Source organism: Seriola aureovittata, chromosome 5, assembly GCF_021018895.1.
Source record: "Seriola aureovittata isolate HTS-2021-v1 ecotype China chromosome 5, ASM2101889v1, whole genome shotgun sequence".
Lineage (NCBI taxonomy): Eukaryota > Metazoa > Chordata > Actinopteri > Carangiformes > Carangidae > Seriola > Seriola aureovittata.
The window spans coordinates 22,790,758-22,844,855 of NC_079368.1; the positions used below are offsets into that span (position 1 = coordinate 22,790,758).

The window sequence follows — 54,098 nt, forward strand, 5'->3', positions numbered from 1 at the left end:
CAACTTCATTTGGTGGCCTGAAATGTTCACTTAATCCCACATATATCATAATTAGGTGTTAACATATTGATGTTAACACCTTAACAATCTATACTGAAGACTGAGAGACTTTTCAGAAACTATAATTAAATTTCAATTCAAAAATCCCTCATGGGGCCCGTTTTAAAGATGACTTTGGTTCTCAGCTCGGGTGCTGTTATGTAATGTATATTCTGTATAACAGCGTTGAACAATCCACGCTCTTGAACCCAGCTCGCTCTTTACGTCATGGCGCATGGGGCGTGGCCTGTCAGTTTTCCGTGGTATCCCCACGCTTGTCTTTGACAGTAAGCCTTGCTAGCTGTCGCGCACTGTAATACCCGAGCCATTCTGACTAAGAGGCTAGTACCTGGTGATCTAATTTAACACAAGCCCCCACCTCAGGGACAGTTAGCTTCAGCAGGGCGCTCAGGACTCGCGCTAACCGGTGTTTGGCAGCCGACGAAGGGACGCAACAAAGATGTCTAAAGACACTGAAGGGAAAAGCGAGAAAATTATGGATATGGAGAGCAAGGTGCTGTGGTACCCGGACTCCAAGAGGAACACACAGATGGACAAGTTTAGGATACAGGTCAGCGGGGACTACGGACTTAATCTGGGTGAGTAGAGAAGAGGGAGGGACACAGACAAGGAGCCAGACAGACAGAGAGAGGGAGAGAGAAAGGGAGAGAGAGGGAGAGAGAGGGAGAGAGAGAGGGAGAGTAGGTGTGCTGGAATGGAAACAAGTCGGATTTTATTGAGCCCACGCAGCTGGATAGAAACACAAAAATAGACGGTGTCTCTCCCTCTGCAATGTATTTACATGTATTTTCTAACAGACAGTTTATTACCTCAAAATTGCCTCCGTTTAAAGCTGCTTTCCAATGCAACATTTCAAGCTAGCTGTTCTGCAGCCATTAAAAATATTGATGAGTCTGGCATCAAACCTACTCACCACTCCCTTTGTAATAATAAACAACATTGCAGCTCTGCTTTGCCTTAATGCGTGGATTTGGACTGTGCTAACAGAGCAGCCAGGCGATGCCCTAGTTTAATTGTCTCTCTGATAACGTGTCAAGGCAAACCAACAGGGTTTTGAAGGAATGATGAAAAACCTGGTCAGTCGAATTTCTTTTTCCAAATGCATCCATGCACATAAAAGAACATTCAAAATCAATCAACCTGAGAAGACAACACCAGTTTTTGGTCGAGCTGCTTGTAGCTCAAAGACACCTGCAAGCTTGTTAGTGATTTACCAGTAAGCATTAAAGGGGCATGAGCCAAAAAGACTGGAAACAACTGCTTTAAATTATATTTGCAGATCTGCCAGCATTTATTTTACTCACCCTGACCTCTGCTTTTCTCTCTCTTGGTCACTGGATGTCAATGAAGAAGCCACATCTTTGAAAACGCCTTGAATAAGGGGATTGTCTTGAAATGTAGATGTAAATACAAAGTGTAGAGAGAATACAGGCACTCGCTGATTTAGTTTAACTGAGATCACTTATGACTTTTGACATTTTGGCATTAATCTTTAAATCATGTGTGGAGATTATTAGTGTTAATCTCAGATTTGCAGAGCAAAAGGCCATAATTTGTAGAAATGTACTTTGGTTTAGGGTTTAGTTGATGGTGATTAGTGGAACAGGGCAGGTACACAGAGGCTGATTTCAACCAATGATGTTGTATGAAACAACTCTCCCTCCCTTTGCTAAATGAAGCGATGTCTGATCTTTTCTTACAAATTAATATTTTATTATAAATCTGTTGTAATCACTGGTTTTCATTCCTCTAGTTAACTACAATGACCTGTACCAGTGGTCGGTGGACAGCTACCCAGAGTTCTGGGCAGAAGTGTGGCGCTTCTGTGGAGTTGTCGGCTCCAAACCATATGAGGAGGTGAGTCCAACCTCTGCTGTCACATCATGTCCATCATAACTATAAGTAGAATGGTTTTGATGTCAACCCAAAATTCACCAGCCATATTCATCATTATAAAAAGAAGTAAAATCAGAAGTCTGGCAATGAAAATAGAAATAAAATCTAATTATTAGAATATAATAATACCCACAAATGACTCATAAAGATTCTATGAATGACCAGTGATTCACCTGTGGGAGTTTTCTCTTTTTATGTATTTTTCAACTTTGTCAGTCTGTTACATTCTTATTACTGACAGGTAGGATATTAACTCGCTTTAATGGCACATCTCAAACATTATTTTTAAACAGACATGTGGCCATAACCTGCAATTATTGGGCCACATTCATGAAGCAGAACAATTTCAAATTAAATTTAAGTGTATAAACTTCAGGATTCATCAATGATTCAAAATTGTAAAATAAAAAAATAAAAACAGGCCAGTACCACTTGGTCTATGCCCCCCACCTCTTAGAGTGGTATGTTCCATGTTGAGGCGGGTTTCTCTGGGTTCCTCTAGAAGCAAATTAAGTTCCAAAACAGGCGTACTGCATTTGTTTTGACTGTTGTGTACATCCATTGATCTGTAAGTACTATAAGTCCCATATTGATAGAGTTTCGTTGACATTCATTCCATTTTAAGATAATTCTTGCTCTATTTTCATGTCTGCTTCTCCTGGTTATGCTGATTGAGCCTAATTAAGAGCAGCTGGTGTTAACACAGGTGCAGAGCCTGTGCTGTAGTGTTCCTACCTTTGACATGCCATTTTCCATGATGTTTCATTTGAAAGAATGTTGCATTGTTTCTTTGTGGGTACGAGCCGTCAATAGGCCTGTATATCAATATTAATCATTTCTGTCTGTTTTTCTAGATGAGTCCTGGTATCCAGGCAGCCCACTTGTTATTTAAGCCTTCAGGTTACTGGGTTTAATTGTTTTTTTTTTGATTTTCTTACCTTTTTCAGAGACCACCCACACATACACATACAATAATGTGAATTTAAACTTTTAAGGTGTTTGTCTGTAAACGCTGTCAAGCCATTTGATTGGCAATCAAGTTTTTGCCACCTGGACTATTCATGATTTGACCTTTCACTTCAGTGATGGAGTGATTTTTCTGGAACCCAAGTGTATGAGGGAAGCCACAGTCAGCCTTTCGCTTTCTTTTAGTAAGAGTAAACTTTAGCCCATGAGTGTACTAATGCAAACATGATCTTATTATGGATTGTGGCTCAACGTAAGACCATGTTGATTTGATTGATATTTGATGGTTTGATTTTGTTTTTGGTTTCTAACTTTAAATCAAACTGCCTCTCTTTTCTCTTCCGTACATATGCAGAAATGAAAGAAAAAAAAACAACAAAAATTTGTTTCCCAAATGATTTAAATATAAAAATGACTAAATTACGTCATTGTTGTGCTATGAGTTGGTGAACAGTCGTTTATTTTCAGTGGAACGGAAGTAATCTTCTATTTTATCAAGGCTACATTAAAAAGCCAGTTGGAAAAAGGAAACTTAAAGTATCTTCATTTGTGTCCCCATTATTTAATTTACTGTCCAGCCTCTTAATGTTGCTTAGTTCCAGGATATAGCCACTCGGTGGGTGTGTGAGGTAATAAATTATGTCTGAGCTTATGACATTGAGCCATATTGTCAAACACACCCCTTCTGTACACATGGATAACACACTCCACGTCACATGCTGGCCAGAAGTTCTTCTTTTATCATACATTTTCTTAGCCACATAATCCTATCTTATGTCTGCAGGCCCAGCAAATATTGGATAGAAGACAGGGAGACAATTATTCAGTCAATCAATGTGTAACAGTGATGCACAGTGGGCTAGGCTGCGAATTCCCAATGTTGCAATGAATTTTTCTGACAAATTGGATGTCTTGCTGAAGTTTTGTTGCAAGTACAGAGTAAGCAAGTAAAGAGGAGACTGTAGAAGAGATATGTGTCTGATAAGTGTGAAAAATAACAAACATTATTGGCAAGGAAAGGTTGTGGTGTGAGTATTTGCCAGCAAGATCACCAAAGCTGTAAATTTCACAGCCTGGGTCAGTGACAGTGTTGTGCCTCTCCCCTGTGTGTCCTTGTTGTGTGTTTTTAATGTTGTGTACCAGGTGGTGGATGTATCCAAGCGGATCTCAGATGTTCCCGAGTGGTTTAAAGGGGCTCGGCTTAACTACGCCGAGAACCTGCTCAAACACGCAGACCAGGACAAAGTGGCTCTATACGCTGCAAGTGAGTATATGGAGTATGTGATGCTGATTTTAATAACTGTAGTATGTAATATACAGCAATATACAGTATGCAACAGTGCTGCACCTTAAGTGGTGCCTTCAGTAATCTCCGCTAGGAATCAAATCCCTAATCTTGGCAACGTTGACTCGATGCACAGAGCAAAAAGCGCACATGTTAGCACACACATTCATTCTTAAAGTCACACAACACAGCGGTGTTTTCCCACCTAAACACACCTTTACATATATCGTGCAGCGCCCGTTCATGTTTGCCTTACTTAGTGTTTGCACGTTCTGATGTTTTTTACAAGTTTGGTTTCTCCCTCCTGTGTGTGTTCGTCAATTGGGTGTGTGGGTTTTTCTTTGCTGACTCGCACAGATTGTGTTTCCTTGCCTTTTTATTTCATCTTCAGAATTTGTATTTGTTAGGAGAAGGAGATTTTTGGAGGACATGAAAGAGCGGTGTTGAGGGTGCATTTGAGCACAGCAGCGATTCAGCGGGGGAGCGTCAGGCTGCATACGTCACTGTGTTATAATAGCTGCTACTCCCTGCTCCACCTCTTAGGACTGTCACATACTAATGGATAGGCCATTCTTTATTGCTGCATGTGTGTATGTGGGAGAGTGGGCTCCTGCACAGACACATACACATGCACACAAACTACCTCAGAAGGTGGAGTCTAATTATGAGAGGGCCCATCAGTCACAATGCTGTGGAGCCTCTGTGAATGTCAGGAAACTATTACTTACAGACATAATAGGACTGTTGCTGTCTGTGCCTCTGTCCTGCCAGACTCTCTGCCTCTATTTATGTCTCCATCTCTGCCTCCCTGGTTTTCTTTTTCTTTGCTTTGGATTTGTATGTAATCATTAATAAGAACATAATTTTACAAAGTGGTACATGAAATCTAAAATGTCCAAATCAATCAAAAATATATGTAGATGCCTACAGTTTTCTGAATCATTTGAAATTTGCATAATATTAATCTCTGTTTCTCTGTCTAACTCTCTCTTCCTGTCTACCAGCGGAGGCAAATGAGGAGATTGTGAAGGTGACGTTTGGGGAGCTCAGGCGTGATGTGGCGTTGTTTGCCGCAGCCATGAGGAAGATGGGAGTCCAGACTGGAGACAGGGTTGTAGGTGAGTCTCAGATTTATTGTTCTCTGTCTATATATATATATATATATATTTTTTATTTTTTATTTCATCATGCATTGTTTTTATCCATGTTTACTTGCTAGCAGTTTGCTTCTATATATATATATATAACTTTCTTCAGCCAAGTGATTGCTGATTACTGGCCACTTATTTCTTTTTACCCCTCTGTCTTCTTCATCCTCTCCAGTCCTATTTTTTTATGTAAGTAAGTTCGATGATTACTTGCAGCCTGTTGCAGAACAAGTTGGACATTTTACCATTACTTGTGTGTGTCGGTGTGCACTGTCAAGGAGGGCTGGCCGTCTTGGCACAAATCGCAGCTCTTTCTGAATGTCAGCATTTATTTTTTTCAAAGCAAATATTTGTTTTTCTGCAAGGCACCACTGTAACAGGCTAGTCATACAGAGCCACGCGTTCTCCCACTGAGCAGTGCTGCCAGTGCAGTAACAATAGCTTTAATACATGTCATGCACATTTCCACACTCCAATATACGGCCGGTACATTTTCTGAAAACAGTTGAAGTGTCAAATGCTTTTAAGAGCTTATTTCTGTCACTTTCTTAACTTGTTGCCACAGCAGAAAAAAATTGTGTTTGGTGGCATCAAAATGATCTCAAAATACACATTCATACCAAAAATTGCGGACTATACAAAATTCGAATTTGTTTATTCGGCTATTATGAAGACTTTGGTCAAAATCATGGCTTTCTCTGCTGATTTTTGCATGAAATTTAGCATCAGCTTAAATCCAGCTCAATTCTGTATTGTTGAACTTCATCTGGTGCATCTGTTTAGTATTGCAGACGACTCTTCCTTCATTATTGGTCACATACAAGAACCAAATTACTATTATGTAACACAGTGACTTAACAAATTTTTTCATCTTTTAAAAAAAAAAGAAAATGGGGGGAGGGGAGAGATGATTTCTCAAACGAGCAGTTCCTCATTGCTTACTGTAAGAACAGCTCTGAGGTATGTGAATGTCAGCCTGAGCCTGAGTCTTTATCTGCCCGTGTCTCTGTTTCAATCTCTTTTCTCTGCCACTTTTCCCGTCATGACACAGAAATGCATATTGAGCTGTTTGTGCTGTGTTAGTATCAGGGGCTTCGGTTACACCGGGTTGTCAAACATTAGCATCTCACATTTCTGAGCTTTTCACTGTCGGAAGCAACGAAGCAAAGTTAGATTTAACATCTTTTCTTAAACAAAGTCTTTCGGTTTCATACCTTTGATGAGATGACAGATAACAAACACAGTAGTTCAGAGGTTAAAGAAAATGCTTTTTGGATTTTTTATTTTTTATCATTGTTCAAAAGCTGCGCAAGGGAAAACATCTGACATATGAGCTACAATGACCCAGAAATTTGGCAAAAAATGAAAGGATGAAATCTGCACAATCACAAGTGTGTAGGAAACATTCTGACCTCTGTCACAAAACTGAGGAGACCCTGAAGCTGTGCTGGGCATCTATATGTTGAAAAGGTTCCCTGCCTTTATTTAGAAGCAGCAATGTGACTAACATCTATGTTTGCTGTTCATGAGCTCATATTGAGCTACTCTGTCCAGGAATGACCAGGACATGTATGAAAGTTTGTGTGCGTTCAGAAGAAAGATGGATCTTGCAGTAGGGAAATCCATTAGCTAAATAACTTAAGCTCTGTGGGAATCTCATTTGAAAGTGGGGAGGGATGGAGCGAGGGACAGGAAGGGAGAGCAAGCTAGAGAAACAACAGAGAGAGAGAGACATCAGCTTTTTTTCTCTTACCAATCTAAAGACAAATCTGTGTGTGTGTGTGTGTGTGTGTGTGTGTGTGTGTGTGTGTGTGTGTGTGTGTGTTGTGTGTGTGTGTGTGTGTGTGTGTGTGTGTGTGTGTGTGTGTGTCCTCACTTGTGTGTGTTGTGTGTCCCCAGGTTGTAACTAAAAATGTCGTGTCAGTGTCTGTAATCCAGGAGATATATAAGCACTTAGCTGATGAAGCCAGCCAAGGTTTATAGCAGGACATGAGCCAGCCCAGCACCCACACACACACACACACTCACTCACGCACGCACACACACACATGTATTCTCTCTTTCGTGCACGTTTTTGTTCCATTGCTCTTCGCCTTGGTTCCGTCATCCTCAACGTCACCCCCACCCTGTTACAAAGCTTATGACCTTCACACCCACTCTTCATCCACCAGGGAAAGCATATTCTTTTAATTATGTGTCATCAAAAATACACGCTGTGCAACCAGAGTCTTAATGTTGACTAATATGAATGTGTAGTCGGTCATATGAAAGAAAACTGTAGCAGCATCATAACGTAAAATAATATGTAACAAACACATGAAAACTGTTTGAATTATAGAAATGACATGTCTGAAACTTCAACTCACGATGCAGCTGCTACATTTGAGTAACCAGCAGCACACACACACACACACACACACACAAACACACACACACACACACACACACACGCACACACACACATTCTGCTGTGGCACACACCCTTGCTCTGAGCGGGTGTGGCATGGGAGATGACTCAAAACACACTACATGTGACATGTGTCCTGTTTAGTATGGCTGTGTGTTATTCTAAATGAGGCGATAGTAGCAGAAAGAACAGTGTGCTGGTAAGAACAAGAAATTTAATTTCATTCAGATATTATTTTCTTATTTAGTATTAATCAAAGATGCTTTTACAAACTTATAAAAAAAAGTGTTATTTAAAAGACAAAATCTCAACTGACTCCACCCAGAGATTTCCAGATGACTTAAGAAATCTGTTCCAACAGTGATCCTGTAACATCTAAGTTCTGAACTTGGACTTGCTCTTTGTGGCCATATTAGCACCACAACACTGCAGCCATGAGGTAGATGTGACATAGCTCTGGTTAAGAGACTCTTCTCTTCTCTTCTCTTCTCTTCTCTTCTCTTCTCTTCTCTTCTCTTCTCTTCTCTTCTCTTCTATCCTGTTTGGCCTCTAGTAGCACTATGGAGCAGTGTCTTGTTTGTGTACACTTGTTTCTGCACACACACAAAGATGCACCTGCATTTCACAACCTGCTGTTGGTTTCATCCTATTTCATCTATTGTTATTTCATCAACACTGGTGTCGATAATGTGTCAACAAACACGATGTCAGTGAAGAAGCAAACTGCTAGCAAGTAAACATGGATGAAAACAATGCATGATGAAATAAAAAAAAAAAAAAAAAAATAGCATTGCATTAGTTTTATGAGGAAGAAGAGACACAATGGTGAGTAATGCTTTATGTAAACACAAATTTGTTTGTTTACATGAAAATTCCACAGAGCAAACAAACTTTTATTCATTTCCTAATCATTTTTTAACTGGCAGGCATAATCAAAGTTTTCTTAAATTGACCACAGAATCTCGTCACAGGGATTACGTGTTTTCCTCCAGGGCATGTAAACATGCACAATTTCTGAGCTGGTTTCAAAACAGCTGACCATATGTCACAGGCTTGTTTCTGTATCGATCTAATTACTGTTCAGTTCACATGACTAAAACCTGAATTCTAATGGGAAGAATCCAACAAAGTCATTTTTTTTTCTGAATCTTTCGGCATTGCTTTAGTCCTTGGGATTAATCTGTGTCATAAATTGGCACAATAATAAACAAAGAAACAAAAAACAAAACGAAACGTAGTAGCCGAATGTTAGAACAATAGCACAAGGATGGTGCATTTATGTAGAAGTAGTAAAGCAGTGATGTCAGTACCTATTAAAGTTTGGCTTTAAGTCAGTGGTTATCAACAAGAATGTGGACCTGTAAAGTTTTATAGTAGCATGCATGAGTAAAGAGATAGTACGGGCAATGGGTTGTCACAGCATAGCCAGATATAACAGTAGCCACGAAAGCAATCAGGCATGGGTGTTGTGGTGAGATTATGATCCATGACGCTATTTGTCCTGATCCAGTGTTGGAAGATAATAATTTATGAGTGTCTGCAGGAGTCAGTGTAGCAGGATGGTGATCTGTCAGCCCGAGGTGTCATCTGGCCCGGATCAGCTTCCTGGTTACAGCAGGAGTCAGCATAGCAACCAATTTTTAAAGCCTGATTAGACATGATTCACAGGAGGTGACAGTATGGTTGCCTTTTGCCTTTGACCAGTCGGACTGCTTGCTGGGAACTACCGGCTGTATTATAGTTTTATCACGTTAAGATTAGATTCATGTTATCAACAAAACAGCCCTGTGTTTAAAGGTAGCATGGGAGCTCCTGTGTGGAGTCCTTTGGGCAGTGGCCATTCGTGTACTCCTTCGTACTTAAAAATATATTATCTGTATTAAGGCTGATGTATGTCTGATGTATGTAATATAATAATGATTAATTAGTTGATCTTATGATCAACTGATTAACCATTAGTCTGATTTTTCATTTATTTTAGTCCTAATAAACGATTTTTCTTTTCTTTTTTGAATATAACTTTTGACTGAATAGAATTAGTATCTGACATTCTGTTCATTTCTCATTAGTCATGACTGAAGGGATGTATAGACACCAAGCATCACAGATAAAGTGTATAGAATATAGTAAATCCACCACTAGTGGAAACTGGAGTCATTACTCCTGCAGCACTGACATGCAGATTGTCTTTATTGGTATTGGCCAAAGTTTACATGGGAGTGAATGACTATGAGTAATGGTAAGAATTTCAATATTGTTCATCCCTGTTTGGTATTTTTCATTTTCTTTAGTGCATTTATCAGTAAATGTCTCTCTGATTTTCTCTCTCCCTCACTGACCGTCTGTGTAAAACCCATTCTGTCCTTGGGCACCATTTCCCATATTGTTAATAATGGAAGCTTCTCCCTCCCTCACTCCTCCTCCTCTTTTACACTCTCATTTTTCACTCTCTCTCCTTTTTAACCAGAGTATGCCATCTCACAATATTTTATTTTGAAATACACCCTACGTCTGAACACATATGTTTATAGTATATTTTTTTCTTTTATAAGAAAGACTCTAATGGATTTGCACTTAAACCTAATGTTTTTCTTCCTCTTCCTCCTCCCCTCTCTCCCCCTCCAGGCTACCTACCTAATGGTATCCATGCAGTGGAGGCCATGTTAGCAGCCGCCAGCATCGGGGCCATTTGGAGCTCCACGTCTGTCGACTTTGGGGTCAACGTAAGGATTCTGTTTTAAACTGTTTGTGGCTTGTATTTGTTTATTATTTCTCTATTTAATTTTCTCAGTAATTAATGTGCTGGTTTAGACAAAGCACCTATCAGCACCAGTAGAGTGCGTATTTGAGTACTACTGTCACAGTGGCAATTTTTATCTCTAATTTTCGCACAGCCCTTCTCCTTCTACTGAGCTGTCTTGTATCAGTTCTTATAGGGGATTCACGACACACATACACATAACAATATACATTGAGTAGAAAGGGAATGAAGTCCGTGAAGCAAGATGTCGTGTGTGAGTGAATGAGCGTGAGTGTAATTAACTTCATCCTGCAGCAGCTTCTTCATCAATGCTCCTTCTGTCATCTTGGTCTCTGCTTTTTGTTTTTTCTGACGTGCTACTGCCCCTTCTGGCAGATTAGAGAACTACTCTTACTGCCCTGATGTAAATCTTTCAACCATGACCACTCCAGGTTTTTGCATGCTAGTTAAATTCATTTTATCTCTCATTTCCTGGAAGGTATTTGTAGAACTGAAGGTTTTCTGCTGTTGTGATTATTTGCTTTTCATCAGTTTTACCTTCCTCTCTCTCTCTCTCTCTTTTCATTGCAGGGTGTCCTTGACAGATTTTCTCAAATCCAGCCCAAACTGATCTTCTCTGTTGCCGCTGTGGTTTATAACGGCAAAACACATGACCACATGGAAAAGCTGACCAGTGTTGTCAAAGGTTGGCAATCACATTTACTTATGGACTGACGTGTCTGACCATTCGTATTTCTACATTTTTCTTTCTTCTAAGATTATCATTCGAGGCCTTCGTCTGATATTGTTCAAGATGTTTTTGGTCTCTTATATAGCCAGTAAAACCTAGAAAGAATTTCTGCCAACCAGTGGAATGAGACAGTATAGAGCAAGATCAGTAGATTAAAATAAAGTAGGTCTACTGGGTTTTTACAAGTGTTCAAAATTGAAGAAATAATGCAGAACAGGTGCAGGATAGATGTACAGTATGAAGACGGATCTTAATGTGTTAGCACAGGAGCGCCCAGGGAATTACTCAGCATCATCGCTCCTTACTAAAATTCATTTCTAGTGACTTCAACTAAGAAGCAAAATGTGTTACATTTTTATGAAAATAACACTGGGATTCCTCTGGGAACCCTCTTGTTTTTCCATAAGGCTTTAGAGTGAAGAGAACACAAAGGCATCAGCTTCTCTTTCTCTCTCTGAAATCTAGGTCTGCCTGACCTAAAGAAAGTAGTTGTGATTCCCTACGCTCGCTCCAAACACGATACTGACCTCTCCAAGATCCCCAACAGGTGTGTGTCTGTGGCTTCAACCGCACTGAAATGATAAAACTAAGAAATGTTAATAGATATTTTTATATACGACACAGAGCAGGTCAGCGATATATTGTCTTCTCCATCTTCCCAGTACATTTATAGACGATTTCTTGGCGTCCGGGCGCGGGGAGGCTGACCAGTTTCCTCAGCTGGAGTTTGAGCAGCTTCCGTTCAGTCATCCTCTGTTCATCATGTACTCCTCGGGAACCACAGGAGCTCCTAAATGCATGGTCCACTCTGCCGGGGTAAGAAACACACTGGCTTCTATTAGCCCGCAATTACAAACTATGGATGGCTCTGCTTCGGTTAGTTTGTTGAGCTTGTACAAGCACAATATCTCACACAAACTGTGGGTCATTTTATAGAACAAATGTAGGAATAGTGCTGCTTGCATCCGTAAAAACAAACACTAGCTGGCCCTTTTTTCTTTTTTTTTTTTTAGCTATTGTGTTTCTTACTGCTCAACAGACCACAGCTGTAAACACATGCTGGTCACATATATTTGCAGAACTCTCCTGGGTTGAACTACGGTTTGATTTTCAGTGCACAGCATTTATATCAATACACACATGAACAATGTGTAAAGATGTTGATGCTCTCATAAAGGCCAGAGTCATGTTTTCATGAGAAGAAGAAATGATTTTGAGTGTAAATTCTAAAATGGAGAAAATAATCTCACCACGTGGTCCATTCTGAAGCTGTTCTGGAGCTTTCAGACATATCACATGGTCTTCATCAGCAGATAGAGTTTGCTAAGTTGTCGATGGCGAAATTTCCATTATTCTTTACACTTTAAGAATTTCCCATTCGTGCTGGTTCGAGGGCTGAAGTCACTTATTGACCTTGGACACAGCAGATGAGAAAGCAGTCTCTCCACATGGTCCATTTAGTAGCTGTTGTGGAGACATGTGATATCATTCACAATATGATCCAGATTCCGGTAAATGGACTGTACTTATATAGTGCTTTTTCTAGTCTTTATTACCGCTTGAAGCACGTTACAATACCCATCGTACCGCGCACACGCTGATGGAACAGCTCCCAGGGGCAATTTGGGGTTCAGCATCTTGCCCAAGGACACACGAAGTGGAGGAGCTAGGGATCGAACCACTGACCTTCTGATTGGTGGACGACCTGCTTCACCCCCTGAGCCACCTAAATAAAAGCTCCCACTTCCTCAATATCACAGCTGTCAGAGAGAAATCTAGACATGGTACACACATCTGACACATTAAGAGCAAAGCCACTGTTGAAGGTGAATAGATGAGATTATACCAAGCTGTTCCCATCACAGCAGCAGTGGTCAGCCATCCACTCGTCAGTTGGGTTTCTGTTACACTTTTCACCACACGATGGCAGCAGACCTCCATCAGCTAAAAGATTATTTGTTCTCGAAAGGGGAGAATGAATGACATTTTTTTTCCCTGCTACATACCACATCAGAGCGAGGGACAGCGGTAGACGAATGTGTGATTTCAAGAGTGCCAGTGCACTTTGAAGACTGAAACACTCCACATTCAAAATGGATTAACACACACAAATGTATTCACGCAGCTTCACGTAACAAGTCGTTCTCCCTCTCCGACACCTATTTTTATTCTTTCTTCTCTTTTTCAGTCTTTTACCCTCCCATCATTCTTTCAAATTGGTTTTTCTGTCCTTAACCTGCATGAATATTCTCCCTTTTCTCCCACTTAGTTCTCCTTTTCGGACTCTCATTAGGTTTATTCCTCTACTTTATTTCCTCTCTCCTCTAGCACCCTTTTATTTCTTCCCCTTGTTGTCTTCCTTTCTGTCCCCAATCTCGTTCTTTTGTGCCCCATCCTTCTCCCCATGCCGCCGATAATTGGACAGTAATGCGTTGGTGAAAACATTTTGTATTGTGACGCTGGCAGTCCTCACTGGCCTCTACCAATTAGCCCCGGCACTGTTATGCTTTATGCTTTGTTACGGCTCTGTTAACATGCTGTCAGCAGCAAGATGGCATGAACCGAGGGATGGGCACGGCAGCTGAGTCCTGCCAAAGATTATATGCACACACACACATATACACACACACACACACACACACACATATATGGACCACCTGTTTGTGTGAACAGCAAAAGTACACATAGGCTCAAATCAAAAGCACACGCAGTCACGCAGTTCGTACTCTGCACCAGCAATAATTACCAATCCAACTGTGATGGGTCGGTGACTGTGGGAGAATTCACACTTAACCCCAATTGCCCTTTTTGTTAAGAGGAGTGCTTCTGTGTGTAGAAGCCTTGTGTTCTGTGCAGCTTAACGAAGGAGTATAAAAATATTTTTGAAAAAACTTTATTAAATAAAGATTCTGTATTTGTCAGGATGAGTTACAAGTGTATCCGTCTGTCTGTCTCATTCCCTGTCAGAATAAAAGAACTATAGTAGACTAAAATCAATAAATGTAAATGTCACGGTCAGAAATATGAAATAAAAAACCAAAAATTAACAGTCTCTCTCTCTCTCTCTCTCTCCCTCCCTCTGTCTCTTTAGGGCACACTTATCCAACACTTGAAGGAGCACATTCTCCATAGCAATATGACCAGCAGTGATGTCATCATTTATTACACTACGGTAGGTCCACAAGCTTTTCACAAAAGAAAGAAGGAAAGAAAGAAATAAAGAAAGAAGGAAACACTCATCGTACTGAAAAGTTCTGAATCCTGATGCTCTTTCCACTGCCCACCTACTGCCTCACCTTAGCTATCTGCAGCGGTATAATATTTAATATTGTGGGGTGTTATAAATCAAGAGGCTGGACACAAACACACACACACAAGCAGGTCTTGTCTAAGGAGCAGCATTTAGTGCTGAAGGTCAGAGCTGTGTATAATTTCTATTTTTTATGATTGTTTCTCTGATAGCTTTGATCCAGACGTTCAGGAGGTTTTTAACGGCAGCCGGATTATCCACAGAATTGTCTTTTTGTCCAGAACTAACGGACCAGGGGATTAAAACCGGGAGACACCCCGAAGAAAGCAGTTTCACTTTAAAAATCAGTGATTGACTGAAGCAGTTCAGCGAAGACGGGTCAGTCAGGGAGGGGTTGGGAGCCGAGCTGCCTGACATTTACTAGGCTTTTTTCTCTGATAACTTAAGATCCAGACGTCTGATGACGATGAAAATCTTCATCAGGTTAAAATACATAGTTGAAAATGACCAAGGCATAAAAAGCGTATCTTAAAAAATGTGGCTTAAAATTAGATAAAAGCTCAGCACTGTGGACAATTTTCATGCAGTAGAAACAATACCATCATTATTTCTGGGGGATGGTGCCAAAGCCGTAGCTCAGCATGGAGCAACAAACAATCACGTGAACCGCAGACACATAATTCACAGTCTGCAGGGGTCGTCCGTTTTTTTACCCATTTTATCCATGTTGATGAGACACGATTGTTTACAGCAGATAAACTGACCACTCTGTTTATCTGTGCTGTTCATAGACTGGCTGGATGATGTGGAACTGGCTGGTGTCTGCTTTGGCAGTGGGAGCCTCAGTGGTTTTATATGACGGTTCACCACTAATGCCCACACCCGATGTACTGTGGAACCTGACAGACCAGCTGGGGTGAGTTAGCCACACACACATGCACAAATGAGCACACACTCACACACACACACGCACAAACACACTCACACACTCACACTCACACACACACACACACACACCTACACACACACACACACACACACTCACACACTCACACACTCACACACACACACACATACACACACACACACACACACACACACAGACACACACGTACACACACACACGTACACACATACACACACTCACACACAGACACACACACATACACACACACACACACACACACAGACACACACGTACACACATTCACACATACACATACACACACACACACTCACACACTCACACACATACACACACACACGTACACACACACACGTACACACACACACGTACACACATACACACACACACATACACACACACACACACACTCACACACAGACACACACACATACACACACACACACACACACAGACACACACACGTACACACATACACACACACACACACACACAGACACACACACACACACACACACACACACACACACACACACAAACAAAGGAGAAAAGCTGCACAAAGCGGCTGACAATATCTGAATTGCTCTGCTGTTTAATGCTTTCTGTTGAAAGACGATTTTATTTTAAATCCTAAAAAGAACCTTTGAAAACATACTCTTCTTATGAAGGGTTTTTTTGTCACCATTTATGTTAATATTGAGGTATTAATGATTGTCTGTACAACGTCTGACAAAAAACACAAACAATCTTCAGTACTTCGTTGCCAATACATTCACTCTCAGTCTTACGGTTCTGGATCTTCCACAAAATTGCAAGGTGGTTCATGGAATCGTGACTTATTTTTATCAACAAAGATGTGCTATTAAAGTGAGACTTGACATCAGCATATCTCCTGCGAAGCTACAATTAGCTTTCCTGACGGAAGAAGGTTGAGCTCTAAGAATCATTAACAGTAATCATCAACTTTTGGTGTTTGGTGTTTATGCAAAGACAAACAAAAATAATTTTTTTCCCCCCCTGATGTTCAAAACAAATTTCAAAACAAAACCATCCAATTTCTCTTCAGAAAGTCTCTATACTATACTCTCAATATCTGTTGCAGCTTTAATAGAGTTCAGTGAAGCCCAAGACGTGCTGCATTTTCAATAAGAGATTCAGCTCGTATTGGATGGCTATAAGAAGAAGTGTGTTTTTTTTTTTTCTTTAATATGTGGTGTTTTAGAAACAGACAAACAGAAAATATAGATGAAAAATCCGACCATGAAAGGAAAAGGAGAGAGATGCATACAGACAGAGTCAAAAAGAGAGCAGGAGCAAAGGCTTGGTAGGAGGGTAGAAGGGTATTCCTGGGAGATGTTGTTTTTTAACCACAGAATTGATAATGTGTTTACCTAATTGACAACTTACACACACATGCACACAAGAGCAGATGCATGAATAAAGATTTCTGCTAGTTAGAACATGCATTAACAACAGAGACCCTCGGCAACTGATCATACAATAAACATTTTTTGCTTGCTCGCTAATTTATTAACGCTGATTAAAAATCAGAGAAGAGTTGATAAAGATGGATTGATTCGAAAGAAAGGAAAGGAAAAATTTAAAAGAAAGACGGGGTAATGGGGTATAAAATGGGTAATGGAGATAATAATTTTGCCTCATTTTATATGCCATAGATTAGTTAGACTATTGGTGTATAGTTTAAAAAAACAGTGCCAAAATGTGTCATGTCAAGCCACCAGGCAGCGGCTGTATGAGTTTTACTGTGTGTAGTGAATGCCTTTGGATTTGGAGAAAACATTTAAGTTTTAAAAGAAATCAGTCTCATAAGTCAGATGGACAAGAGGCATCCCAAACTGACTTACTGATTACCACAAACGAGCTGCCTCGCTATCATTTTGAGAGTGCGGTCATGTATTCTACTCAGCTGAACAGGGTGTTTTTAAGTCAGCAGGGCAAGCCATCCCTTAAAGCCTGCTGTTATTGAGATTGATGGGGACGCTGTAAATTTGGATGGATCCAAAAACCCAGGTCAAACCACAAGACAGCCAGGACTGCTGAACCCTAAGGTTTGTTCACGCTGTATCACGGCTCAGTGTGGACATCACATGTGAAGATGAGGGATCATGTGTCATCTGATTTCATATTTGAAAAACATTTTCCCATTTGCCCACAGCGGCTCACTTTAAATCCAGTCACAATAGGTGCTGTTATTGCTCGAGTTTGATGAATGTCGACAAAAGATTTTGAGGAGAGTTTGGTCCTGATACCCCATCTCCTCCCACCGTCACCATCATCAGTAGTAGAGTAGATGTTAAACCCAGCATTGATCCCCTGTTGTCTTTTGAAGACGGCAAGAGAAAAGCTGAAACGGTCAAGGACACAACTGTGTGGCGGTGGCAGGTAATTGGTTCAATTTAATAGGAAACACGGTGAGCAGATATTATTTTCCTCATTGAGTACTTGTATTTACATTTCTCAAAGGGTATTCAGGTATTCAGTTTTGGCTGCAGGCTAGTTGGTTGTGTTGGACTGTAAAGTATGGTGGATTTTTACCTCCAAAATATAATATGCCAGCAGTTTGAATAGTACTCTTTGAATAGCATCTCCGTGCTGTGAATGAGCATTATTGAGTACATTCAGTCAATTTTTGGTTAAATTATGGGAAAAAGATGCAGTGTGGTCAGCAAAAGTAAGACCCTTTTAAGACAGTTATACCACAGATGCATATTCACTGCGGTAGAAATGGCATATCGCCTTCAGCAAGGAACTGAGTAATGGGGAGAAAAATCTGACACAGATGGGGAACAGTGGAAAACCATGGAACATAAGTGCCAAGAAAAAGTACCTCTACAGCAGAAACTCTGAGCAGATCCCAAACCTAATGACCTTCTTCCACAATTTTACTAGACATTTGAATTATCAACTATATTAGGATCTTGAAGTGATGATTGGACCCTTGGTAAAAATAACTGGTAGAATAGGGATTATAGCAGCTTCTGAAGCTTTAGGTTTGTAGTAGCTGTTTGATGAGATAAATGTTCTCGTTTTTCACCCCCCCCATCAAAGAAGAGAGAAATGGCATGACCAAGGCTAGAATACTGTTAGCAAAATGACCCACATAGAGGAATTTAGTAAAGGGCTGCCAACTTGACAGAAAGACGGATGGAACCTTTTAAATGTTGAGAAGACTTTTGAACCAATTAAAAGCTGATGTTGCCACCTCAGTCTCTTTCCCAGATCCCAGCACTATGTGGAAAACCCCCTGTGGGAGAGGCTGACATGAATTTCTTTTTTTTTTTTTTTTTTTTTTACGCTCTCATCTTCTGAATTAAGGTTAGACATTTTAAATGGCACTAAATCTGCCAGAGCTGTGGAGAGCCTTAAACTTAAATTGAGGCTTCCCCTGTTACCTTGAACTGTGTTGGTCGTGGGATTGTAATAGTACTTTGCTGTAGAGTTTGACTGCATCATCGCACTGAACAATTGACATTTACAGTTTTGAATCTCTTTATAGATTTTTTTTTTTTTTTTTTGAAAGATGGCATTTTCAATAATGGGAAAGGACTGGCCATTTAGAAAACATATTTACTGTAATGGATTATTGCAGATTTTCAGCTTTGATAAGAGGAAAACGGTAAAGGGGAGGGGGTCTGAAGCATGGGTATAGTCTCTGAGGATTGTGTTTATGTGTAATTATCCAGTAGTTCTCTGTGCTGCACGACATATGGAGAATCTGCCTGAGTGAGACAATCTAACAAATGTGAGCCACGGTTGAGGTTCTTCACATGCAACTAAAATGCGGCAGTTAGTAGATGAAATAATGCACAGTAGATGTGTGTATTTAAAATTCAAGAGCTGACACAGAGTCTTGTGTCTTGTACCAACCAAACATATTTGAATAGAAAGTACCTTTTGTCTTAATTTTTGGGGCATTTTAGGCCTTTATTTGATAGGACTGTGTAGAGAGACAGGAAATGCAGGGACAGAGAGAAGGGGAATGACATGCAGCAAAAAGTCTGGCCAGCTGGAAGTTGAACCAGGGATTAATTTCCTCCACGTGGTATGTGCCCTCACCACTCAGCTATTGGGTCGCCCCACATCTTTTGTCTTTAAGTGAATAAAACAGAGCTGATACCCATCTAAGAAGAAAATCAGTCACAAACTGTATTACAGTAAGGTGTGCCAATATCAGTAAAAATATTATAGAGACTGCAATCTTCATATACTGTATTGTCCTCTACTATTCCATGCACTCTAACCTCTAAATGCTCTGACAACTTTCCCTACCTGTGCCATGTAGGAAAAGGAGATTTACTGAGACTCTCTACCAGGCCCGTAGTTGAAACAAAATCCGCAGTATCCCCAGGTGAAGCAAGAAAAAGGTTACCGCATTTATACTTGTGACAGGTTCCATGTATGTATGGGACTTTAGAGGCTCCTCTGTTTTCTCGGAGGATCCTCTTGTCTTCTTCTCCATCTTTTTGTCCATTATGTGCTGGGCTGATATGACAGAAAAGATTCCTCCTATACTCTTGTACCATCTACTGTTTGGAAATCTCGTCTTTTGCTAATGCCAAGCAAGCGAAATTCTCAGTTATCCTCTTTGGAGGAGATAAGTACAGATACAGTTTAGTAGATTGCATCTTGCCAGCTCAGTTACAGTTTGAGACACATGGGCATAACAATTTAAAACATCCTCGTTTTCAAGCTGGAGACTCGTGTCTTCATCAAATCCTTTGTTCACAAACTAAACAACATCCACACTTATTTAAAGTGCTGAACGCAGCATATCAATTTATTGTATTATAAAAAAGAACATTACCACATTCATTTTGAGACATTGGCCCCTGTTGTCTTTTTAATTGTCTGCCAACGGGTTCGATTCTCGCACAAAAGGAAGATTAAAAAAAACAGGAGCTTCACAATAAAATGTGACAGACAGAACGAAAGAAAATCACTTCTAACATGTCTGTCATTTGAGAAGCACAGTGGAGATAATAAATGCATGTCAGAGAGGTGTTTGTGAGAGGAAGCAACAGGGTTCATGGAAAATGAGTTTAATTTTAGAAGCAATAATGCTAAAAATAAAGCTTGAGTGAGATGGAGGCAGTCTATCACACTGAGCACGGCAGCTACCCTGATACATTTCGCATCCATCGATTTCCGAAAATGATGTCGTGCTTCATACTTTTAATAGTTGCAAATCTGTAAACAATTACGCCATCAAACAGTAGTTTCAAACTGTTCCTTGTAGCCTGCGACACCTGAGAAGAGAGCAATTACTATTCTTCCCGGGGTGGAGGACAAGTGCGAGGAGCAGTTGAGAAAGCATCACAACATGCATAGAGACACATTAACGTAATAACTGCTCGGAGGCGCTCTCGCATCTGATTGGGTTCGAGTGTCTCGTATCGACTTAGTAGCCCCCAGTTACATGCCTCCCCTGAAACAGATACGCGGGCGCTCATGAACCACGCGGGCGCTCGGTCTCACAAACAGACTCACAGCTTTGCCTCCACCCTCCATCCTAAACACCCAATTAGCAGCCACACCTGGCCATTTGCCTCCAATCAGAGTAGAGTGACCGTTTCCATGGTAGCCAGCAGCGAACAAATCCAGATGCGGATGGGGGGTCAGAAATGATGGATAGGATGGAGACTGACTGTGTGAGTGTGCAGATGACAAATGGGGTCTTTGTGTTTGAGTTTGTGTGTGTCATCTGCAGTACCAGGTGGCTGTAACTGAATGTGGAGAACAGATATCGACCATCCCTGCCCATCCATACATAATACACACAGCATCTACATATATACAACCCCTAATTACATAAATGAAATACAACCTGATTTATCTTTTTACAGTTATTATTTGTGATATTTCGTTTGTTAAAAATAAAGAAATTGGATCATTTTCAAAATTGGAAGCTAGCAGTAAATACAGTTTTAGAAATGGAAGGCACAAAAACTACTTGGTTAGGAAAAGATCATGGTTTGGGTTAAAATAAGTACTTCCTCAACATCAGACGATCTTTGTTGTCATGGTTACAATAATAACAACAAACAGCGATGGATAATAGGAACAATATAAACTACTGGTTTCACATTGGAATCGAACTCCAATCTCTTGTGTTGTATTCCTGTGTTTTGTTGAACCATCCATCCACCCCAACATCTTCCTCTTTACACTACGTCACCGCACTTTTCCCTTCGCTTCTGTCATAATTACTACGACCGCTAGATGCCGCCTAACAACAAAACGTAATTATTTGTCATAATAAGCTGCTGCACAAACGACCTGTCTGCTTGTTTTTTAGTCTCGCAATATGTCAACCAAAGATTCTGCCATACGGTTCATAGTGGTGTGTATAAATGTGTATAAGGCCATTGTGGGCAATGTTGCACATCAATGAGCAGGACAGTTTAATGATACAAATTGTATTTTAAGGATTTTTTTTGCGTCAATTTGATAAAATACCTTGATTTATCACATATCTTCTTGCTGGATTAACATTAAAACAGACATTCAAGTCTGCTTAATTCACAGTGTCCATAAAGAGTTTCTCAATAGATTTTAAAACAACATATTCTTTGACATAAGATTTCAAGATAAGACACTTTAGCGAGCAGGAAGGGCAGGTGTGAGGCATGCAGAGGCAGCACGGACAAGAGGTACGTGCATCATTCGCTCCATTCCATGTGAGATATTACTTCTTGGGACCTTTGGCCTTTCACCTAATCTCACCCCTTCATTCACCCTATGAACAACCTGCATCACCGCTGATCGATTCGACCCTCGAAGAGCAAATCACATCTTTCACCGCAAGCTAATTCCTGGTTACTGACCAATCAAGCATCAGACAGTTGTTTTGTATCAGAGACAGATTCTTTTTTTATTTTTGATTGACAGACACGGTTACCATAGTGATAGGAGGCAATTTGATTGATTTAATGTCAGCAAAAATAACTTGAAAAGACGGGAAGAAACAGATTGAGACAAAAACAACCATTCACAGAGGCAGACTTAAAAAGGCCCTTTGTTTTAAAATTAAAACTGCAGGGGAACACAGAAGTGACGTTTTGTCACTTCTTGCCGTCCACATATTGTCCAACTGTTGTCAGCTGTCAAGGATACTTCCATTCACAGAAGAAAGCACCTTCCGAAATCATTTAATCTCAGGGTTGTTGTGTGCATGTTGTCACTTCATTCTCCTTTGAACTATTTCCTTGAGGAAGATTTACAAAGGAGACATTTTGTCCTCTCAAGCTGGACCCACAATTATTGTGTTTTGTTTGTTCAGTTGAAAGTCAATTTCCAATCAGATATTTTCTCCATTTTTTCTTATCTGTCCATAAAGGGTTGACTGAGCACACCGGCTCAGTTTCAGCATCACGTTGCTTTACATTTACACAGTGATACACTCTCCTCTCCTGGGAACTTCCTCCTCGTACAAGCAGGATACTGAGCAGCTCCACTGGAGCAGATGGGATTAAGGGCAAAGGCTGTTCAGTAACTGTTGTCCTCTTTTATATTTTTACATTGAGCTCAGAGACATTCAAATAATAGATTCAGAGCAACAAATGGAGCTGTTCAGACTGAAGTCACACTTGCATCAGCTCCTCCATTCATGCTTCACCATCAGTGCCTCATTCATCAGCTGCTTTGATTACGGCTGAATAAAAACATCAACAATCATATCCATAACACTGACTTCTCAGACTCTTACTCTACCAATGTAGACCAATTGCTGCTGCATCTCCGTCCATCACACAACCTTCTCCAAATGTCAACAACCTTTTTGTATTGTTGACTGAACTGTGATCTAATGCTTATGTGTGTTTATTAAGGGAGGTTTGTTTTCCAGGGCCAAATTCTTTACTTTTTCTCCCAGTTGCAAACTTAAGAATAAAAGATATTTGTCAAAATCCTGCAGACTTAAACACTCAAGTTGAAGAAATTTAAATTCTTAAGTTTAGTTTCTCTTAAGTTAGAGACAAGCTCCTAGATGACTGCAGTGATTGTACCAAATATAATCAGGCAGTTCTAACTTGTTGTTCATGTTTGATTTGAACATTTGATAGGTCGCATCAGCTTTTTTGTCAAGGGTGTAAACAATAAAATTGAAGCTGGCATTTTGCTTGCAATCACCTTCCATATTTCTTCACCTGCACCTCAGTGTGGTACTAAATTCTCCTTAGTACATGATGACTCTGATCTACATCTACATCAGCAGCAGTACTGCACTGCGCAGTCTCATTGTAAGAAGAAGGCACAGTGTAGAAGTCAGTTTACTGCAAAGCTGTGTGTAAACTGAGTCCCCTGATGACATTATATCATATCACATTATACGGTCACGTGGGCAGTGGACTGTAGCAAAGGTGCGGCATTCTTGCGACTTCAAAAATGCTACCACTGTATTTACATTCAGTTTTTTTTGCAGAAGAAGCATTTTGTTGTTCTCATGTTGCTAACAAAGATATCAAGATATAGCCCGAACAAAAATTTTTTAAACATACACACTGAAAGATGCAGACTTGTGTGAGTCATCAAAGTCAACCAACCTCCCTCCAACATACAGTAATATTCATCACCATCCTGATGAAGATGGTCTAAACCATTTGGGTAGTAAAACACACGGTATGTTGGAGAGGAATTGTGCTGCTTGTTTGATTTTTAATTGAGGCGATCTAGAAGATCCAGAGCAAATGATGGTAAAGGGTCATGATGTCAGCCTGTATGTGCGTCCACCCATCTGGCCAACACTTTGGTCTCGAGCAAGAAAATTTGGCAACAGTAATCATACCACCCCAGAGGATGATTAGTAATGTTTGCTAATTTGGTTCTGTTGTTTAACGTTTGTGCTGTCACAGTACAGAATACAGGACGTGTATGTAGGAGGACTTCTCCAATGGCTGTCATTGTGGGCAACACTGACGCAAATTCATTTTTTTCCCAAAATAATGGACGACACCTTCCACTTCTGAGAGATTTAATTATGTTTGTTTTGAATGTTGGAAACGAATGCTTCACTGATCCTTTATATTATACTTAAATGATTAATTTCCGCCTATTTCTTCTCGTCACTCTCTATTTTTTTCTTCTTCTTCCAGAATCACTATCTTTGGTACCGGGGCCAAGTGGCTGTCTGTGCTGCAGGAGAGGAACCTGAAACCCTGTGAGTTGTGGTCACAAAGACACAATCAAATACACACCTACATGCAGACATCCAGAGACACACATGGATGCACACCAACAACGAGCAGAAAACCGAGAGAGAAATGACTACACACACACACACACACACACACACACACACACAAATCTACTCTGTGAGAATGGAACCTGAAACAATAAGAGCAGATGGACATGATAATGATTATAATAGCGATGCTGTTTGACTCTAAATGTCCTTGATGCCATTTACTGTGTGAATCAACAGTTTGCCCTGTGTTCTGGTGTTTGACACCGAATCGAAGGGATAAAAATGCTGTTAGGATAATTCATATGAGTCATGGATAGGCCCATCTAATTGCTTTTAGTGTCACAGCTCTCCAGAGAAGATCCAGGTCTCTGCACGTAATCAGTTGTGCCAGTGCTTATTAGCCTTTCCTGCTAACCTTCGTACACGCCGCTCTCTCTCTGCTATTTGTGTGACAAAAGTGTCTGTTTAGAAGTGCATGCTAATGTTACTGCTGCTTCGCTGTGCTCTGTTGTAAAGGTACATACTGTGTTGTAATTGAACAAAGCACTTGACAGGTTCTGAAATTGTTAGTCTCTCGTCTTTAATTTGTTGTAAAATGAATCCATCAAGCAGGGCTTGTTATGATGGTATTTCAGTTTTCATACCTGGTTCACACTAATGGCGACAGGCTTCTTTTGATGGGGAAATGACAAGGTGATACCAGTTAGATTAGTTGCATGAGCTGGAATTTGGTTTACATAATTATATGTCAAAGCTTTTGCATTTTTGTTTCACATCTCTTCCCTTTTGGTTATGTCCTCATCCCCTCATCTAAACTCTCAAATTGTCTTCCTCTTCTCCTCATCTTCATGTAAATTATGTTATAACTAATGCAAAGGGCTTCGCTGTTTCTTACTTGTCCTTACCTTTTCTTACTTTCCTCATTCTCCTTCTTTCCCATTTCTCATCTCCTCTCCTCCCTTCCCCTCCCCTCTCCTCTTTTCTCCTCTCCTAATGTTAAATTAGCACTTGGTTATTGCATAAACAGTTGTTGTGTCTCTTAGTTCCCACTGCGCTGTTATAATCACCACAAATCTTTATTCATGGGGCCCGCTTTGTGTGTGTATCTGTCTGCAACTTGTAAATTTGCGAAACATATTCCCAGTTCTGTGGCTAAACAAGAAGGCATGAAAAACAAAGTCTCAGATAAAAAAAACCTTTGCTCTTTCCCCTGTCTGTCTCTGTCTCTCTGCCCCACCCCCATCAGTCAGCCAACTACTTGATCCAGTTGGCACAGTGTGTGTATGCAATTGGATGCTTATTAGAGAAAGAGCATGGCAGAGGGAGGTGTGTGTGTGTGTGTGTGTGTGTGTGTGTGTGTGTGTGTGTGTGTGTGTGTGGTGTGTGTGTGTGTGTGTGTGTGTGTGTGTGTGTGTGTGTGTTGGTCGGTGTGTGTGTGTGTGTGTGTGTGCGTGCGCAAGCATGCCTCTAGTGGGCGAGGGAGGGTAGGGGGAGCATCTTCACCGGCTGCCCCAGCGGAGAGGCCCTTTTCCCTGGGCTGACATTTGGACCGGACACCTGAGGGCATGGTGGGGGGGTGGGGGGGGGTAGCAAGAGGTCCCACTGTGTGTGTGTATGTGTGTGTGTGTGTGTGTGTGTGTGTGTGTGTGTGTGTGTGTTTTTGGTGTGAGGGTCGGTTGCTGGAAGCTTATTAGTTTGCAGGGTGTTATTGGCTTGGGGGTTTAGTCGTGTGTGTTTGTGTGTGTTTGTTTGTGTGTGTGTGTGTGTGTGTGTGTGTGTGTGTGCGCGCGCGCGCCTGTGACAGAGAAGTTTGTATGCTGTGTCACATCAGGGTGGTATACTGCATTAACACAACATGTAGGGATGCATGAAGCCACAGCTGTTCACCCGTGCATGCTCACATTGAAACATTTGTGTGTGTGTGTGAAAATGTGAAAATAATTGCTCACTGTAACTGGGTTAGGTTTTATATGTTTCAAATCTGTAGCTGCTATGATACCTGTGTTCTAGCATTGAAATACAATATTCAAACAATACCGTAGCTCTACAAAACCTTTTTTCATCTAATAAAATGTGCAATGAATGTGTGTTTCCTCTTTTTATTAACACAAGCAGCCACACAAGAACTTTTGCTTAAAATACAGTCTAAAGTGAGTTAAGCTTTCTGATTTCCTCATTTAGAGCACAAATCTGATCAAACATTCAATGCCAGTTGCTAATACTCAGTCAATTTAAACTGATGATAACTGATTTTTGATTCATCTTTCCTTTTGCTTCCCCCTCCCCAGCGGAAACACACAACCTCCAGTCTCTCCACACCATCCTGTCAACTGGCTCTCCTCTCAAACCTCAGAGCTACGACTACGTCTACCGCTGCATCAAGAGCAACGTGCTGCTGGGCTCCATCTCAGGTGAGTCACTGATGCAGACCCTGACATATTCAGTAATTTTTCTTATAATTTACTGTATATTTCACCTAGGTGCTCAATTAGCAGCAACCTCCCCAAACATTGTTTGTGTCTATCACATTGACACAGGCAGTTACACACAAAAAAAGCAAGAGATGAAGCAACACTGCGTCTGTGAAACAAACACAAAAGGACTGACGCATACAAAGACAGTAAATAAAAATAAATTGTATAGAACTGTACATTTTCCTCACCGCCCACAACACGACCACTTACCCACACACACTCACGCACACACACAGAAACACTCTGGTCCTCTCAGCCCATTGTTATGTTGACAGGACAATAGAATGCTAACTGCCTCTCTGTGAGTCCTGAAACGTTTAACATTTAGCACAGCCTGGGTGACTGACGTACTGCAGACAGACTCGCACACACACACACACACACACACACACACACACACACACACACACACACACACACAGACACACACACACACGCACACGCACATTGAGTAGCAACTTGGAGCGTCACTCTTGCGCACACTGACAGCACCAAAACAAACACTCTGAATGACAGCTATAATGGGCGTAGCATTTAGCTCCAAATGCACACTTGCCCACATGCAAAGACACATGCTCACGGTGACATGCATGTAGACAGACTGGACACAAGCATCAAGTGAAATGTCAGCCACAAGGCAGAGGTCTGGCAAAAGATGAAGAGAAAAAGAGAGGGACAGCAGAACAGATTGTCTCATGTTATTATCAGCCTGGTATTGTTCTCACCTCATGAGTCTGCGTGTGTGTGTGTGTGTGTGTGTGTGTGTGTGTGTGTGTGTGTGTGTGTGTGTGTGTGTGTGTGTGTGTGTGTGTGTGTGTGTGTGTGTGTGTGTGTGTGTGTGTGTGTGTGTGTGTGTGTGTGTGTGTGTGTGTGTGTGTGTGTGTGTGTGTGTGTGTGTGTGTGTGTGTGTGTGTGTGTGTGTGTGTGTGTGTGTGTGTGTGTGTGTGTGTGTCTGTCTCATCATGGCAAAATGTGGTCCTGGAGACACCTACTGTAGCTGGAACCACCACCGAGGCAGTCTTGACTAATTTGGCAGGTGTTTATATGTCTGTCTGTGGACAGATTTTGTCGCCGCGAAAGCATCACAACTGATTCAGAAGTGTGTGTAGCTGAGATCAAAATGAAGGCTGAGTTGGAAGATGGGTGTGGTCCGACCCATGAGTACTCAGTACTCATGTAATAAAGTAGTGATGACTACTGAGTACTCGTGGGTTAGAACGTCAACATGTTGACAGGCGTTTGTTGCTGGTGTGATTAGGATTCTTTCACAGAGCAAACAAACAAACAGACCCTTTGATTAAATCTGGAAAAGTATATTGTAAAAATGTGGCTTATACCCTCTCAAAGTTCTGATGTATGAAACAGCAACATGTACCTTTATTGAATATAGATTTTAAAAAAGAAAGATAAAGAAAAAAGAAAATAAAAGTTAACGGTAAAATGACTGATAATGTACTTTGTAGCAGTGTTGCCATTTTCCCAGATATCAGCTTTTACCTCGGTGACTCCAGTGTCATCATATTCTATTGGAACGGTGGCCAAAACATTTAAAGTCAAACCCAAGTTGTAATTAATGTGGAATTATCCCTTTTAAATTATTATTATTAATCAAAGGACTAATTTGTGTCGAAATCGGGTAGTGTGAGCTCGTGTGTGTGTGTGTGTGTGTGTGTGTGTGTGTGTGTGTGTGTGTTCTTTAGAACAGCATGTCCTGCCCCAGTCAGTTTCCTCCATATCGCCAAGGGCAACAGCAGGTTGCAGCCCCGTTGGCTGCCAACCGACCTAACCTTGACCCCCGAGGTCACCACTCTGTTCATGTGTGTGTGCGTGTCCTTAGGATTTCTCACAGCATATGTGAATGACTGGTGGTCATGGCGACATATGTGACAGGGCCCCTTTAGCTGATTTCACCCTGTGTGACTGTTTGTGTGTCTCTGTGTAAACGTACCTGCAAACGTGCGCTTGAGCTAATGTGAATAGTTTCATTTGGTTTATGAGAACTTTTAAAAAAACATTTTTTTTAATGTTTTTATTTCAGGACGTGTGTGTGTGTGTGGGTCTGTGTGTGTGTGTGTGGGTGTGTGTGTGTCTGTCTGTGTGTGTGTATGTGTTATTCCATCAGCAGGGGTTTCATACCCCCGTCACTCCTCATTGGGGGATTTTAACACTTTCACTGCTGGACTCCCTCCATCCTAATATACCTCCATCTGACTCCCCATATGTCTCGTCTCTTCTCTTCTCTTCTCTTCTCTTCTCCTCTCTTCTCTTCTCTTCTCTTCTCTTCTCTTCTCTCTCTCTTACGCTGTGTGTACAAGTTTTCTGTGTGTGTTTGATGTGAATATATGAATTGCATGCGTAGGTTAGCTGGTTGCCTTCTAGTCTCAGTTGAAGGCTTTGTGTGACCCCAAACTGTGGTAGAGGACATTCGAAGCACTCACACTTACACAAATGAAAGCGCACACACACAGAAATATATACACACTAACTGTGGAGTTCACCTTCTTCTGTATATATATATACACACACACACACACACACACACACACACACACACACACGTACACTTAATGGCTGCTGATGGAAGGCATCCAAGGAAGCTACAGTGACTTTTGGCTTAAAATATACTTTTCTGTGTGTGTGTGTGTGTGTATTACACCCATAAAAGTGAGTGTAATAATAAAATAATTGCGTGGCTTCCCACTATAGGTGTGTGTGTTTAATCAGGAGACAAAGTTTCCACTTCCTCCTGGGAGCCAATTAAAGCTCAATAAGGAACCTGGCAGAAAGAGAAACGGAGAGAATGAGTGTAAAGAACAGAAAGATAAGCAAGAGAGAGGGAAGGAGCGGTAGAAGGGCAGAGAGCAGTTGAGAGGAAGCGAACAAGATGGATGGATGGAGTCTGTGATACAGAGAGGGAATGAAACAGGGAGGTAGAGATGGAACAATGGGAGGGGAGATGAATAGGACACGTCAGAAATAGTAAATGATTGGAAGGTAGAAAGAGACAAATGGATATTGCGGCAGAGGAAGTGTGCGTGCGTGTTCATGACAGTTTTAGGAAATGTGCTGCAATGGAGTACAACTCCTATATAGGTCAGTGGAGGTGGAGCAGGGCGCTAACACTGCCAGTTTGTGTTGCCAAAATACCCGATTGATACCAACACTAAGTTTAGTAATGTCTCTAGGTCAAAGTTCACTGATGCGTTGCTGAAGTTACCTGACACAGGTGCGCTCCTGTACATTACAGTACAGTACATTCTAGGTATTGTAACTTCATTGAAACAAAGTCGGATGTGTGTGTTTTTCCATGTGAGACGGATCTCTGTCTGAAGATCAGCTGTAATAAACTTAAAGCCGAACTGAACTTTTTTCTTTTTTGCCCCAAGGGGGGAAAATTAACCACCCAGCAACCAAACAGACACAAAGCCCTGACATGTAATCATTCTAGCATTAGCAAAAAAATTAGAGATTATTTGATGAGTCAGTGGTCTTCATAAAACTCATGAGTAAAATAGGAACTAATAGAAGCTAAAAAGTCTTGTAGAACTTCAGACTTCGGTTCTTATTCTCTGGGAGTTTGTCTCTGTGAGCAACCCGTTTCATATGACATGTTTTTATTTAATTTATTTATTTAACCTTTATTTATTCAGGTGAATCCCATTGAGATAGAAATCTCATTTTCAAGAATGAATGTACGTAAAAAAAAAAAAAATAAAAACAATTCATGAACAGATGGTCCAAAAAGAATTTACAATACAGTTTGAATAACAAACAATAAAATTACAAAACTGTAGTCAAAATAATGGAAAAAAAGAAAAATTGTAAACATATAAGGTGCCAAGATTATAAAACACAGTCATCAGTCTCATCAGTTAAAACAATTGAATTCTGTTTTGGGAAGGTTTAAAATCTTGTTTCTAAGAAGTGGATAACTTTATAAAACTATCCATTTTTAAAGTGTTCTGTAGCTTATTCCATGTATCTGCTGCATTGAATCCAAAATGCAGTCTTCCCAAATTCAGTTTACCTTAGGTACATGGAGTGTTAGCTGGTCATGTAACTGACTTTATTTGATTCATTGTCAGCATAAAATGTATTGCTTACTAGATGTTTCAGGACAGACATGGTTAAATTTATTTCATTTCAGTCCATCAACCAACTAAATCTCTCCCTCTGTGCGCCTCTTTTTCCTCTCACCTCTCTTCCCAGGTGGCACAGACATAGTGTCATGTTTCATGGGCCAAAACCCAACAGTTCCAGTGTATCGGGGCGAGATCCAGACAAGAAACCTCGGCATGGCTGTGGAAGCCTGGGGCCTCGATGGTAAGAGTGTGTGTGACATTGTGTGCATGTTCAGAGTGGGTGAATTTCCTAAAAATAAATGGAATATTATTGCTTTTTATTTTTATTTTGCCAAAACTCTCAAGCTTTCAGGGGATTTACGGCGCAACCTGCATTGATAACAAGATCTAGGGATCCGGGTAGAGGTTGAAAGGAAGTTGCAGGTTTGAGTCCTAGGAGGGATTGGTAAAAATATTAATGAGGAAAATTAATCACAAGCAAATTTGAAAGCTGCTGAGATGCCCTTGAGCAAACTTCCCATCTGCCTCTGGAGCTGCTTGGTAGCTACCAGAACAAGACTGTGGTTATACTTGGTTGCTCCCATATGGGGAGGTGCCTGTATGTGTTTGCATGAATGTGAAGCTAGCCATGGCTGAAAAACTGCCAGAGTAATTAGTGAACTTTTCCTGAATAAATACAGGTACACACTTCAGGAAAACACAATTTTTTTCATTAACAGTCCAAACAAAAAAAGAAAAGAGGGATTTTTGAGTCTTCAAAGCCCTCTGTTTTTCTCATTGATTTTAGTCCCTTGTTCCCCAGCTCCCAATCCCTGCTGCGGGCTGTACTGGCGTGTCTCCACCACCTCAAAGGAGAGTGGATTGAGGGATAATTTAAAGGCAGTTTTGTAGGAAGAGCTTGGGATTATTTTAGTTGGTCTCTAAGCCTATAACACCATCCTGAGGGAGGAGGTTGAGGGCTGTGTGAAACCACACACAAAAGAGTATCAGGTTCTCTGAGTGTGGGATACATTACCAGGTGATTTCTTTTTTGTTTGTTTTTTTTTTATTTTTTTTTATCTGAGATTGATTTATACAGTATCTGTGGAGGTATGTGTTTGTGTTGGATGTGTATCCAGGTAGATGTGTGTGTTGTGGCAAAGTACATCTGAAGCCTCGAACTTTATTTTGTTTAAATCTGTGTGTGTGTGTGTGTGTGTGTGTGTGTGTACACACAGGTAAGCCTGTATGGGGGGACAGTGGGGAGCTTGTCTGCTCCAAGCCAATCCCCTGCCAGCCAACACACTTCTGGAATGACGAGAATGGGAGCAAATACCACAAAGCATACTTTTCTACATATACTGGTAAGTACACAAACACCATATATAAATACAAACTTATATGCAGTACACATATGTACAAAGAAACCAATATGATACAATACAGTGCGATAAGATTGCCCTGTGATAAATATTGCTTAAACCCTGGTCTCTCTTTTCTCTACTTTTTCTACTACTGTCTATAACATTATAGCGCTTAACATCCTTTATTCTTTTTTTCTTGACCAGCTGTTGTTTTTGTTTTTAATTGCTTGTATTATTATTTTACTTTGTTTTTTTTTGTTTTTTTATTACAAAACATTCTGCAAAATAAAAATTTTGTGTTAAACTCAAAAGTGTTCTCTCTCTCTCTAGGTGTGTGGGCTCATGGTGACTACTGTAAAATCAACCCAAAGACAGGAGGCATTGTGATGCTGGGCAGAAGGTCAGCCACTCATTCTCCTACTCAATGTTGAAATTAAATGTTTCATCACTGTAGTTTTAATTGATTCATTTATTTAGAGTATTATGCAAATTGACAGGTTTATTATTATTCATGCAGATTGCAGATATTAAAAATTAGATGCTAATCTTTTTTAATTTTTTCTATTTGAAGAGAATGGAAGTCATTTAAAATGGCCTTTTTCTGCCTGAGATTTGGAACTGCGCTACATTGTTCAGAAAGCTCGGTAGCCCCTATCGACTCTTAGGCTGTTTTATGGCCCCATGAGATTGCTTTATATCAAAAAACAATAAAAGAGGGTTCAGCTAAGGGTAAAGGGAGATAAACTGAAAGTACAGGAATATACACACATGGAAACAAATAGATAAACATATAGTTTCAATATTGTATAAGTAGAAAGAAAGAAATAACCAGCTTACAGAAACTGAAATTGTCTCCGTGTGCTGGTAGATTGTCTGTCTCCATTCCAGTGTGTTGTAGTGTGTGATGTGTGGCAAGACAGCTTCGCAGTGACTGACAAAAAAAGTTCTGAATCTTGAACTGGTGTTTTTTTCTGCAGTGACGGTACACTGAACCCCAACGGAGTCCGATTTGGCAGCTCAGAGATCTACAACATTGGTGAGTCTTGAACATTGCAGGTGGAGCAGGGTGTGGGTGTAAGAAAGGAGGGGAGGGGAGGGGATGGGGGGGGTGACAAATGCATTTCATTTTTTTTTGTGAGCTTAAGCCGAGTCCCGGTTTCCTTTTTATGTTGATGAAAAAAAAAAAAAAATGCTGTCATGCCATCATCCTCTTTTAAAGTTTGTTCATTTGTCAAGCCGACTGACTGTAACAAAAGCACAGTTTTATTACCTTGCTGTTGACGACACAGACGCAGTGTTTCTGTGCTTAGTTTTGAAGTTTTAAGTGGTGAAACATTTTCATCTGTTTTCAGCCAAACTCTTCCGACACTCTCTGCTCTAACCGTCCTCTCTTCACCTCTCACCTCCTCTTCGCTCCTTGCCTCTCATCTGCTCTCCTCATTTTTTGCTTCCTCGTCCTCTAATCTGCCCTCTCCTTTTCCTCTCCTCTCTGCAGTGGAGGCGTTCGAGGAAGTGTCAGACAGTCTTTGCGTCCCTCAGTACAATGCCGACGGAGAAGAGCGAGTTATTTTGTTCTTAAAGATGGCTCCTGGTAAGCCCTTCTCTCCGGAGTTGGTGGCGAAGATTAAAGGCGCCATTAGAAAAGCTCTGTCCGCCCGACACATCCCTGCGCTGCTGCTGGAGACCAGAGACATTCCTGTAAGAGAAATAGGAATATACGTCAGATATGAACAAACCTGTCAGATTATCCTATTACAATGGTTTCAACTGTGAAAGTCATTTCTGGTTAGACTGACAGCACCTTTCTTCATCCCTCTGCAGTACACCATCAGCGGGAAGAAAGTGGAGGTGGCTGTGAAGCAGGTGATCGCTGGCCGGGAGGTGGCGCAGAGAGGGGCTTTCTCCAACCCTGATTCACTGGAGCTCTATAAGAACATTCCTGAACTGCAAAACTATTAAGAGACGAGGCTTCACAGAGCTGCAGAGAGGACCCACAAGGAACAACCTGATGAGAATTCAGCTTAGTTTTTAAAATTAACTTCATTCAGATTCACTAGAACAGGGAGACATGCAAAGTGCAGTGCAAAAAGGCACTCTGAGCTTTTGTACAGGGCATAAAAAGAAAATATATACGTATGTCAAAATGATGCAAAATTTGGTACAAAAATGTGTATATATAATAATAAGTCTGGTACCAGGTAGAACCGGGATTTAACAAACATGAGGGGTGCTGCTCCGTAGGCTAGATTACAAACAAGCGGTCAAGCAGCCGCTCTTAGTCCGCCATGTTGTGCGAGTAGATGTTGAACTGGACTCAGCTTTGGGTGTAACGTGACGTGCTTAGCATCACTTGTGAATAAGCTCACGCTCCGAAGCCACCGACAATGGAGGAGTGAAATTTGTCATTAAGCGCTTTGCTGTGGCCTCACAGTCTGATTGCTATCAGCCAGTGAAGAACCATATCTCCCTGTGTCAGCTGCTTTAACCGTGGTGTTGTTTCTGAGTGGGTCCCAGGCTGAAAATCCATGGAAGTGTTTAGATAAACACACACACACACACACACATACACACACACACACACACACACACACACACACACACACACACACACACACACACACACACACACACACACACACACACATACCTACCTGGGATTAACACCTCAGCTTTGGCTCATATCACCATATCATTGTTATGTGGTGTGTGTTGCTTTATTAAATGTATATATGAATATATATGAATTATATTATTATTATATATATATATATATGAATTTATATATATAAGAATTGTTTTGGACTGTGACCCAAACCTTGTAGTGGGTCGTAACATGTCACGAGATGTAGTTTGATTATGAACCAGAGATTCCAGATAAAACAAAACTTACTTAACATTTGTCCAAAACCTAAAAAAGTTTATTAACCTCTTGTGTATTACGTGCTCGATCGTAACCCTCATCTGACTGTAGCGTTTATTCCATTTCATTCCATCCAAGCTCTCTTCAGTGGAAAGTATTTTAGTCCGTGTCTGAAACTCTTTTACAAACGGGTCAGTCATGATCAAGTGTGATCTGGAAGTGAGCAAATGTTCGTATCACCACAAAAGCCTGTATTTATAAGTTCCATATCAATGGTCCGTGTTTGTCACAACCAGAAAAATGTGTTCATCTCAGATAGCTGCAGCATAGCCTGTTTTGTTTGGGGTTTTTTTTTTTGCTTTGTACATGGGAATTATTTATTCAAAATGTCCTCATGCTGTGTGACAAAGCCTAAAGGCCAATTAATGCTGTTAAAGATGAGCTGCAGTGGTTTTGGTCACTAGTCGCACTACTGAGCAACATGGGTGTAACAATAACAAAAACACTAATCACTGGGGTTTCATTTCATGTTGGGAGGAAAAAACTAAACTAACTACATACGTGACCAGAATGTGAATTGTGGAGAAATCACAGAAGTAGCATTTTTCTTACTGGACTTTTTCTTGTGTTTTTTATGGATTCTCCTTGTTTAGCTTCTGATTCAGGTTTTGTCACTTGTTTCCGTTAGGATTATGTGAGCATGTTTAAAGGTATGAATGTAATCAAATCAACTGGAAAACTCTGCAGTTCATCTTTAATGCCATAGATTGAATAAATGTCCTCTTTTAAGGTATCATGTGGAGTCTTTGACCACCAGTAGTGCTATGGAGCAATCTAGATTCTTGTTTTGTTTGTCTGTAGATGCAGATGATGGATAACATATTCCTGCCAATCGTGTCACGCCGTCAGTTTTTTTTAAGTGTTTACGAGGTTGGAAGTGAATTCATGATGTTTTGGGGGTTTTTTTTTAGGGCTAAAGGATACATAATGCTTTTTGGTGAGCAACATGTAAAGAGACAAACAGCTCCACAGGGTGGCTCTCAAGTGTCATATATGCAGAGGTTCTCTTACGCAGACAGGGATCATGATTTGATAACTGTACACGTTGCACTTTAGCACTGTATATGTGACATTGTTCATGGCGACATCTAGTGAGACATGGCAGATCTGCTTTTCCATTCTGTAGGATGCATGCAGGTTATGCAGTTATTTTTTTTCTGCAATCATATTAAGCCAAGTGTTTGCAAACGTAATTCTGGGTTTGTCACGTGTAAATAATAAGTCGACTGTATTTGATTCTTCTGTTTCCACTTTTAGTGAATCTGCAAATGTTTTTTTTATTTTTTCTATTTAGGTGTAATGAGAAAGTTTAGTGAATCGGATCATTTCTGCAGTAGATGATTTGCTCTTTCACACAACAGCACAATGTTGAGGGTCATTGTCTGGGTCTAGTTTACGTTGGACGTTGGCTGGATGTGAACTCTTTCACCTGCGAACCATGGCTATGTTCAGAGTTTTTCAGGGAGATATTTGCATTAGAGTGAGTCATGTACCAAGGGAGATTTTTTTTTTTGCATTTCCTGGTTGACAGCTGTCATCTACCCAATAAAGTAAAGCCAGTCTGAGAGCAAAAGCTCAACCAAATAATGCGTGTTCCAAAATTTCAGCCTTTAATACCCGTCACAGATTTACAGCATCTGCATCTACATGTTTTCCTGAGACAAACTGAGAGGCCCTTTATCCCATGCTTGCTGGACACAGCGCACTGTAACGTGTGCACAGGAGATTTTACAGTTTACTTCTGGATTCTGACACAAATACCACCAGCAACTCAAGAGTCCATTCATTTTCTTAAACATTTTGACTGATACTCATTCCTCCAGCATCATTTCCTGTATAGCTTCACCTTTAGGTGCCATTACCATAAGCTGTCAATAACATACTATTACTAAATCAGCACTGGTGCTGCAGGTAGCAGCTTGTGATGTCCTGGACACCTCAGCATGTGGACGTCTGCTTTAGGGTGAATAATAAAGAACTGACAGGCTGGTGGAATAACTGAAGTGTGGGCGTGTGTGTGTGTGTGTGTGTGTGTTTGAGTAAATGTCTCTTTATGTGTTTATCTCTGTGTTTTGGTGAGTGTGTAGAAGCCAGTCATTTTGACAGACATCTACTTTAGAAATAAACTTGGCAGTTTTCAAACTTCCTGTAACCTTTTTAAGTGTGAACGCTCAGACCTGCCAGTCAGCCAAACTTCACAACACAACAGAGCGAAATCGAAAAATAGAAAAAGTGAGACTTGGTTAGAGTCCAGTTCCTAAGTGTAAAAAGTCTCACTAATCGAGCGTTCTAGTATTTCTTTCTAATCTATTCCAACCTTCAGTCATTCGAACATGAGAAAATGTTTTGTTGGCATCCTGTCAGTCTGGTGTAGAGATAGCAGGGTGAGGAGAGGACTGCAAAAATGAGCAGTGTGGGGTGAATGTAGGAATGTTGACAAATGGAAAAGCTGAAGTGTTTATGAAATTCAAAAATAATAACTATCTGATGAACATGAATGGTAAGTCCCATGCTGCCAACCGGAGAGGCTGGTGTGATTCATCCCAGATGTCTCATGACAGCACGAAACAAATCAAAAAATGACTTTGTTAACGGTTTAATTGTACACTCTGCTTACAGGGGTGGACGGTTAATTTGCTCTCGGTGTAATCAATTTAACTGTAAATTGAAAATGCACAGACTTAATGACAGACTGTTTATTCTTTGGTATTTTGTTGTAAACTGACCTGTGGTGCTTAGGTAAAACTTTGCCTTCCAAACTGAAGAAAATTAAACATTTAAAGTGACTGGATTGGACTGTGATTGATTTGAATCAATGTAAAGTGAAACTAGTCAAACTTGCCATTATTCTTAATAAATCGATTAAAACATTGTTCAGATAGATTACAGGCTAACTAGAAGAATCTTGGACATAGTGACTGTTTTGTCATCCACATGTTTCCAATGGGGTGTTTGAAGCCCCAGTTTAAAGCTTTCTGTTGTTTTTCTCCATTAAAGGATCTAGATTATGCAAATTTGAAGGCAGCCATGGTGTGTTGTCCTGTAAAACAAGGCAAACATGCCCAAGAGAGATTATTTTAATTACTGAGTTATCTCTCAATTTTTATCAGTCAATCATTTATCCTGTACAAAGTTAGGAAGCAGCACAATTTCACAAGAGTCCAACATGACACATTCAAATTGCTTGTATCATCTCGCCAATGGCACAAAACTAAAAGATGCTGAGTTTCACACACACATACACAAACACACACACACAAAGTTATACAATAGGTGGTTGCACATGGGCGGAGATTGTAACCTGGCTCCAGGAAATCACTGTAAAACAGCAAACAATTATTTTTACATTTCAGGTTCATACAATTTGAACAAATGAGATATATTTGATGGTCAGATTTCGTAAGCTTTGGAAGGGGCTAGGCTAGCAGTTTTCCCTTGTTTCATTGTTTTTCGCTTGTTTTTATGCTAGGCTAAGCTAACTGGTTGCCGGCTCCAGCAACATATTTAGTGTACTGATGTGAAAATGACGTCAAACTTCTCATCTGACTTTCAGCAAAGAAAGCAAATAAGCATATTTCCCAAATATCAAATTATTGCTAATTTATCTATAATGTCATATCAAACCCTCCTCTATAATACTATGTTCATTTAGAGATTATTCCTTCTTTGACAAAAAATAAAGGTTTTGTATACATGATTAAAGGTTTTTCCAAGCCAGCCTCTAGGGGCCATTAGAGGAACTGCATAGTTACACACCTTTGCAGTTGCTTCAGCATTGAGCTGTGGTTGGTGGTGGGTTTGTGTAGTGAAGCACACACTATGTTCACTTCGACTTTTGAAGACTTCATTACCTGCTCCTCTTTTATCCCTCCGATTCGGAAGTTGGAAACCTTCCCACTTCCAAGATGAGTTATTGTTCCTTTCTTTTGTTTCCTATCTTCCATGTCCCCAATTATCCTCAGGTGACAGTATATTCACTGAACCCCGCTCCCTCCTTCTCACCCCCATAGGAGACTTGTTAAGTCTAAACTGGTTCCCAGAGAGACTTTCTCCTGAAAGACTGATCACAACCTCAATAAAGAGCTTCCACGGGCTTTATCTCTGTGCAGACGTCTTGCTGGCAGGAATGTGGCAGAGACATGTTTAATCTTGAAGTGAAAATGAAGCATGTCTCCTGCTCGCTGTCATTTTTTAATCGAAGGAGTGAGAAGAAGCCTCCATTTGAGTCTGGTCAAAGGAAATGGGATCACCACAGGGAGTTGAGGAGAAAGGGTAAGCTTTATTTATTCCATTCCATTATTTATGTCATCTAGCAGTAATTAACCATGCAGGGATTCAGTGACTGTGGGTCAACAGTTACTTTTCTTCTGCCTATTAACGGTGCTAAATCATGAATGAGGCTATATCGACATAAGAAGGCACTGAACTAAATTACACTATATATATTTCAATTTGGACCAAATTGGTGGTCCAGATTGAAATATCTCAGCAATTATTTGATGGATTGAAATTCACTGTCCCCAGAGGATGATGCTTACTGACTTTGGTGATCTCCTGACTTTTACTCTAGCGCCCCCATGAGGTTGACATTTCATCTTTTTAGTGATATATCTCAACAACTATTGGAAGGGTTGCTATGAAAGTTCATGTCCCAATCAGGATGAATTGTAATCACTTCACTTCATCCCCTGAGTTTTTCATTTAGCACCATCATCAGGTCAAAATTTGAATTTGTCCAATACTTGGATTCATGCAAAAACAAATTATATCCTTGTAAAAAACGAGCCAGTTACTTACGCATAGTTTTGTTTTGTTGTTAGGTGACATCTAGTGGCCGTGGTAAGTATGACAAGAGCAAATGGAAACATCTATGTTAAATATCCATTTAAACTAAGATGGTGAACATGGTAAACATCATTATCATTGTGAGCACGTTAGCATTTAGTTCAAAGCTTTACCGTCATTTTTTGTTATAAATTACAAAATATAATAAATACAACACAGAGGAAGGAATTATAGCCAGAGAGAGCGAAAGAGAGTGACGCAGATAAATCTGCTTAGCAGATAATCAGTGATCAAAATAAAGTGGTGGTAACAACCAATCTGCTTTATGCTTCCGTTCCAATTTGATCCTCACAGGAACACACTGACAGTGGCTTTTATTTCATATCCACTGTCAACAATTTGTTTGAGATAACTACCCCCCCTCCACCCCCCACTCCTGTCTCTCTAGTAGTAATTCTTTCAAATCCCCCTCAAGCAAATGCATTTCAATTTGTTTTATGTGGTCATTCAATTGACTTTGACATGAGCAGCAGCTAAAAAGAAAAGAATCTCCACTGAGACTTGTGCTTGTGTAGCGAGGCCCAAATTGAGTCGAACAGATGTGCAAATTACTCCCGTACATTTCCAGATTCCTCTATTGCCGCAGAGGGAAACAATGTTTTTGTGTCTTCTGAAATGGCAATTGTGACTTTATAAAACATTAACGTTGTACTCTAACAGAATGTAAATATAAATTTGACAGGTATCATCTGGGAAACTTTATGCAGAGTCGTTTGTTAAAAAAGAAATAGTGCTGGTGCAACTGCAGTCTTCTATATTGGACAACTGGCGCAGGTTTTCATCAGCCAAAGCGTTCTTCATGACTCAGTGTGTCTATATACCAGTGTCCTGTTGACTTAAGTTAAATAAGTAATCAAAGATACGTAATTTAAAAAAAAATAAGTTTAAGAAGAAAGATATAATTTACATACAGTATACTTCATTATGTCTCATTAGTGTTTAATTTGTCCAACTTATTCTGTTTTATTATCTATTTATTTTTTCTCTTTTTACATGATTATTTTCCTTTGATTTGGTGAGCTCTTCTGTTCCTATTTTGTTTGTTTCCTTTTTTTCATTTATTTTCTTTGTATTTTACTCAGTCTTTATGGTCTGTGGCTTATTGGCCTTTTCAGGCACATCTTTTTTATTTCTATTGTCTAGTTTTATGGTGTTGTATACGTGTACAATAAAATTAAGCTGTTGTATATCCAACGACCAGTCTATAGTGAAATAAAATCTGTTTCCTCTGGGCCTCTTAAAATAATCTATTACAAAAAGTTATTCAGTCCACAAAGTCTTATTTTCTTAGTTCCAGTGCAGTAGAATATTTTAACTGTTTATATTTTAAGTGTTTTCGGCATTTTCTCAGATAAAGTTTCATTTTTCTTGATTTGATTAGAGTGAAATGGTCTCACTGCACGTTTGAGGATGGAATTATCAACGGATATGACTTGATAAACTGGAGATTTTTGCAGTGTAAAGTTGATTAATTGCACATTTACAGTACACTTCTAAATGAGTGTTCATGAGTTGGCAGTTTCTTTGTCTCTAAGGTCAGTCTATATATGACTTTGATAAGGTGTCTGACCCAAAACTGTTCCGAATCCAGACAAGACAAGATTTATTTTGTACTAGAGATCTCCCCAATGTGACTGTATATTACAAAATCCTACATCAAGCCACAGTGAGGCAGACAGATTCTACCTACTGCACAGCAATATTTAACCTTCTTTACATGTCACCACTTCATCCATTTGACATTCAGAATGTCAATGTGGAAATATAAAGAGCACAGAAAGGGGTGGGGGGTGGGGGGGGGGGGCGGGGGGTAGGGGTGGGGGCTGGGTGTGATGAAAAGCACGGCAGACAGAAAATGCCAAATATTGATGGAGTCATACCTGCTGTGTCTGGCCATCATGACGGATCAGTGCGATGTATGGAACATGCCTGAGACACAGACAATAAATCGATGATTTTAACCTCTGTGCACTGTGCCAGTTTAGTTGTATAAAAATATAATTTCTTGGTTGCTGTGCATGACAGCAGAGGGGATGGGAAACAGTTGGTGGAAGCTTCAGCCGATGTAGAATAGGTTGCTGTTTTGTAAATTCATGTTTTAGATTTCAGGATTTTAACTTAAAATTCTTGTTACGATGCACAATTAAATCATAAGAGCATCATGTATCATTAGAAGATTAGTTAATTGTTTCTTCCTGTTTAAAGAACAAAAGATTGGAGTTTACATCAGTGCCACAACAAGTTTCAGATTGTTTTTGTGGCAGTGTAATCTAAATTGTAGCTTCTGTACATCAAAAACACAGCAATATTCCACACAGAAGCACTATGTATAAGCACTATTATTTTACGGATAAACAAATAATAGCATACAATCCTAAGAATTGATAACCTGAAGGGTTTTTTGATATTTGTTTTGTTTTTTTTCTTCAATGCAGAGAAGAGAATGGGAAGTCACAGTTAAAATAGCAGGCGGAGAATACTGATCTGTGAATGTGTAAAGGAGCTCAGCACGCTGCAGTGAACATGTGAAAACCTCCTAAATTGAAGGTAATGGTTTTTTATCTACTAAATAAATTCCACAAGTCTGTCGTCCATGAACCCTGAAACACTGGAAGTCTATGGTACAGTACTTTAAAATGACAACAGGTAGACAAAATGCAACATCATTATTATACGCAGAAAAGATCACGTCAAGAATAAATACAAATAATATGAATAGATGTTAAGCGTTCAAATACACCGATGTGGATCACTAGCCGTTTTAATCGTGTCAATTTGTTGTATATCTTTAATTTAATGTGGAAATTCAAGCATGAACACATGATTAAACACATTTAAAGAAAATATATATTTGTATTTTGTGGTATTAGAAAAGTCAAGAAGAAATCTAACTGAACACTACTGAGTAGTACACAGTAAAAAAAAAATCTTGCCAATTTTAGGCCCTACAACTTTGACCTGTTACATGCCCACCATCCACTATTGAAGGTCTGAGTGATTCCAAAGCCTGCTGTTCCCTTCACGCCCTGCAGGTGCCCTCAGTGTTTTCTGCCTCACATCATCGCCTGCATCTCGTAGGAACTCACCTGTTATCAGTTAACTCATAGACTCGTCAGTACACAAGCCTGCGCACTTTCTTTCTTCATTGTGTCTCAGCATTGCAGCCTTCTGCTTCACTCCCGCCTGACTTGTTGTTACCCATTAAATGTCTTTTTGACCTGCCTCTTACAGAAACCTCCTTTTGATCACCTTCTTTATCATCTACCTGAAACTGAAGAACTATGAAAAAACATCTTGACTCCAGCAGTGTCCCCTTGACTCTTCTAAGCTCTTCTAAGAGCATCTGAACAATAACTTCTTCTCACTGTCACCTGAAAAGGGCCTAACAGAGAATAAAGTATTCAGTTCAAGCACATCAAGGTATCCCCATAAGTGATCTCAAGCGAACACTGTCAGAGGAATCACACTATGTGATGTTTCACCACTACTCCAGCCGCGGGTGTTTATCCAAAAGCCCCGATTCTTATGAAGTTTATAATATAACTTCAACTTGGAGTCATTTCCTCTCAGTCTCTCTGACTGGACCGGTGAATCCAATCAGCTTTATTAGTACTGTGCTGGGGAAATAGCTATTTATGGGTTGCCCGACAACTTGTGGAGCATTCGGGCTTGACGCAAAACTCTTGATGGTTTCATTTTTGGCGTGCTGAGCGAGCCATGAGGGAAAATGAATAAGAGAGTAAGGGAAAAGGACAGGACAACCTGTGGACCAGGTGAAGAACCAGGAATGGGTGAAGCGATGATTAGGGGAGTGAGAAAGGAGTGAAAAGGGAGGAGGAGGAGTGGAGAACAGGTGAGAAGAGGACTGAAAGGGACAGAGGAGGAAGTCTCCTCCTAGCAATTGCAGAACTTACAAATAGCTCCTTCAATGCTCTGAGGTTAGATTTCAACTTTCTTGTATGAAAACCTCATTCTGACCTACTTCCTAAACTGAAACAACCTTCAGTAATTTGTTGGAATAATGTTACACAGATTTACCCAAATATACTGCTCATCTACAAAAAGTAGTGTTAAGTGAACCGGGTATAGACAAATACAATCCTGACCTGTCTTCATTCATCTTCTAAGTCATGTAGAATCAATGCTTTAATAAATCCCAAATGATTGGATTTAATTGTGTGGTGTACTTTTTCTTCTTTGAAGGAACATTTCAGTTGAGATTGAAAGTTCAGCAATTGTAGGCAGATGAAGATGCAGCCTTTGCAGTTGAAAACAAATGAGAACATGGAAACAGAACCGTCTGATGTACCCAAATTTTCCTTCTTCAGGTCTCTGCCTGCTTTCATCAGACTACCGCAGAGAGAGACGTCGGGGGCAGGAAACATGGAAGGAAGGAAAGAAAATCAAGTGAAATAGAGCAAAAGCAGCATGAGAGAGAAATAAAGCAAAAGCCTGATGGAGACAGGAGAAGTAAGATGGCGCAGTTGAGAAAAAAGAGGGCGAACCAAATAGGGGGAGAAGGTGAAGGAAAGGAAGAGAAATGAGAGAGAAAGAGATGAATCATTTGAAGTCATAAATATGAGCCAGACGGGCTGAACGCCATGAACATTTTTGATTTTTCTCCAATTCCACCCGTCAATCTCGCTGTCTTTTTTTTCTTTTTTTCTGGGATTGTTCAGCTGTAGGTGGCTCCCTGCTTTGTTGAGACAATCGACGCTCACTCTCTGTCACAGCTTGATTTGTACGCTTTTTAGCCCACTGTGCATGTGTGTATGTGTGTGTGTGTGTGTGTGTGTGTGTGTGTGTGTGTGTGTGTGTGTGTGTGTGTGTGTGTGTGTGTGTGTGTGCGCCTATTGGTGGCGAATCTCCTCTGGAGCTCCTGAACACATCACTGACTTTTTAAGTGCGTCAGTTTAACTCCCTGAAAAAACCTGGCTCTCATAAGTGACAGCAGAATCTGAGTGTGAGTTTAAAGTGAGACACTGATTGGTTCAAATGTGTTGGAGAAGGCAGTCATGCAGTTTTCCTTTCTCACATGCTGGGATTAGTTCTATGAAAAATAGTAAAATGGAGTGGGATGCATTTTAGCAGTTTTGCTAGCCAAGGAATAAAACCTTCACTCTCTTCAAATCTGTATATGTGTGTGTCATTGTGCAGTGAATAATACAGGAAATCTATGCATGCTTCAGGACCTGTACTTGCATATATGTTAACTTAGGTAAAGGTAGATTATCGGTTACTCAAGGCAATTTTATACTGCGAAACTCCCAACAAATAACACATTGTGTTCACACTTGGAGCCTTTTGAATAGTAACTGAAAAATGACAGGTGTCAGATTCAGGGACGTCCTGGTGGCTCACCTGGTAGAGCGCATGCTATTACCATACCATTTAGGCTCAGTCATTAGGGGTTCGAATTCGACTCTGACCCTTTGCTGCATGTCATCCCCTCTCCTCCCTTCCCCAACTTTCCTCTCTCTCTCTCTCTCTCTCTCTCACTGCCCCTATAGTACTAAATAGTTTTAGGTGCCCGTATTTGCTCAAAACACAATTTTTATTATTTCAACATTGTCTGATATCATGAAATGAGCCAAAAATTCAGCAGAATTTCCTTTTGGATCAGTGCAGAAAACTGTAAAAAAAATAAATGAAAAAATAAATAAAAAATCTGCATATTCCATTTGGGCTTAAATATCATTAAACTAATTTACAGCACCATAAACAAGAGTAAACAAGTGCTGGAGTCGATGCCAAATCAAAATATCTGCAGAAAATGTCAAGGCTTAAAATCTTGAAAATGTTATCAGCATATGTATAGGCATATATAAAGCAGCATACAGGTACATGCAGTGCATTCAGAAAGGCTGCAATGTAACAAAATGTGAAAAAAGTGAAGGGGTCTCAATACTTTCTGAATGCACTGTATACAGGACTGTATACAGTACATGCACTGCTGTGTGGTACTGATCCATACACTGTTATTCCTTATCTGGTATCCTTATGATGTATATATGACTAATACTTGTAATGTTTGTGTTGCCTTTCCACTCGTTTGCTTAAACTGATCCATCAGCTAAAGTTAATTTGACAAAGCTGTTATATGTAGACTACAGCAGAATCAACAATTTAATGTTGCTGTTGCCAAGTGTGTCTGTGTCCATCTCGCCAGCTGCTTTGAGAACATTTCACACCTGGAATTTTAGAACAAGAGCATGATACCCTTCAAGTTTTGTCAAAATTGGATCAGTTGCTTCTGAGATATTGACAGACAGATACACCTGGATCCATCCATGGGAGACAGATGGAAACAGACAGACAGATGGATGGGTGGATGAATGAATGGCATGGGAGAAGACAAAAAACAAAGAGGTAAGGAAAGCAGTGTTAAAGAAGAAACTTTGAAAGTATAACTTTCTAAGCTGCCAGCTCCTTCACCATGGAAGAAGTTGAACAGCTACAGTTCCCTGGAGAGAAATATAGTTTTGTTAACAAAAGTTACCCAGAAAAGTAGTTCATGGTCCTTTTTAGAAATAATCACCAAAATTTGTATAAAAAAATGAATTCATCCCTGTGCAACATCACTAAAATCTTTCAATGATTCGAAATTGTGTCATCTTAAAATAATCGTATTGTGTATTTATAAGTTGAGGTATTGGGTATTTTAGGCTATTTACACAACAGACATGTTCCCACAGATAATCCAACGAAAGCCAGTCAACAGCAATCTGAATATAAAACAACAACAAAATTACAACTACAAATATGCTCCTAGATGTATTGTAGGATACTTGTGTGCACATAGGCCTACAACAAAAATCTGAAGAGAAACAGAACAGTGAATAACATTTCTGTTTCTTTACATACAGTGAGTAACATTCAAGATATGTTCTACTTATTAACCTACATAAAAAAAACTAAACACAAAGCAAAAGCAAGGAATTTCCTGAGCATAAATGTTGAAGAAAAAACACAAAAACAATCAACCCTCAAGATAGTCAAGATGACCTTCATTTCCCGAAAGTCCTATTGTGCTGCTGAGCAGTCAACACAAGTCTATGAATGTGCTCATTTCTCAGAGTGGAGACAATCATGTTGATTTTTCCCACGGTTTAGTCCATTGGCCCACATCTGCATCGACCTGTGTCCTTGATTGCAGTCAAATTCACAAACTGGGAGAACAATTAAACACAGAGAAAATAATTCATAATGCACACAAACCTATTTGAGGTATTGCTTTCCATTTGTTAGTCAGGGTCAGTGGATTACGCAGGGATAAAGGGTGTTTTCCTTAATGCATCTGTGTACACACACTTTCACATAACACGCACACACACACTTTCACATAACACGATTATTCCAGCCAAGTGTGGATCACTCTTTCTAATCATTTTGAAACTGCCAAACTGCTTTTGTCATTTTCTTTTTAAAAATTGTGTAGAGGGGGTCTTGTTGCCATGGACGATGTCTACCAAAAAGTGAACCTCCATAGCCTGGGAATGAAACTGGACACAGACTAGGACATGGATATTTGCAAAGGCTTTCTTTATCTCTTTGAAAACTAGATCATATTATATCATAACTATATTGCTTTTAACATTTAAACATCTTGCTTTGACAAATATGGTGAAAATTCTACACTATTAGCACTCTACTGCATATACGACAAATATAGCTAATGCACTCTATTAGCATTAGAGTATGTATGCAGTAAGTATGCAGAATATATTAGTGGCTATTAACACACTGGGTTAATATAGTGGGGTCTGTTTTAGTACAAGTGTTTTATTATGGTTTTAGTAAAACCTCTGCTGCTTTCCATCCCATAACCCCGTGCTTCTCTCTGTCTCGAGGGTGGGGGAAGCTCGCCACAGCAAGATTGGTTTTGACACTCCAGGTACCAAAAACCAGGATTACTGCACCACTGGTGCCTTACAGTTGCACACGTGAACATATCACACTACTGTTTGCGCTGGGAGCTTCTCTCTGAGCTCTTTTCAGTTTCCACCTTGGCTGTTGGGCTTCAAAATTCACTGACCCTCCTAAGGCTTGAACCCACATCATCAGAACCGTATGGGATCTCAAAAGCGCAGAGCTGAAGCATCTCTGTTTTTCAGACAGTAAGAAAAATACAATGGAGTTTCGAGGTCTTGTGTTCGATCCTCGGGAACGACAGTAAATGTTGAAGTCCAGCACCCAAAGTAAACACTCAATTCTATGGGTCAATAGTCTAACCAAACAGCTGATGGTGTTAGGGGTAAGGTTTGAGGTTTTGAGTTCGAGCCTTATGAAGCTCGCCCAACACCCAAAGTGAAAATTGAAAAGTGTAAGAGAGAAGCTCTCAGTGCGAAGTGGATTTGGTGGTGTGGTTGGATTGGTTGGATAAGTCGTCTGGTTCAAATCCTGCCCATTGTTGGTGCCTGGAAAACCTAAACCTCAGGACAGGTGCTTCAAGAGAGATAGAAACAGGGGTTTTCATGATGGGATGCCACGAATGGCTAACATTCTGCTGCAGCATGGAGAGGAAGAGACCCTGCAACGTGTCTCTGCACTACTGTGTGTGTGTGTGTGTGTGCGTGTGTGTGTGCACACGTGTTCATGCTATCCAACAATAGATCTCCCAGTTGTTACACTATGCACACACACACACACACACACACACAGGAAAACACCTTTATCTGGGTGGCTGGATTACACAGGGATAAGGCTTGACTCTTGATATTGACCCACTGACTAAACACACACACACACACACACACACACACACACACACACACACACACACACACACACACACTTTACATTTCCTCACACTGTGTACATGCACAAACACAAACTCAAATATAGCACAAGGTGTGTATTCGACACATACACAGACCATTTTTATCATTCAGTATGGGCACACATGTAAGTATCCTATTCCACTCTGGTCTTATCCGATCTACTCTGACCTTTGTTGTCTTTCACTATGCTGCTCTGAGTTGTTCTGAACCAGTCAAGCTGAAACTACAAAGCTATTACAGCAGTTGTTCCACTGAAATAACAGAGTGAATATTACTCCAGGCAAAACTTCATGATTATGTTCACTTTATCCACTATTTACTGCTTGTTGGAAAAAGTAATGATGCTTTGGTACATGTATGCAACATTTTGCCAAATAAACTTATTTGCTTTCTTGCCAAAGGTTGGATAAGAGAATGGATGCCACTCTTATGTCTGCACGGTCAGTAGAGGATTCAGCCAGCAGGCGGTTTGCCTTATCACAAAGCTCTAAAGCTCACTGATTACCATGTTATATCTTGTTTGTCTAAGCCGAATGAAAACTGGACTACAAAAACAACAATTTATGATTTTATGAGAGGTTTTATCTCAAACTAATTAAACAAACATAATATGTGTGTTCAGGCTGTTACAAATCACTGCTGGAAAAATAAATAGTTTTATCACCTGTGGTGATGCTGTGGTTAAGGTACACTAAGGCAGGTTAGGGGATGATTTTGGTCATGGTTAAAGTTAAAGTTAAGTTAAAGTTAAAGTCTGACATTTCTTTTGTTTCATCTATTCACAGTCTGCAGACTTTGTGCACCCATAACATCATAGTGCTAAGCTAAGCTAAGCTAAGCTCTAACAAGTCTCTTTACCAACATGTCAAACTGTTCCTTTAAAAGCAGTGCTGGCTCAGGCCAAGTTAACCTCACACAACTATGAGCTCTCCAGACCAGCCAATGAACACACCATTCCTAATTTTGCAACTTCGGATGGCCGAAGACATAGTAACATATCTGATAGTTCCTCCAAGGGTCACAACACTTCAGCAAGTAGAACCAGTCATTTCTGCCATGAAAACATCAAAGCATATTCACGTGTATGAATCTATGTCCTCGTGTATGCGTTAGTCTGCCTGTTACGGTATGTAGGTTCACACCATGGGCTTGTATCCACATTTGGTCGCATGCTGAGCCGAGGAGGATGTGCATATTTGCATGAAATTGAAGGGGAGGGAACAGCACCAATGAGAAACATAATTTTTCACACACTTGCTTTTGCTGGAATCAGCATGTAAAATGCAGATATGGCAAAAACTATATTACTCGCTGAGGCGTAGAATTTATATTAGCTTGCGATTTATGCTTTTTATGAAAATTTATATGTAGTGAATATACTTTCAACTTGTTATCTGTCCTCCTCTCTCTGGCTTTCCATTATTACTTGACTTATTTTGCTTTATGTATATGTGTGACACTGAATCAAATTAATTTCTGTAATGTGTAAATGGTTGCATTAAGTATTATTATTTAGACTTTTTTAGTTTTTAGAAATATTTTTAGAAGTTACCCTATTCTGTTTCCACGGAATAATTATCGTAAGATAAAAGGGAACTTTGGGAAATGCAGTGTACTTTTTTGCACACTGACATGCAGCCAGATTCATTCTTGGTTTTCCTTTTGCTACTTTCTGTGTCTCAATATGTTCTCTTTTTCTGTCCTTACAAACTCACACACACCCCTTCGCCTTCACCTTCTCCTCCAGAAACACACACAAACATCCCTGAAACACAGACAGACATATAAACTTTGTGTTCCTCTAGCAACCAAATACATTTAGTGCAGCTTTGAGGATCTTGTAAATTAGGCAGAGAAATCATTATTGGAAGTCTAAATATGGCAGCGATATTAATCTGCTTTATATAATACATTGCGGTCTCACTGTGGGAAGATCCTCACCTCAGCACCCCAAATGGGATTGTGGATCGATTGCATCTCCATCTAAGATATTAAAGAGGGCTACAGAACCAACACCTGGGAGGGTTTCTGTTGTCTCGATCAGCCTCTCCTGGGAACCAGGATCTCTTCATGGACCTCTAATATCTAGGATGATGCTAATAAGTGTGCTGCTGAAAGAAACTTATTAAAGGCTCAGCAAATACTTGACTAACAACTGCTCTGGTGGTGATTCAGGAGCTGTTTTTACAAGACGGCACCATTGCCACCACTAGCTTTTATGCTCTATTGCAAGATTTCAGTTTTGCAGACCAACCTCACTGATGAAGACAAGTCTGAGTAAATCCCAAACTGAATTATTGAATTCTTCAGAACAATTTCAAAGAGTAGCCAACAAACTGTCTCTCTGAAACCAAGCGTAATACACACTCTAAATAAGACACTCCCTCTCAGTAAGATCTACATGAGACGGGTAAAAGCCTTTGGATGCCGTAAATCACCATGGTAACAACTGAGAATGTACAGGTTTTAGCCCTTCAGGTTCTGAGGTTCAGATTAAACTAAAGAAAAAACTAAATGTTACTTAATTTGGTTGCAAACTCAGACTTGGTCCACATACCAGAGTTCAGACCAAGGTTAATTTCTGCCTTTATTACTTCAGGTTTATTTTCTGTTCATGCACCATGGCAACACTGTCCACTTCTATTTTGGTAAACGCAAAGAAGGTTTGACACTTCACTGTCATTATTTTACTTTGAATCGGTGACCGCATTAAAAACAGGGAGAAGTGGTCTTGCCTGAGTCTATATCAAATTATAATAAATAGTTATTTTCCGATTAAAACAGTTTTCATCAGAGAAGTTCCAAAACAACACATGCTTTTACTTGCATTTTGCACCGTGAATAGATGAATATCAGTGGACGTTTACAACATCCCGCCTATAAATGCTGCATTTGTGGTGTATAATGACGAATGATGTTACTTTACCACACCTCCACCTAAGACAACAGCTTTCATACTTCACCAAACATACTAATTTCTCTGAGAAAAGAACAGCAGATGTGTACAAACTCAAATTTAATCTTGGATGACTTCGACTCAGTTCTTGACTCTTGGACAAAACCTTAATATTTCCAGGCTGGACTTATCTTATAAGTTATCATGCTTGCCTTTCATGGTATTAACTCTATGTAGGTGCAAGAAACTTTTCTCCCATTAGAATTACAAAATTAGAGGAGTCTTTTCTGGTGGAAAAAAAGGTATGTCCAGTCATGAGTGCTTTCTGTTTGTCTGTTTCCTGCCTCTACCTGCCTCTCTCACACAGTCTACCTCACACAGTCTACTGTATCTCCTCGTCTTTTCCTCGATGACCTGCTGTGAATTTATCCTCACCCTCCTCTCGCTAGGATTATATTGAAGGCCATCCACTCTGTTCGGTCATCTGAAAACCAGGCAGGGGAATATCTTTAATTGGCCCAGAAATAGCCAAGGAGACTAGGCTGGATCTGGAGGGGCAAGAGACGGGGGAGGAGGGCTAGGAGGAGCGTGAAGGGAAGGTTTAAGGTCTTTCCAGGATTTTAATGTTTAACACTGATGTTCCCATGCCTGCGGGAGAGAGTGGGCTCTGTCTGTCTCGCTTGCACCTCTGGTGTCATTAATTATGTGTGTTATTAGTATTTAGGGATGTAGATGTGCATTACTAATATACCAGTCTCTCATTAATCACCGAATACACTAGTTTTACTGTTCCTAATTGAAATCATTATGAAAAGTGATATTTAGGGTTTTTTTCAAAGCACACTCATCTGATAAATTATATATATTTTTAATTGCCCTTCAGCAAGCAAAGAGAACCCAGTCATTAAACCTTCACTTGTTTTAGACTGTGTTTTGCTTTTTGATTTTTATTCAGTGTTAATTAGGCCTATCTAAATAATAAGAAGCAGTTAAAAAAAAACAAAGGCATTTCTTTGGCCTTGATTATTCAGGGAGTGTCATGATTTTTTATTATTGGATTTTGCACACAAAACAGCATGTGCCTTGTTGTAGTATTTCAGACTATTAAAGTTAAAACTGTTTAATGATTTATACTAGTGGATATTTAGGTGCTAAGGGTGAGTGGTCATTTAAACATCTGCCTCAGGGAAACTATTTACAACCACTGATAAAGATCACCCTATGGCCATGTGTAGGGGGGCAGCCGGAGGTAACAGAGGTAGATTAGTGGTAATTTATATGTATGCATTAACTGTCTTCCTTTGAGCGTGCTGAGCTTTAGGTGACATTTAAGGTCGGAGTCAGATGGGAAGGAGGAAGTCAGCAGAGCCAATCAGAAGACGACAAAACGCCCATGCACATTTCTTTGTTTGTACTTGTATAAATACACTGGATCAGGGAAAGTTAGGTTGTCAGACTGTGGACTGACCAACACTTGTTATTGGTTAGGAAAAGGCACATCTGATCCAGAATTCTGTAATTGTTCATTGCTTGCTGAAAAGATTCACTAAACAATTTGAACTAAATTCTTTGGTGTGGACATTCACTGGTCTTTTGAGTATTTTGAACACTGCACTCACCCTGTGGGGGTGAGAGTTTTTTTCTCTAAACAGCAAAAGCTCCTTCAGCCTCTTATGCTCACTTGAATTGATGCTCTTGTTGCCACATGACAAATTGGTACACTGCTCTGGTGAAGTGCTCTGCAGATAATACAGGAGTGAGAGTTCAAAATGATATTTAGTCACAGAAAACGAACCTTGAGCATCTTCTCTGTCAGAAAGTAAGCAGTAGAAAAGCGTGTTGTGTGTCTGTTCACGGCAACAAACTGTGGGCTGAGAGGATTAATTGCGTCACAGTGTTTAAGTGAAGACGACTAAAGAAGACAGTCAACATTGATGTCTGACATGACAAATTGATAATAGTGAACCCATGATGGAATGTCGTCTTCTGCTTTATGTGATATGTGCATATGCATGGGCTTTGGCCTTCTGCTTCATGTCCAGTATACATGTGCAACAGCCAAATACAAAGATAATAACACTATGCAAATACAAAAACTATGAAAAGCCAGAAATAATGTTTTTGACAT

At 40.1% G+C, this 54,098-nt stretch overlaps 1 protein-coding gene across 1 annotated transcript; it reads left to right on the forward strand.

Moving 5' to 3' along the window:
* Positions 1–308: 308 nt before the first annotated feature.
* On the forward strand, positions 309–38,235 carry aacs (acetoacetyl-CoA synthetase). Its single transcript, XM_056376425.1, has 18 exons — positions 309–638; positions 1,814–1,917; positions 4,066–4,186; positions 5,212–5,325; positions 10,388–10,485; positions 11,094–11,208; positions 11,719–11,800; positions 11,916–12,069; positions 14,345–14,425; positions 15,295–15,419; positions 24,539–24,603; positions 26,919–27,041; positions 31,314–31,427; positions 32,404–32,529; positions 32,860–32,929; positions 33,507–33,565; positions 34,025–34,227; positions 34,351–38,235. Exons 1-18 carry the CDS (start codon positions 500–502, stop codon positions 34,486–34,488), a joined length of 2,031 nt encoding a protein of 676 aa, XP_056232400.1. The 5' UTR covers positions 309–499; the 3' UTR covers positions 34,489–38,235.
* The last annotated feature ends 15,863 nt before the right edge of the window (positions 38,236–54,098 follow it).

Excerpts from the sequence above, each read along its gene's own strand:
- aacs (XM_056376425.1), top strand. The coding sequence starts at position 500 with ATGTCTAAAGACACTGAAGGGAAAAGCGAGAAAATTATGGATATGGAG. Across the intron at positions 639-1,813 it reads GGACTACGGACTTAATCTGG|TTAACTACAATGACCTGTAC; the intron begins GTGAGTAGAGAA and ends TCATTCCTCTAG. Across the intron at positions 10,486-11,093 it reads CTGTCGACTTTGGGGTCAAC|GGTGTCCTTGACAGATTTTC; the intron begins GTAAGGATTCTG and ends TTTTCATTGCAG.